The 72,089-nt window shown below is 33.1% G+C and overlaps 1 protein-coding gene across 10 annotated transcripts; it reads left to right on the top strand.

Annotated features, from left to right (window-relative positions):
• Nucleotides 1–34,802: 34,802 nt before the first annotated feature.
• Nucleotides 34,803–68,835, top strand: LOC125871770 (uncharacterized). Of its 10 annotated transcripts, none has more exons than XR_007447039.1 (6): nucleotides 34,803–35,126; nucleotides 37,487–37,584; nucleotides 37,669–37,850; nucleotides 56,467–56,533; nucleotides 68,350–68,399; nucleotides 68,673–68,835. XR_007447039.1 is itself a non-coding variant. In XM_049552437.1 (4 exons), the coding sequence occupies exons 1-3, from the start codon at nucleotides 34,860–34,862 to the stop codon at nucleotides 37,817–37,819; spliced, it is 516 nt and encodes a 171-aa protein (XP_049408394.1). In that variant the 5' UTR covers nucleotides 34,803–34,859; the 3' UTR covers nucleotides 37,820–37,850; nucleotides 68,350–68,449. The 10 variants fall into 10 exon arrangements, 5 of the variants coding, with proteins under 5 accessions (XP_049408394.1, XP_049408396.1, XP_049408392.1 ...); XR_007447038.1 differs by having other exon boundaries at nucleotides 68,332–68,399; XR_007447040.1 differs by lacking the exon at nucleotides 56,467–56,533 and having other exon boundaries at nucleotides 68,673–68,834.
• Nucleotides 68,836–72,089: the final 3,254 nt, after the last annotated feature.

The following is a 72,089-nucleotide window of genomic DNA, read 5'->3' as shown; positions in this document are numbered from 1 at the left end:
TTATGATAATTCCATGTGTTTCTCTTTGTAGATTAAAAAACAAGCAATGACAAAATTTTGATCCATGAACTGAATAATTAAGTCCATAAATATAATTAAAAGAAAAGAGAATAGTATTAACTATGTATATATATTTTTTAAGTTGATTAATTATTGAAGATTTGGTGTTAAGAGCCAAAGCTGAGATAATACGAAATCTAGCTGTAGGAAAATAACTTGCTACCATCCAAAGGGCAAAAAATTGAAGCCAGTGGCTGTGGGCTGTAAACACAAATAATTGAAAGAAAAAAACAAGTTCATAATATTGGAATATTTATTATAACTAAAATGATCAAACCAGATGGCATTTGGTCATGTGATCTCCTTGATTGTGACTTCTCAATTGCATATCACAACCTCACTTAGTGGGGTATGATAAATTTGGGCTCCTATTTTTTTTACTTTGAAAAAAATAAAAAATATTATTATTATTATAAAAAAATGGTAATTCAAGAAAGGAAGAATTAAAAAATCACAGTGGGGTATTATTAAATGAGCGGTATGGTGTCCAAGCTAATCGGACAACTTTTTTTTGTTTTTGCCTGGTTTGGAGCTTGATTAAATTCGAATTGCATCGGAAAGTCTAGTAAAGCTTACGAAGGCGATTCCATACGCAGAAAGACTCGAATCCAAGACCTTTAATTAAGAATAAAGGAGTACTTATCATTCCTGCACCACAATCCTCATTGGTTGGATAACTTTTTCACTTTTTTCATCTGTTATATTTTTCTTCATGAATAATCACTAGCTTTTTATTACATCACTACATAAAAAATGATCTTTAGCGGCAATTAATTAATGGCAATAGCTCAATTACCACTAAATATATATTGTTAGCGGCAATTAACACTCTTCGTATATGTCCCTAAAGCCTTTAATGACATTGGATCTAATGACACTTAACTAATGCCGATAAAGACTTTAACACTCTTTATTAATGTGTTTATTTATTCTCGCTAAAAGTTATTTTTTGTTGTAGTGCATGCTCCTTACTTTTAAATGCACACATGCAAATATACATAATGTATAATATATATAATTAATAGTACATAATGAATCAAATTATCTAGGTAAAGGAGTCCATAACCTAAATGATGTGGAAAAAAAAAAAAAGAGGTGATCAAAAAGCATGTAAAATTAGAATTATATCCTAGTTTTAATGACACTTATTTACACACTAATTTAGTGAGCTATAGAGGTCCATATGTCTTAACACTCATCAAGTATTGGTTTAGTGGACCGTCTATGCATGACATATAGGTCACTAATTTAATGCATTAGTGCATCATACGTAGAATATGTCAACTTTATTCTGACACATTAATTTGATCATTTTTTTTATTTTTCTCCATCATTTAGGTTTCGAATTCATATAAAGATCTCATTAAATCACGCAAAGAGCATCAAAATGTAAAATGATCACTAGCAATAATTTAAATATTTATAACCAAATATCAATACACTTAGAGAAGGCATAATTAAAAAGAAGTTGTCATGAATAGGGGGAAATAACAAAAAAATCAATGATTACCATGTAAGTCAAAAATAGTTGTTGGTAAGATTATAAAACGCAAAATTTGGCTTTTGCACTCCAATCACTAAAAAAGTTTTGAAAAGGAAGGAACACAATGAGATAAATAAACCTAAAAAGAGCGACGGTGGCCACTTTTCATAATTTTATATCATCATTATCCACCACCACCTTACCTTCCACCAATTCATTCTTTACTTTGAAGAGAGCCCGGACCCATGTGTTCCCACCCTCCTTCTCGTGGCATTAATCGTAGCCGTTTCAATCTATGTAATGTAGTTTTAATTGAATCAGAATCTAAAAGGAAAAATATTTTTGAAACTTGCGATCTAAAACAAGTCAAAAATGTTTGTATGACTATAAATTATTTTATTAATGATTAAATAAGCATTTTAAAGACAAATTATTGTTCCCTCCATTCCAACTTATATGAGTTAGTCTGACTTGACACGTAATTTTTTTTTAAAAAAAGTTTGTGGTCTAAAATAAGTTATAAATATTTGTGATTAAAAATTAATTTATTAAGGATAAAATGGACTTTTGAAAATAAATTATAACTAAATATAGAAATATGTCATTCTTTCAGTGACTAACTAAAAAGAAAAATAAGTCTTATAAATTGAGACAGAGGATACTAAATATTGAATTGCATCATTCTTTTTAGACCAAGTAAATCCAAACTGGGATAGAGGGAATACCTTTTTTTCAAAAAGATAATTTAAAAATTATGTACACATTTAGTGTATTTTTTTTACTGTTAATAAATTTAGTTAAATATAATATACAAATTAAATTGAGAAATAATTATTCTCTCCGTTTTAATTTATTTCTATTAGTTACCTATTTAATAATAAAATAATATTAACTTTTACCAAAAATTCAAAATAAAATAGTTAAGTGTTTATGAAATAGGGCTGCGTATCGGTCGGTTCGGTTGGATTTTGAAGTTTATCGGTTCAATTAATCGATTTGGGTGTGTAGACATGCTAAACCATTAAGAACCATTATGATATTGGCTTATCGGTTATTTGTTTATCGATTATTGATCGTTATCGGTTCAATTATCGGTTTAATCGTTAAGATTTGACTCAAAAAATAAATGATTGAAAATCACTTAGAAACATGGTAACAAACTAAATAAACCGTGCACATGAGTTGATAAATTGTATCTTGCTAAAAAAACAACACTAATACATTTTAGAATAACCGAAAGTTTGAGACTGCCAAAAGTAAAAATATGAAACTAAATCCTAAGTCAAGGACTTTATATACCAAAATGGTATAAATATAATTTATTAATTTACTATCAGGTTATCGGTTAATCCGTTAACAAAAAACCTCAAACCGTTAAGAATCAATAACTCGATAATAAAAAAAAATAAAAACCATTAAATCAATTACCCATTACTGATAAATTAATAAAAAAAATTATTCAAATTATTGATTTTGATTCGATTTTGAACGATTCTATTATGATATGACAAGTTCCACCTCTTCTACTATTTGGTTTGCTCCAAGTAAAGAACAAATATTGGAACACTTGGTTTATAATAATGAAGTCAAAATCCATCATGTTCCTAGTCACTTGAATACAATCAAACTTTATGGACATAAGCATGCGCAGTAGGGACCCAAACGGACCCTCCCAACACAATTTGGCATGTGTGATGCCTTATTTGGCCTAGTTTTTAAATTTTTATTATTTAAAAATATATTTTTTTATTAATAAAAAGTATTTTCAGGAAGAGTAGTTCTTTGTATTTGAATAATTAATTTGAAGATCAATTTTATTACAATAAAAACACTATTTTGTGCTTGGTCAATTATTCCAAAAGTATTTATGGAAAACAATTATTTTTTAAAAATTTTAAAAAATAACTTTGCTACTATTCAAAATTAAAAACAATTATTTTTCTTTAAATGCTTAATCAAATATTATAACTTTTTAAATAAATATTTTTAACTTTTAAAAGCTTGACCAAGTAGACTACGAGTACTTCACCACTCTTCAATTTCTTGACAAAAATAATAAATAAGTAGATGTATAATCAATTCTGTTACTATTTCACTCTCATCCCTCTCTTTTTTCCTCTTTCTTTGGTTGGAAAATGACAAATATAATCCCTTAGAAGAAATATTTATGTGACTAGCAAAGAGAAGAATAAGATTAGATTTTTGTGGTTATATTGAACAATGATATGACCCATAACCATTTGTTAACCCTGAATAATTGACTGGTGACTGATTATGTGCAATTAGACTTGGACTAATTATGGCTGAATTTTGATTTGTATAGCTCATTAATAAATAAGACAAAAGATAATGTTTCCTCCGTCTCAATTTATGTGATGTGTAGTTTACTTTGACATGAAGTTTAAGAAAGAAAGAAAAAAGACTTTTGAAACTTGTGGTCGGAAACAAATCATAAATGTTTGTGTGATTATAAACCATCTCATTAAGGGTAAAGCGAGCATTTTAAAGTTAAACTGTTACTAAGTATAAAAATGTGTCATTTTTTTTTCAACGGACTAAAAAGAAAAGTACATCACATAAATTAGGACAGAGAGATTTTATATATATTCACAATATTTCCAAGCATTAATGGCAACTAAATTTGTATTTTCATCATTTTATCAATTCTACGTGGATTCGATTTGACTTGATATAGGACAAGTGACCTTAAAATTTCATCAAAGTAGTCATCCCAATACTAGTTCTAATTATAGTATTAGATAGATTAGACGTCTTACTATGAATTGAAGTTCAGCTTAAATTTGGCCTCTTGCATGTAGTTGCTAAATTACTTTCTCTATCATTTTCGATTAATATAATTTATTGGTTATTGGCTAATATATCTCTATTATTTGGTATATTTCTTGACCCTCACAACACATTCTTAAGAGTGAACTTAATTTGGTTAAAAAAAGGGTGGTCCATCATGATTCTCCTAATGTTCCTTTGCAATATAGTGACATAATGAAAAATAATATATATATCAAATATTCCCAGAGAATTTTAGATACGAATCTTGCAAATTAAGTAGTTTGGTAGGTCGTATAATAATAGTGTTAAATAAGATTTATTAATAGTATCGATAGTAGTTATTCTAAAATTATTTCTTATGTATTGTCTGATTTGGTGTATTAAAAATAGCATATTGCGTTGCATAATTTCCAAACTAAATATTTATTTTTAAAAAGGATAAACGCCTTAAATGCTCCTCAATTCTTTGAATTTGTACAAAATTACCCTTTGTTTACTTTTTAGACCTCGAATATCATTGATGTTAACCTTTTGGCTCAAACTAAGAGCAAATATGAGCTAAATGATTGATATGGAGTGTAGTTTTGAGCCAAAAGGCTGACGATAGGGGTATTTGGAGACCGAAAGATGAATGAGGGCAGTTTTGTCCTGATTCAAAAAGTTGAGGGGCATTTTAGTAGGCCCTTCTCCGTTTAAAAAAATACCCTCCACAAATACGATGAAAAGGATGCGGAAAAAGATAAATGTGTCTTAACCATGCTAATGCATCCATTATAAACGCTTGCAATGCTAATACCATGGTTTGTCATGTACTCCCTTCGTCCCAAAACAAGTGTCACATTAGTAAATATCACGTCCATTAAAAAATCAATAAGTACAATGTGTAGTTTACTAAACTGTCGCTATTTAATTAATGTTTGTTGGAAATTGAATACTATTAAGAAGGTGGATTATAAGGGTATAATTGAAAAAGCCTATTGTCTTGAATTCCTAAGGTGACACTTATTTTAGGACAAATTTATTTTGCTAAGATGACACTTAATTTGAGACAATTATCAATTGTAAAGTCCATCGTGTCAATAAATCAATGTTAGACTCTATTTATACTCTACATATGATTTCTAAAGAGATTAATTTAACAACTAAGAGAAAAATAGAAGAACCGTAATAAAGGCAATGATATAACTAGTAAAATAATTGACATAGATACCGTTTGAATTCACCAACATGATAAAGTTGGGATGACTATTACATAAGTCTATTATATATGTTATTGATCCGAAGATCGAAGAATCATTTTTTCTTGAGTACACTAGATCATAAACAAGAATACAAGTATATAGAAACTATAAATTAGGTGACTGAATTTTTTTTAGACATGCTAATTAAAAAGCATGTTGAAGGATGGTCTCTACACATTGACCGAAAATATCATTATTAACTTTGTCAATGCAATTATCTAATTATGACAATGCAAGATTATGTCACATGATACTGAATTATGTGAGCATACTTGAATTGGAGATTTTGAGTAGTCATAAACTTTTGAAAGGTAAGAAGATTGAATTTTATGAACATTACGTTTTAAGAAAGCAGAAGAAATTAAAGTCAACTTCAACATTAACAAACACAAGATGTGATCGATCGAGGGGTGTAAAATTACATTTATTCTGCTATATAGTTAAAAGAGTTGAATGATCAATTGTAAGAAGAAGGATGAATCTATGCGCGATGATTATAGACAACTAAACAAGATCTATAACAATCAAGAACAAGTATCATATATTATCACCAATTCGAGACTATTCTCTAGTCTTAATATGGACCCCGGCCAAGCTAACCTTTGATACTGCATAAGTCACGAGAAACTGAGTATAAACATGAGTAAAGACTAAAATGACTAAGTAGAAGCATAATTCAATATACATCACTGAATAAAGTTTGTTTTGTATACTATACTATACTACTATTGTAATCTGAATAAAAATTGAAACAAAGTAGACTAAATATAACAATTCTAATTGATTATCTATGAAACCTCTACTAAAACTCATGAATATATATATAGGTACGTAGTAAGGCCATGACCCCCTGCTCACCTTAATCAATACTTGTGAACAGAAATGACTACAGACTAAATTATTGAGTTCGAAAAAAAAAAACTCATCACTTGCTGACTGAAAGTTGTGATCCGACTTAACTAAGATCATGATAGTAAGCATCTGAATATACATCACATAAATATGTAGGCAAAAAAGGTATGTGATCATTACTTTTGAATGTATTGAGATATGCATCATAATCTGTAAAGTTGAACATGCATGCATGATGAAATTTGAGATGTTAAAGAGAATATGGAACTGAATTACATACATGGTGGTAAGAGACACTGATGGCATGGATTCACAAAGTTATTCGTCCAAAAAGGACTCAGTCAACTTCGCACTGTCGAGTGACCCTTATAGCATATAGTGGTACGTAGTTTTGGGACATAGGAATTACTACTAAAGGTCTTAATAGTGAACATTTATTCTCATGTCTACTCGATCGGTGCTAATTAAGTAATTGAATTTATATGATAATTTTGATAATATATACTGAATAACTCTTGAATATTGAAATAACAAACACTTTAGCTGAAACCATCTTACGTTTGACAAAATGAAAGACTGAATACAAAAATGATCATAATAAATTTTTCTATTATATTCTGACTGAAACATGCAATTCACTTGTTATGAGGGTTCATGAAAATATACTTAAGCAAACATACTGAAAATTTGGGAAAAACATGTATTTTATAGGCTGTAATGAAGAGGAATTGAAATATATTTAAATCAACGTTCATCATAAGACTCCTAGATTTCTACAGAATTAAATATCTTATCAAAATACTAAATTTTTCTTTGAAACTCAATGGGTGAAAGGATATCCATTGATGAAATCCCACATACATGAAAGAATTTTTTTTGGTAGAATCACTGAACTTGAACCTTAGTTTTGATCTTACTAATTGAAACTGTTGATGTAAGACTTGAGGAAGAACTAAGTTCCACAGTATAGTAGCCTTACAAACCTTAAATGCTCCGAAATCATGACGAAGAACCCTAATGTTGACGGAGAATCACAAAAGTCCGTTCTTGAACCTTGAGTTGAACTATCTTGAAAATCCTAGGTTATGATGATAGATTATTGCTTAATTAGAATACATAATTACATGAGAATTATGAGAGTATGCTTACCTAGATTTGAAAGGAAGAAATTTTGATGGACTTGCTCAGAAATCAAGTCTTGAACCTTAAAATTGAGTTCTTTAATTTCACTAGAGATAGGAAAGAATTTGTTGTTAAAATCTTACAGAAATTCTAAGATTTTATAACATAAAACATGGAGAATACTTACCAAAACTTAATAAGGTTGAATAGAGTTTTTGGGTGCTATTGAGGTCGACCAAAGAGTGAAAATATTAATGTACAAACTGATATACATGATATACGAGTGGTATACATGATCTACAGCCATAAAATGATCCATGGCTCATGGATTGATTTCATGAAACTTAGGAGAGAATTTCAATTTCACAAGCAAGATCCATGATTCGTTAATGCTTTCACAATCAGTAGTTTTCGGTTCGTGAAATCTATTGCTAAAATTTCAAATTGGAGCGTCTTGTTTAATGGTCATAACTTTTTCCTTGGGATTTGGATTTAAAAATGGTTGGTGGTGCTGAAAAAGAAGACATGTAGATCTTTAATTTGATAGGTCATGATCCACTTATCTCCTTATATTCTAAGAAATATGATCGTTTGAAATTGATTGCATGATTTCATAGAAAATTTAGGAAGTAGAAAAGACTTTGAACTCGACTTAGTGTTAGAGGTCCCTAATGAACTTAAACCACTTTGGATACACTTCCTACATGGTAATGAATCCATACAAAGTACAATTCAAATTTTGGCTTAACTTTTTTGGAGTGTTACACCTATTTGATGATTTATTTGACAATTTCTTGGTGATTTGGTATTTTCAAAAATTTAATTGATGTGACGCTATCACCAATTGAAGATTAATACTTCATATATCCCCAAGACATTGATGTACATTTATCTTGACTTCAAATATATAATTTATTTGATCATATTGCTAATAATAATATGACATTTCAAGTTCTTTTTATGATGCTCATATAGTATGGATGGATTGACATTCATATTATACTCTTTGTCAAAGACTTTTTCACATATTTTTATTTACTCACCAATCGTTCTACAATGTATTTAAATATCATTTTTACCATTGAAATAATCAGTTATGCGTGACACAGATTTTGGCAAGTCATCTCGTAGTTATTTATTGTAAGCATTCTTCATCTCCATTTATCATTTATGTATATGATTTATTTTTCAAACGACACTGTCATCAATCAATTGTAGGCTTCCTCAATATCTTTCTAATTAATTGCATTTGTTCATTAAATATTTTTTTCTTTGGTAATCTGTTGTAGTCGCCTACTCTCCCATAGAGATTTTTAAAGTCGACCACTTTTAAATGCTATATAATAGTTTCCCTTCAAATACAATATATAATAGTTATGATAAACAAATAGCGCTTGTTAATTCGATAACTCAAAATAATTAGCTAGTATGACATAATGTCTATCAGATAATAAATGTATAATTGTACGCTACTTCAATACCTGTTTCTTCAAATGGTTCAAAATTATATTTTATATTTCTATGCTCTCATTAATTGTAATAGGAAAAGTAACAAAAATACTAATAAATTTGCATTCATTTCGATAGAAATCATTAGCCTGATATGGTATATAATACAGAGATACATTTCTTCTATTGATATTATTGATTGACAGTGAATAAAATTATTAATACATAATTTTAATGTCTAACACATAATTAAAAATATTTTTACCACATTATCTCATCTATTAAACTTTCGTTGTTGATTATGCCGTTATCAAAGCATTGTAGGATACTTATATACATCAACCACGAGCGTAAAGAGTCTTCTTAATTCTTAGATATTTTCAAAAGTATATTTATGTTTGAAATATATCATATTTCTAATTTTGACATATATTTTATGAACTGTTGTTTGACAATCTTTAAAAAAAAATCTATGAGATTTTCACCTCAATAATTAATAATGCAAAAAATATTATTGACATCTATAATGAAATGATCTAAAGAGAGAAGATACTTGAGACATTTTTCATATCTGCAATTTATATATATTTAATCAATTTGATATTCAAATTAAAATAATCTTAGTGATATACATTAATATTATAAATGTGTGTATCGTAGTATTTTCAATGATTTAGATTTGATGAGGACATTTTTTTGTAACGAAGTATAATTGACAACTTTGTTTTCAATGCTTGCATATTACTTGTCAATATTTTTTTGTGAATTCACAAATGGTAAGCTTTTCCCTGAATCTAAAGTTTAAGAATCTTTTGCAATGAATACTTGAATAATACAATTGTTTGCTTAGAAGATCAGATGGTTAATTTCACATACATTAATGAATTAGTGAATTTGGCCGCGCTATGCACGATTTTGAAATATGATATATAAATTTTATTAAATATTTTCAATAGAATTTACGCGCAAATCGATCTTCCAATTCAATTATTTTTTTAAAAGATCTTTAATTTATATATTCTTCTATGATTTTTTTATCACTTTTAAAAGTTTTTAATCTTCTATGAATACTCGTGTAGTGTACTTATAAGTGAAGAAAAAAATAATTATTTTACTTAATAGGAAGTAAAGAAAGAAAAGAATTTCAAGAAATTTTGTATATGTTTTGAGCATATATATATAATTTTTTTAAAACCTATTTTTTTTAAAGAAAAAGAACCATAAATACATATACAGATATACTTATATATATAAAAAAAAGAAACACAAAGTGCATTGTCTATATCGATTTTTCGAACATTGAGACTAAATGAATCATAAGAATTTGGAGAAAAACATCATTATACTATTTTTTAAACAAACCAAAAAATATTATAAATTATTTTACTAAAATTTTAAAAGTATTTAATTTGACAATCTTTATATGTATTTGGAGCTTGTGTTCTTTAGGGTGGTAGCCTCTTCATCCTCTCTCTCTCTCTTTTAATTGATTTATCATATGCTCATGTTCCTTTTAATGTAGTATATATTGTTACTCATGTTTGATTGATCATTGTTAGGTGCAATAAAAAAAAGTTGCAAAATATGTATGAATTTCAACTTCACTGTAATGATTATTTGTAATTAAAAAGTTAAGTTTTGCCTCTATTTTTAAATCAATGAAACATAAAAATAGCTTTCAAAATTACAGTGTCAATTAAGAAGTAGAAAAATGTTTATGAATTTGTAGAGTATATTCATTCTCCATTTAATTTTGTTTCTTATATTTTGTTTTTCGAGAGTCAAATTATATGAACTTTCACCTATATTTAATATGTGTTTTTTTATTATATTAATATGAGAAACATTGAATCTTATAATATTTTTCGTCCAGATTTAATTTTTAAGATAGTGAATTAATCTAATTCAATTTAGCGTAAAAAATAGTTAAATTAACCATAAAAAAAGTAAAATATGATAAGTAAAGTGAACGGAAGTAATAATTACTTTAGAATTCAACATTGAGGTAGATATTATAGGTCGAATATATGAGACTCCTTGATATAAATGATATAACACAATATCAAAATTTATCAAATGTTGAGTAAGAAATATTAATAAAGAGATTCTAAAGTAGTTCTCAACCAAAAAAATACATCAATTATTTAGTAATTAAAACAATATATGAGATTCCTTGATGTAGATGAATAGCACTATATATCAAGATTTATCAAATGTTGAGTAAGAATTAATAAAGAGATTCTAAAGTAGTTCTCAACCAAAACAATACATACCTTAATTTGACCGTAAAAATGAATCCATTTAAATATCCTAAAAAAATATAACACATACAAATAAATTTTATCAAAATAGAATATCTAATAACACGTAAATTTCTCAAGATAAATTATAAAGATGCAAATTAAAAATAAAATACTGTAAATCTGCGAAGTAAAAAATCGATATTATTCCTTTGAGTTTTCTATTTGATAACACATAATCCTAATTCCTACCTCAATTTAGTATAAAATAATATTAAAAAATATATTTAAACAACTTACCATACATGTCACACAATTTTTGACTTTTTGTGTGTAAAATTAGACCTTTTAGCCTTTAGGCATAAACCCAACAACCTGCAAAAGTGAAGCTTCACAATCACAAATAAATTGACAATATAAAGATAAATAAGGAATATGAAAGAACATAAAGAAACATAGAAATTGAATGTATTAATTGCTCAATTTAATTAGATTACAGTTATTGTTCATTGTTCACCGCCATGAAAGGAAAAAAAGAGCAAAACGGATGTAAAAGGTAAAATGTACTATTAATTATTTGGTTTAATTAGAAATAAAAAGATCCATTAAATTAATGATAATGACTTTTGAGCTTTCTAAATTAATGTAATTAAGATATAATTTGTAGGTTTTTAAATAAATTATATAAATATAAAAAAATTGAAAAAAGATAAATGTCATTCTTGGCTTTAGAAGCATGTCACATCACCTCTTCTACATCTAGCTTTATTATATATATAGATTTTATTATTTCCACGTATAAAGATAAATATTATTATCCCGACCTTGAAGATAATTTAAATAGAAAATCTAATAAAAATAAAATTAAGGTATAGAATGTGCTAGTGACATTGATCCTAATTAATGAAACAAGCTTTATGAAATATGTTTTTGTTGGTTAAATAAACTTTATGATATCGATTTGTGCTGGTATTACAATCTTTCTAGCAAAGAAGTTATGATATATTCATCCCCACTTTTAAATGTTGAGAAAAAATATTTTATCTTTTAGTAACTTTACATTAAATAAGTTGTTACTGTCACTCGATGAAATTTTTTATATAATTTAAATAATCAATATCATCAATATTTAATTTGTTGGTACAATAGGTTCATTTGTGTAATAGTATTTTTATGTAAAAAATACTAAATATTGTATCAACCAAATAACTTGATTAATATTGAAATGATAATCTATCAATAATAATCAACAACATCAAAATTTGAGAACGAATCAATATTTTACTCCATTAAAAATGTTCTAGCATGATTTATTCATCAAGACTAAGATGATCGCATTAATAACCTCTAAAAAAGTACAAACATCTTCAATAGATTTGTGAAACTAGCTAGCCACAAAAATAACATCATTCATTACTAATACAAATAGTATATAATTATCACTTTTTATTTTGTAAGTTTGATACAAATCTTCCTTTTATATTTTTATTAACATTTGATCCATAAGAACAAACATCACTAATAGACATATGAAACTACATACAATAACAATGACTATAACAATATTAATAATAGTAGTAGATAAACTTCTTTAAAAAAAAATTTGATTCAAATTAGGCTTTATATTTTCATTGACATTTGTCCGTAAAAACAAGTATCATACACAATAACAAAAATATTATTAATTGTAATAATTCAATTGACATTTGAATTTCATTGTAAACAATCATGTCAGAATTAACATTAGCTTAAGTGAGAGGGATTTCACGACAAGTTTAAAGAATCTTCTTGACATACATTCCAAGTGTTATTAGGTTGATTTTGATTTCTAAAATCACTCAATATCTTAAAGGGATAATGGTTTGAAAAATACTTTAACTTTAGCCGAAATTGTTGTTACGATACCAAACTTTATGGAGGACCTTTTACCCCTGCACTATTTAATAGTGTATTTTAAAGGTATATATGTGCCCACGTGGACATGTTACTATTTATAATTATGCAATATTTATGATTTCCACGTGGACACATATATACCTTTAAAATACACTATTAAATAGTGCAGGGGGTAAAAGGTCCTTTCCAAAGTTCAGTATTGTTACAACAATTTCGGTCAAAGTTCGGATATATTTCAGATCTTTTTTCCTATCTTAAAAAAAGTCAGCCAAATACTTATTGTACTTGATAAATATGTTAAGTTTCGTGGCAAAAAGATATTAACAATCTTCCTATTATAAATTTCAAAATTTTACTTACCAATCTTATTCTTTTATAAATTACAGTGAAAAATATTAAGTAATTTAGTACAACTGAAAATTGTATATTGAACTGTAATGAATAACTATAATGAACATTATTATCATAATAAATAATTTTATCGTTACAAGATAATGAAATCCTAACAATCTAATTATTTGACTTTAAAAAAGAATTCTATAAGAAATATTATATATTACTCAAATTTTCTTTACAATGAATGTGTAGGTTAAATCAAGTATAGACAGAATGAAAAAAATATGTAGAAAGTAGTTAAATGTCCTCCCTGTTGACACCCAATTTTGACCCTCCTTTCTTCTAATTTGTTATTTTTGAGATTCTAATTTAATAGCGTATAAAATTATCCTTTTTACAACTATTTTTACTACTACGACTGTTTATCTTCTAAAATTATTAGTTTTATTATCGAAATTACTAATATTACTTTTTATACCTCTTTTCCTTAAATAATTGATTGTCATCAATTTATTTCAAGTTTTGTATTTTATTGAATTAATTATACATTGATATTCTTAATCTTTATTTTATATAAGTGTAAAGTCGTAATATTGTTAGTTTTGTCTTACCATATATTGTATTAGTTATCAAGTTAGAAGCCATAAATAATTTAAAAGAAGAAGGAAAAGGCCCACAATTCAGGCCAATGTTTCAGCCCATTTGTTACACTAAAATCTGTCCGAAAGAACCCATATATTCGGACCAAACTAACCCATTCATTCCAGCACACCTTGGCCCATTTTTTGGCCCAAATGTTTCAACCAAATTCAAGTAAACCTAATCCTAAACTCATCAGCCACCTAATACGATTTTCTCCCTCTTCTATTTTTGAAAAGTATTCAAGTGCATACCATGGAGAATCAGAATAGTACGTGCCATTTTTGTGAAAAAAAACTCATCTCTCTCTTCGTCTCTTGCTGGCAACTCACGTGATGACCAGCCATCTATCTTCTTTTTGGTCAAAGATAGCCATTGGACGCAAAAGAGACAAACTTTGCTTTAAAGAGAATCAGATTTTGTACAGAGAAAATGGACTCTTCAGAGTTCAAAACTTTGATTTCAAATCTCTCTTTGACCTGCGTGTTGGAGCCAAAAAATATTCAAATTTCAGTCTCAATCCTAAACCTAGTCTTCACCTATAAATACATCCTTATATCTTTAGCAAAAGAAGATTTTTTCAGCCTCCATAGAAGCCTTTGGCCACCATAGCATCTTTGACATTCATTTTTTAAGAAGTTTTTTTTTACACCATATTACTGCTTAACTACCATTTTTAGCTCTAAAAATTGCCTTTGCATCCTCTTTCAATCTCGACCGAAACTCAAGTTTCAAGCTTGTTCGAGTTCGTCATTGTTCGATTATAGACACTTGATCGTAGCAGCTCCATTCACTGCCCTATAGCAGGTAATATTCGCCTCCTCGTCCTCTCTATTTTCTTCGTTACTTAATCAAAATATTTTCCTTGTTACAGTATTAAAATGCTATGTATATCAAAAGTGATTTATGCTTAACATAACTATAGTAAAAGTGATATTTGCATTCCTTTCTCTATGTTTTATTTTGTTTCGTTTCTGTTGCTGTGATTGGTAGATTGTTGGGCTTATTTTGAGAAAGTTATGAATCGAGAATAACCTCTGCTTTCACTTTGACTTCTGCTCTCGTTTTAGCCACAATAAGTGGACCTTTTTTTGTATATATCTTTGTTTAGCTGGAGTCATTTAGAAGTCCAAAATCGTGTTCTTTTATTTATTTATTTAGCCACCTTGAATTTAAAGAACGACGGGAAGAGATAGTCATATGAAATCAGTTTGTCTTTCTGCGTGAATCGTTAATTTGGTGTCTTTGTATGATGAGAAATGTGCAGCTCATTTTTCTTATAGAAACTTGTTCAAATTAGATTTATTATTATTTGCTTAGTGTAAAGTTTTGAACAGATTCTATACATTCTTAATATAAAAAATGTAAAGAGAACTACCGTTATATGCTTTGTTTTAAGATTTAGACTTTGCCAAATATAAGCTTAGGTTCTTGGTCTCTTTATTAGTCAAATCATGTGCACAAATCTTATTTGTCCTGGTTTAAATAATAGCAGGTATAACATTTCAAAGTCTTTGTTATTTCATCTATTTGGATGGTGTATTTGTTGTATTACTTTATTTGTTGTGATTTATTTATCATTTAAAGTTGACCGTTTCACTAATTTCCTCACTCTCTTTTTATTTGCATGAACACTTTGGGAGCTAAATGGAGTCTTCATGAAAGACTCACACCGCCGTATAGTCTCATTCTGCCTCTAGATTTGAAAATGTGCATCCTCTCTTTCACCTTGCGCTTCTCGCTTCCTTGAAATTCATCCAGGAGCAGCAAATCTGGAAAATTACTCCTTTTCTTTTATTCTTATTACTTATATTACGCTTGCTTTTTTGGTCATTTTGTGAATGTTTATTATGTGACATCTTTTGCACTTACGGTTGCTTTTTTTGGATGTTGATATATTTTGTCAACAATAGAGTAATTATTTTAGTTTTAAAGGTTTCCTCTGCTGAACCATTTAACATTTCATTTGCATCATTTTTTAAACCCATTTTGCTTAAATTTGGACAATGTTTTTTTTTTCTTTCTTCACGAAAAGGAAACAAGTTTTGTCATATTTCTCAAAAATCATTAACTTTGCTGAAATTTTTTATCTTTCTTTTTAAAAGGATATATATTTTAAAACCCTTTTTTTTAAAAAAAAAAAAAACTAAGCATGGCTAATGCATGAATAAAGTGATCAAATTCTTATTTCATTCGTTTAGCAATAAATTTTGGACTAGTAAAAGTGTTTTAAGCCAATGTTCCATTACAAATGTAAATGTATTTTTCCAAGGGTCAAAATGTTTTTCAACTTATGACTTCGTTTTAACACTCACTTTCTATTAAAATTAATTAATCTAAGTTTTGCCGGTAACCGTCTTTAACGGATCTTAAAGAATGCCTTACCCCTTCCCTTTAGGATAATTAGAACCCTTACCTAGAATCTTAAGTTTAGTAGACCATTTAATTGAAGTCATTTTAGTATTGCTTAGTTAAATATTTAGGTGTCCTAATTCACCATAATTAATTAGGTGGCGACTTCTTAAGTTAGTTAATAATTTGGAAATCACCAATATGTCGTACACCATTTTGACCTCGAGTTAAAATGCGGTATAACACTCCCAACCTATTAGTGGATTCTCAACTACACATCTTTTTTTCACAGGAGACCTATTATCCCCCTAAACTTTTAAAAAGTAAAATTTACAACCCTTTAAAACGCAATAATCAATCATGCGTCTTGTGGTGAAACACACACGCTTGACACGTGTTTTCAGCAATTAATTTTTTAATTTTAATTTTTTTCTCCTTCATCTTCTTCCTTTAACCCAATTTCTTTCTGAAAGCCTAATTTGGAGGAAATATGGGCGGATTCTTTGGGAAAGATACCCCAACCTGTCTCCACATTTGCCTTCATCACCTTTTCCGCATTTATTATCTTCTTCACCTACTTAAAGAGTTCTCCGCCATCTCTTTTTAGGAATAAAGCTTCGAATTGAAGACAAATACTTAAATTGTCACCAAAATCATCATAAATTCAATTCTAATCCAACCCAAAAAGAAAAACTTGATTGAGATTTCACTTATTTTTCATTACTGATAGCAATAGAAGGTGGGGGTGTTTGGTGATTCGTTGGATCAACGTCTTATTGCTCGTCAATAATGACTGACAAGGAAGAGAGACAACTAAAAGGGTTTTGGTTCGGTGAAGGTGTTGCTCTGATGGTGGAGGTAGTTTGGTTGTTTCAGTGATGTTTGTTTATCAGAGCTCTAATGTGAGGACCTATTTGGAACAATAACGAGGAGGGCATGTGAGAGAGAAGAAATAAAATAAATAAAGAAAAAAATAATTTTAAAAAAACATTATTATGAAAAGAGACTGAAATATACTTACTTTGCTAGGTAAGTAATTGAGGAGATAATAACTTCCTTTTCAAACCGTTCAAGGGGTGCTAGAACTCTGTTAGGCCCCTAATCCAGTGACTTAGCTAGATGAAAAAATTGACAAGTTTTTAAAGCATGTTGACATTGTCACTTGCATAATCTAAAGAAACAAACATGCAAGGCTAAGCTGGCGACATACTGTTGACAAAGCTAAGGTGTGCGCAATTGTACTAAGGCCTAATTCCATAATGGCAAGTGAGGACCAAGGACTTGAGAGCAAGGCAGCTTGGTGAGGACTCGATAAGGTGAAGTCTTAAAAATGGTACGTGGGCGTGACGTTGATATTCAAAGACATGACAAGGGCAAGGCAAAGCTAAGGCAACAATGCAAGGGATATTTATGCCAATATGAGATAAGGGAATTATACGAATTTGGACATTGACATGGAAGCATTGAGTGGGAGCAACGCAAGGCTGAAAATTCTAAGTAAGGCAGCGGTATGCATGCGTGCAGCTCGACCAGAAGACAAGCAAAGCCAAATCTACTCTACAGTTACAAAGCACATTCCAATCACATGACTGGTGGTTACAAAAAGTGTAGTCTTATCTTATTTAGACTGAGACTTGATTTTGGCGATTTGTTTGAATTAGTTTGAATATCCCAAGTAGTTGAGGGTTGTCAACTATATAGGATAGGATCGGGATAAGGCCAACAAGTGTTGCCTTCCTTTTACACCACATGTCGACAGTTGGTTGCACATAGAATGATAAATGTGCAGATTGCCTTATTGTGGAATTTCGGATTTGTTCTTCTAAGTATTAGGGAATACTAAATAGAGGGACAAATCTAAGTATAAGGTCTATGTGATCTTATAGTTCCAAGGCTGACACAAATCTAAGTGTTCTTGTATTCACTTTAAATAATACAAATTGAGAATTGAGTTTTCCGTAAAGTTGTTTGTCTTATTCTCTTTTCCTAAATTATTTGGTTTTATTCTATATTGTTGCCTACTGTTTTATGTTGCCTAAAAACGTCCAAGTGTTAGTCTCAAAACATTGTTGCCTATATTTCGAGAATAAAGCACCCTGCACATTTATAATTCTATGTGTAACCAACTACCGACATGTGGCGTAAAAGGAAGGAAACACTTATTGGCTTTAGCCTGATCCTATGTAGTTTACAACCCACAACTACTTGAGATATTCAAATTAATTCAAACAAGGCGCCAAAACCAAGTCTCAGCCGAAATAAGATAAGACTGTACTTTTTGTAACCGCCAGTTATGTGATTGGCATGTGTTTTGTCACTGCCGGGTAGATTTGGCTTTGCTTGTCTTCTGGCCGATCTTCACACATGCATACCATTGCCTTACTTAGACTTCTCAGCCTTGCATTTCTCCCACTCAATGTTGTCATGTTAATGCCCTAATTCATGTCATTCCCTTATCTCTTGTTGGCATCAACACCCCCTGCTTGCTGCCTTTGCTTTGCCACTCATTTGCCTTTGGCATGTTTTTGAATATCAATTTCACACCCACGTGCCATTGTCAAGCCTTAACCTCTCCAAGTCCTCACCAAGTTGTCTTTCCCTCAAGTCCTTGGTCCTCACTTTTCACTTCGGAATCAAGCCTTGGTGCCATTATGCACACCTTAGCTTTATCAACAGTCAGTTGCTAACTTAGTCTTAGATATTTGTTTCTTTAGCTTATGCAAGTGAGAAGGTCAACATGATTTAAAACCTTGTCCATGCTTTCATCTAGCTAAGTCACTAGATCAGGAGTCTAAAGGACTACCCCGCCAATTTGATTCATCGTCCTCGATGAAATAAATTTAGACGCAACATTTTTTTTGTCAAACAAAACACTTAAATGATTAATATACGCCATTGGTTCTTCTTCTTGTTCTACATCCTCATTTTCATCAAGTAAACAATTGATAATTTTAGTCCATTTTGGACAGTTTCATACCATGTGTGGTCTATCATAAATGAAACAACCATCAAACTTAACTTTTTATTTTCCTTTGGACGGTCCAACCTCCGATTTCTCCTTCTCCTTGGCCTTGTCCTCAACATTTTAATCTTTTTCCTTTTTCTTTCAATCCTTCATTCTATCTTTTCCTATAGACGTATAAGAAATAGAAGAATTTTTAGCATCATTTCGTTCCAAACAAAAATTTGTTAATGCATCTATCGCCGCAATTACACTAGGAAGATCTTTTATGCCTGTCTTTGTAGTTCATTGTGTGCCCATTTTTGTAATTCATATAGAAAATTATGCAACTTATCCCCCTCAAGCATGTTGTTAATATCCAGGATCAACGAAGAGAACTCTTTGACATAGTCTCTTAAGGATTCGGTTTGTCTTAACGTCTTCAAACGGTCCTTAGCAATCCAGCATGCATTGCGAGGAAAGAATTGATCCTTCAACTCTTTTTTCAGAAGTTTCCATGAATCAATCTTAGGATGTTCAACACTCCCTTGTTTAGTCATTCTTGTACGACACCATAATTTTACATCATCCACTAGATACATAGTAGTGATTGACACATTGTTTTCATGACGTATATGGGCTACAATGAAATACTGTTCCATATACCATAATAAGTTTTGTAGTTTCTTGGCATTTCTTGTACCCCAAATGCCTTAGGCTAGGAAATTTTCAATTTAGAAGACTCATAGAGCTTGTCTAGAAGCAATAATATCCAAATGCAAGACGGACAATTATGCGTGAAGGATTTCTTTTTCCTTCAATACTTTGCAACTTCAGTTCGAAAGGCTTCATTATCATTCATCACATTGTCAACTTGTAGTATCGATGCGTCACGAAAATTCAGATTCTCCGCTAGTTGTTTTTCGATGTTAGTTAGATATAAACTCAATTTTGAATGAAAAGTTTCAAATTTCGCTTTTATTCTATAGATCTATGTGATCAGATCCACCAAGTTTGGGTCATTAAGTCATTCATTAGTCATGCCAATAAAAGCTTTGATTCTACACACATGCTCATATAATTAAAATATAGTCACCATCTCTGATACCAATTAATACAAGATCGATATTTGAACACTAATTGGTTCGCTGATTTAACCATGTGCGACAGCCAACACCCTTGTCAACTTCAGTCTTCTAAGCACTTAGTCAATTTTATGACTGTTTTGGTGTAATTTTGGACTTGTTGTTCTAAGTATTAGGAAATACTAAATAAAGGGATGAATCTAAGTATAAGGTCTAGGGTGATCTTATAGTACCAAGGTTGGTACAAATCCTAGTGTTCTTATTCACTTCAAATAATACGAGTTGGGAATTGAGTTTTTCATAAAGCTGATTGTCTTATTCTCTGTTCCTAAATTGTTTGGTTTTATTCTATATTGGTTCCGACCGTTTTATGTTGCCTAAAAACGTATGAGTGTTGGTCTCAAAACATTGCTGCCTATATTTCGCGTTAAGCCAAAATAATCCTGAAATTGGTTAAGTGTTGAGAAGACTAAAGTTGACAAGGGTGTTGGCTACCGCCTGCTGCACAGGTTTGAATTAGAGAACAAATTAGTGTTCAAAGATCGACCCCGTATCAAACTCCATAAAATTAAAATGTATAGGTAAAAATTTGAATATAGATTAAGAGAACATTTAACTAATTTCTCAAAAAAATATATGGAAAAATTATGAAAAACCTGATTAATAAAACTTTAAAATCTGCCCTAATTTTTAATTACTTATAGAGAACACACTTACAACCCGTTTGACCCCAAGAATACTTGAGAAAACCTTGGGAAAAACTTGGGAAGTGGTGTTTGGTTATATAACTTGAAAAATATATTTGCCAAGTATCCCAAGTTTCCAAATACTAGAAAAAACTAGTATTTCGATCAAGTTCTAATATTTGAGATTTCAAAAAAATCAAAAATTACCCAAACTTTTATATTTTATAAAAAATATCAATTATTTATCAATTCCAGCTAATATTTGTTACTACCTCCTCCGGAAAAGTTTGAGTTCTAATTTTAGTGATAAAATTGAGAAAAAGGAACAATTGTGTTTAATTAGTTATAACTATAACTGAATTAGTGACAAGTTTGAGTATGCGATTAATGTAATTTCTTGCCTATATTGTTATTCGATATTGTTGATTTTTATCCATGATATTATAAGATTATTTTTAACGAAACACATTTATTATAAAATGACAATATAAATTTTGAGTATTTTCAATAATTTTTTAGATTTTATGGGTATAAATCACATTTTTTGAAATAATCAAATATTCTTGAGAAAACTTGGAGCCAAACAAATGGGATAATTTCACAAAAAATTTGACCCAAATATTTTGTATAACTTACATAAATCTCATAGTGTAAAACTTAAATTACATCTTATCCCTACTCTTTTCTATTTCACAAAAATCCCTTAAAAAGTGTAGCATCCGAATACATTATATTCAATCGGATACATAACGTCTAATACATTAAACAACTTGATTGTTGCGCTTAAAAAGAAATCTAAACATAAAATTAATTACCCACGAATCACTCAAAACAGATTGATATCAATTTATTCCAATCCGTAACAAATTCAGAGAATTCAAAAAATTAGTTTTTCTTCTCCTACATCTATCCCAAATCATAACAGATCCAAAATAGACAATCACAGTTGCTGATACATGATGAATATATCAATTTTTGTTGAAATATTCAGGAATTTGGTTGAGCGATCTGAGTTATGAATAATACAATGTGATGGAATAGTTGTTGGACAAACAATTTCTTTTGTGAATCTCAAATCCGGCATTACAACTGAATGAATCTCAAATCTGCCTTTGATACAACAGACAAGATGGATGGAGAGATACATGCTTTGATGCTACATTCGGCGAAATTGTCTGTGTCGAAGTTGGAAAAAATTATATTCAAGGTATTTTTGTAGCTAAATTGGATAATAGATACATTAAAAATCTATTCTCTTCATTTGATATTATCTTTATCCATAAGTTGAATGTTTATTAATTTAATATAATCAATATATGTTTTATGCGCGCGGCTTATTTGATATTATTATAGTTGAGTGAGTTGAACCTGTAATTGTGGTGGCTATTAAGCTTTCTATAGAGTTCACCGTGTGTTGTCTGGAAAAATTGATTTGCAACAGTGATGATTCAATGCCTCATGTATTGAATTAAGCATATTGTCTTGTTCTTAAGTTGTCTTACCACCTAGGTACAAAGGATGCTTGGACGGTTAAGAAAAAGAACGAAAAACATGTTTTGTATTGTGAATTAGGATTTTTGATTTTTTAATACATAAGTCGTAATGTCACAATCCGAGCCTACACCTTGGACATGGCCGGCACTCGAGAACCATTGTTGGTCCCCAAGCGAATCCTCATCTTGGCTGACTATAAACGGAAGACTAACTCAAGCATACAAAACTTAAAAACTGAATAAAATTCACGAAACTTACAAATCTTTAACTCAAATGAATAACTCTGAATAAAAATAAAATATTCAACTATCCAACAATAGGCAACTCATGTCTTTAATACATTTAATAAGATAAATGAAACAAACTTCTCAAACTCTACTATCTATCTATGAAGCCTCTATTTGACAAAGATGAAAGTCGGGACAAGACCCACGACATCCTAACAACTAATATAACTGAAAAGTAAATGAAATCAAGCAAGGAGGCTCACCATAGCTAACTCGAACTCCATGTGGTATCAATGAAGCTCTTGTTTATGATCCCGAATACCTGAATCTGCATCATAAAAGGATGCAAGCCAAATGGCTCAGTACACGGAATGTACGAAGGGGAATTCTAAAGCATAACATAAGCTTGAAACTTGATAAAAAGAGAAACATACTTACCTCTTCTCAAACTTACTCAACTCAAGGAATACCCAAGGATACTCAAAACTACCCAAACTTACACAACTCAGAAGTACTCAAGGATAAGATACTCAACTAAGAAGTACTCAGGATAAGATACTCAACTCAGTAATAAGGTTCTCAACTCAGTGAAATGGGGCTCAACTCAACAATACGGTACTCGACTCAATAAAGCACAATTCACTCAAGGTACTCAACTCGAAGGTACTCAACTCAAGATACTCAACACGAAAGACTCAACTCATGATACTCAACACGAAAGACTCAACTCATGATACTCAAGATAAAGCAATAGTAAAAGATGCAATATATATATATATATATATATATAGAAAGCTGTAAAACTGTAGATAACAACTCAATGTATTGAAAAATTCAATAATACTCAATGTGTATATAAAAATACAATATGACTCTGTGGGAGTTTCTCTAACCAACAACCACCACTATGAGCCTAAGTGATGATATAACCTCTTGCCTACGTTGCCAGAAATGTCCTATACTTTGTCGTCATATAGAATACCTTAACTAAGTAGATCCACTGGTCTATGCTAAAAAGACTAAGGAATCATCTAAAAAGTATGATCATTTCTACCCATGATGGCTACATGGTTTATGGAGACTTGAGTTATTATGAACTCACATCCCCATATCGATGCTCAATATTACTCCCAAAAATATACTTAGCTCATATGCTTTTAAAACAAAACTCTTTCTTTGGTTTAATATAATTACTCAAAACTTAGCTTAAAAGTTCTCTTGGAAATTGGTGTTTCCTTTCTTGTTCAAATGTGAAAATATTTTAACTCTTGGGAATACTTAATTCCCGTATAATCTTTGAAGAAATGAACTTTACTCTTACTCTTTACTCAACTCAAAGCTTAAGTCTTAAAACAAAGTTAAAACATTTGTAAAAGACTTCTTAAAATATGGTTCATGCCAAATTATAGTCGTGAACGACCCAATGCAAGGTTTTCAATAACTATAGGTAGAACTCAATGCTTGGAACTCAAGAACTTCAATGATACTACTCATTTCAAGAATGCTCAACATAGAGGGTTCATGCGGAATTATGAGCATGAACTACTCAACTCAAGGACTCAAAGATACTTCTCATCTTAAGACTGTTCGACTTATAGGGTTCATGCGGAATTATGGGTATGAATAATTCAACTCAAGAATTTCATGGGTAATATGTAATAGTCCCATGATTAGAAATATAATCTCATAGGGGATTAGGAACTCAATACTTAAGACTTAGAACTTGAAGATACTACTCTTCTTAAAGGTACTCAACTAATGCAGTTCATGCGGAAGTTATGGGAATGAACGTCTCGACTCAAGGGTTAAAATATTAATAAGGAACTCATGTATACGACTCTTCTCATTCTCGTACTTACTTACTCAAAACTTAACTCAAATCGATGATGGATCTCAAAGGATTCATAATTGAACTAAAAGGCTTCCTTGAACTCTACTTTTAACTCTCTCTTGAATGTGAATAATGAATTCAAGAGTTATGGTTCATGATATGAAAGTTCTCATGATGACAAAGTAGACTCATGAATACATTCTCCTCACTCTCATGCTCACTTACTTTAGTCTTGAAACAAGTTAATAGAAGTTGTAGAAGACTCCACAAAAGGACTCAAAGGACTTTCTTAGAATGTTCGAATGAATTCTCAAAAATTTAACTCTTAACTCTACCTTGAATTTGAATTATGAATTCAAGGTTATGATCATGTTATGAATGATTTATAGGTGCTTAGAAGTAGCTTAGAGTAGTTAGAATAAAAAAAAGAGTGAAGGTACCCTTCGAAAGAACTCAAACAAAGCAACCGATTGAAAACTGGATGGGGCAGGCACCCCTGGGGTTATGAGTGGCGCGGGGCGCCAGCCCCTAAAATTCAGAGCATACTTTGGGGCACTTTGGCTGGCGCGATGCGCCAGGCCTCAACCCAGAAGACCCGACAAAATTCTTTGCTCGTTTTCTCACCCTAATTCGCCTAGAATCGAACAGTTTCTTTCCCAATCACTTGGATTCAATTACTTAATATAAGTACACTCTAATATACTCAATACAACCCTCAAAATCCTTACTTTAATCTCAAGAAATCATCAAAACCCCAACAAAACAAGATTTAGAATGAACTTCAAGAACACCTATCAAGAACTCATCAAGAACTCTAATCTTTCAACTTTAAGAATGAAATTGCGCTGAAAATAACATGATTAGCGTGTGGGTGAACAAACCCAACACTATAAAAACTTACGTACCTCTTAGGGAATAAACTCATGGCAAAAATCGGCACAAGAACTCAAGAACTTCAACGAACACCTTGATCTTTTCCTCTTTTCTCTTCTTTTCTCTTCTGGAACTCTCAACTAAAACTCTAGGCATATATTAGGATTATAAAACTGAACCTAATAGGATTAGACCCTTAAAACATTACTAAAAACGAATTAAATCTGTCTGGGTAAGGAAAAAGACCAAAATACCCCTTACTATTTTTGGGTAACTTTTCTTAACTGGACGGCCTGACTTCAAAATGGCATATCTCACTCATCCAAACTCGAAAGTTAGCAAACTCGGCGGCGTTGGAAAGATAATTCAAAGACCTTTCATTGGGTACCTTCTAGCCCAATTAACTCATATTCTACTGAGAGTTATGGTTGTTTGAAGTTGACCTAAACTTAAAGGAACTTAGGAATGACTTGAATGAACTCTTTTTAGTTCTTCTTGGGTGCTACAGCTAGTGACCTTAACATTTGAGAAATTTTTAATTCCTTGGTAAAATCTCACTTACTATGAAGAATGGTTCACGTCTTAGTTCAAAAAAATTTCTGGGATGTTACAATATCTCCCCCTTGGGATCTTTCGTCCTCGAATGACGACTGGACTAGGTATGGAATGGGGTTACTCTTACTAAGGTCTGAGTCTAATGGTACAATTTCGCTATATTCAAGCTTAACCCAAATCCTTAGGTTCGAGTTCTATACCTCTCTATAGGGAATCATATCCGAAACGATTACTCTTTACCACCACATTGGGCTCATATCAAGAACTACCTAATGTTTAACAACACCACATTCAACATTAGTACTCTAACAACTCCATGAACTCCTACTAACCAACTAAGGGCTTTCATTTAACTATTCCTCATAGTAAAACCTCATCTTTCTCTTCCTTCTCATTTATAACCTTAGATAGAATTATCACACCATCACTATCATCATAAAAACATCAACCTCCTCTTTCTAACATCACTCAATTACTAAAAAGACCTCTGAAAGGATATCTCCCATACTCTTTGGAACTCATTACTATCTTACTCTCAAACACTTGACTTAATTTCTTATTTTGTCATCTCCCCCTTAGGTCTAAAGATGACATTTGAAAGCTATGGACCTATTCCATTATATCTACCTAGTGTACATCCTCTTTTACTCTAACACTCGGGAGAAACGTATCTCATAACTACCGAAATTTCCATAAGTAGGTACTAAGACCTCTTTCTAAGGTGTTTCTCTTAAGCTCTTCTGATTACATACCATCTCAGTACACCTTTTAACGCTCTTGTTACTCTTGTGACTTAGCCACACTTCATTGCCCTTATCTAAAGGTAGGGTTTCTCACTTGTACCACTCATATTTATTGCAGCTAATCACCTCAATTCCTTACCTACTCTATGTCAAGTCTTCTAGGTCAAATCTCAAGACTAACATCATCACCCTCATGTTGTCATTCTTTTGATCATGACACTCACCTCAAATTCAAGCCTAATGTTCATTACTAAATCTGAATATCAATGTGATTGCTCGCCTACTATACTATACCTTATTACTTGATCAGTTCTATAACCTTATGAACATCATGACCCTTTCAAACAAATCATAAGCCTAGCTTAGATCTATCACTTTATGAATACTTTTGTTCTTCTATTCAACACTTACACTTGGTCATTACATACACAATGGCACTTCATCGCAAACTCTTTTCTAGCTAAAACACACTCTACCTCCTATGATGGAATCTTTACAACTCATCACTTCTTAGTCTACCCATAAAGGAAAAATCCTTATCAATAACTTACTAGGTGGATGATTATAATAACATAGTCTGCCTCATCAGTATCTCCCTTACTTGGATTACTAAACCTCTGCATACTTTCCTCTAACTCTAGGCTATGTCACTGCTAGTGCTCATGATCTCGTAACTCATGCTACTTTTTCTGGTGAAAATACTACCCAAGCTCTAAACATACCACCTCATAAGGATCTTCAGCTGAAAAAAGGCTTAGGGAAAAAAGTACAACTCATTTTTTAGCTCCAATGCACGATTCATATGAAGGCATTACTCTGAAACTGAACACTCACTCACTCATGGGCTTCTCTCAAGCCCCTCTGGGGTCTCATGACTTCCTCAAGACTCTTGCTAAGAATAACTCATCCATAAAGGACTAACTTTGCTTTTCAACCACCTCTAGTATATGGGGTAGTCAAATGAATCTGAGAAACACACGAGTATGAATAAATCTCTATGACTTAGCTCTATTGCACGATTAAGAGTATGAAAGAAGGAAAACTTTTCTTAAATGTATATAGTCCCTCATTTATAGAAGTGGGGCCCTCACAACCATCAATAAGATTCTACTTGACACGGCTTCAAAGACACCCTAGGACACTTGAACTCTGCTACCAAGTTTGTCACGACCCGAGCCTACACCCTGGAAATGACCGGCATTTGAGAACCATTGCTGGTTCTAAGCGAACCCTCATTCTGGCTGACTACAAGCGAAAGACTAACTTAAGCATACAAAGCTTAAAAACTGAATACAATTTATGAAACTTACAAATCTTTAACTCAAATGAATAACTCTGAATAAAAATAGAGTATTCAACTAGCCAACAATAGGCAACTCAAGTCTTTAATATATTTAATAAGATAAATGAAGCAAACTTCTCAAACTCTACTATTTATCTATGAAACCTCTATCTGATAAAGATGAAAGTAGGGACAAGACCCACGACCCACGACATCCTAACAACTGATATAACTGAAAAGTAAATGAAATCTTTCGAAAGCAAGGAGGCCTACCATAGCTAACTCGAACTCCATGTGGTATCAATGAAGCTCCTGTTTATGATCCCGAATACCTGAATCTGTATTATGAAATGATGCAGACCAAATGGCTCAGTACATGGAATGTACGAGCATGTAAGGGGAATTCTAAAGCAAAACATAAGCTTGAAACTTGATAAAAAGGGAAACATACTTACCGCTTCTCAAACTTACTCAACTCAAAGAATACCCAATGATACTGAAAACTACTCAAACTTACTCAACTCAGTAGTACTCAAGGATAAGATACTCAACGCAATAATAAGGTTCTCAACTCAACAATACGGTACTCGACTAAATGAAATACAACTCACTCAAGATACTCAACTCAATGGTACTCAACTCAAGATACTCAACTCAAAAGACTCAACTTATGATACTCAAGGATAAAGCAGTAGTAAAAGATGCAATATATATATATATAGAAAGTTATAAAACTGTAGCTAGTAACTCAATGTATTGAAAAATACAATAATACTCAATGTGTATATAAAATTACAATATAACTCTGTGGGAGTTTCTCTAACTGACAACCACCACTATGAGCCTAAGTGATGATACAACATCTTGCCCACGTTGCCAGAACTGTCTTATACTTTGCCGTCATATAGAACACCTTAACTAAGTGGATCCACTAGTCTATGCTAAAAAGCACTAAGGAATCATCTAAAAAGTATGTCATTTCTACCCATGATGGCTACATGGTTTATAGAGACTTGAATTATTATGAACTCACATCCTCATATCGATGCTCAATGCTACTCCCAAAAATATACTTAGCTCATATGTTTTTAAAACAAAACTCTTTCTTTGGTTTAATATAATTACTCAAAACTTAGCTTAAAAGCTCTCTTGAAAATCGGTGTTTCCTTTCTTGTTCAAATGTGAAAATATTTTAACTCTTGGGAATACTTAGTTCCCGTATAATCTTTGAAGAAATGAACTTTACTCCTACTCTTTACTCAACTCAAAGCTTAAGTCTTAAAACAAAGTTGAAACATTTGCAAAACACTTCTTAAAATATGGTTCATGCCGAATTATGGTCATGAACGACTCAATGCAAGGTTTTCAATAACCATAGGTAGAACTCAATACTTGGAACTCAAGAACTTCAATGATACTGCTCATTTCAAGAATGCTCAACATAGAGGGTTCATGTGGAATTATGAGCATGAACTACTCAACTTAATGACTCAAATATACTTCTCATGTCAAGATTGTTCGACTTATATGGTTCATACGGAATTATGGGCATGAAGAATTCAACTCAAGGACTTCATGGGTAACTTGTAATAGTCCATGATTAGAAATATAATCTCAAAGGGGATTATGAACTCAATATTTAAGACTTAGAACTTGAAGATACTTCTCCTCTCAAAGGTACTCAACTGATGGAGTTCATGCGGAAGTTATGGGCTTGAACGACTCAACTCAAGGGTTAAAATATCAATAAGGAACTCATGTAAATGACTCTTCTCATTCTCATACTTACTTACTCAAAACTTAACTCAAATCGATGATGGATCTCAAAGGATTCATAATTGAACTCAAAGGCTTCCTTGAACTCTACTTTTAACTCTTTTTTGAATGTGAATTATGAATTCAAGAGTTATGGTTCATGATATTAAAGATCTCATGATGACAAAGTAGAATCATGAATACATTCTCCTCACTCTCATGCTCACTTGCTTGAGTCTTTAAACAAGTTAATAGAAGTTGCATAGGACTCTGCAAAAGGACTCATGGGACTTTCTTAGAATGTTTGAATGAATTCTCAAAAACTTAACTCTTAAATCTAATTCAAGGTTATGATCATGTTATGAATGATTTCTAGGTGCTTAGAAGTAGCTTAAAGTATTCAGAATCGAAAAGGAGTGTAGGTACCCTTCGAAATAACTCAAATGGCACAACCGATTGCAAACTGGATGGGGCAGGTGACCCTGGGGCTATGAGTGGCGCAGGGCGTCAGCCCCTAAACTTCATAGAATACTTTGGGGTGCTCTGGCTGGCGCAACGCAACAAGCCTCAACCCAGAAGACCCGATGAAATTCTTTGCTCGTTTTCTCACCCTAATTCGCCTAGAATCGAACGGTTTCTTCCCCAGTCACTTGGATTCGATTACTTAAAATAAGTACACTCTAATATACTCAGTACAATCCTCAAAACAATTACTTTAATATCAAGAAATCATCAAAACCCCAACAAAACAAGATTTAGAATGAACTTCAAGACACCTATCAAGAACTCTAATCTTTCTACTTTAAGAATGAAATTGCATTGAAAATAACATGATTGGTGTGTGGATGAACAAACCCACCACTATGGAAACTTACATACCTTTTGGGGATTAAACCTATGGCGAAAATCAATAAGAGAACTCAAGAACTTCGACGAACGCCTTGATCCTTTCCTCTTTTCTCTTTTTTTCTCTTCATTTCTCTTCTTGAACTCTCAACTAAAACCCTAGGCGTATATTAGGACTATAAAACTGAACCTAATAGGATTGGACCCCTAAAACATTACTAAAAATGAATTAAATCTGACTGGGTAAGGAATAGACCAAAATACCCTTTACTATTTTAGGGTAACTTTCCTTAACTGGACAACCTGACTTCAAAAGGGCATATCTCACTCATCCGAACTCAAAACTTAATAAACTCGGCAGCGTTGGAAAGATAATTCAAAGACCTTTCATTGGGTACCTTGGATCCCACCTAACTCATCTTCTACTGAGAGTTATGGTCGTTTTAAGTTGACCCAAAACTTTAAGGAACTTAAGAATGACTTGAATGAACTCTATTTAGTTCTTCTTGAAACTTAAGGTGCTACATATAGTGATCTTAACACTTAAGAAATTTTTAATTCCTTGGCAAAATCTTACTCACTACGAAGAATGGTTCGAGTCTTAGTTCGAAAGTTTTTCTGGGGTGTTACACGTGATACATTGTTATTCTTGAAAGAAGATACATTGTTAGCCTTGAGCGAAAAATATGTTATTATGGGAGATTTCAACTAGACAAAATACTTTGTACACACACAATTGCTATTTGATACATGTAAAATTTCAACTAGACGAAATACCTTGTGCCATAATTCATTACTGATTACAAATATGGATACAATTCTAATTTGATACATGTGAATTAATGGATACAACATGATATAATTATAGCCAGTGTGTACTTAATTTTATGCATCAGGTACATGTGATTTTTTGAATTTTAAACGTATTAGTATTTGAATTACTTTCAATTTTTAATGTATCTATTATCCATTTTAATCAGTTCCGAAATTTGTTTTGGAAGAAGTTGTCTTACCAGTTAGGTACAAAGGAATTTCTGGACGACCAAGGAAAATAAGGAAAAAAATCTAGATGAAAAGCTAAGCACAAACACAAATTATTGTGGACATTATGGACAAGAAGGTCACAATAAAAAAAACTTGTACTTTCTTTCCGAAAGATGTTTGATAAAATCTTTTTTTTTGAACTGTTATTTTTCAGATACATTAAGTTAAGATTAAAGCTCAAACAATTTTTAGATTTTCCACTGTTATATCGACATACACTACAATTTACTGTTGGATGATGAATTTCTAATACAATAAGTTGACATGTTAATATTTTCAACCTTGTGTATATTTCTGATTGATATTAATTTGTTCACAGTGAAAAATATATAAAAAATTGTGAATATGGTACTACACATTATGCTTTAGATGCACTGTTTATCTAATGTATCATTTTGTAATTGATAATATTGTATCTGATGCAATATGATTGTGAAAAAGGTATTGTGTAAACTGTAATAAAATGTAGCTATGAATGTATCATAATAAATAAAAGTCAAGGTTTCAAATAGATACATTGGATTTGTGAAGTGTCCAATGTATCAACAATTAAGTGCAATTACTGTAAAATATGAATTTTGAGTGTGTATGCATGAATGAATCAACTGAATATTATGAGACTTTTGTATCCGGCTATATAAGACACAAGTATAAAAGAATAGATGCTAGAAATAATAATTGAATATATTAAAAATTAAAGTCAAAATAAACAAGTCTTTCGAGAACACTCTAAAACTTGAGTAGAAGTGTCTTAAAACAATTAAAAAAAATACTCTAAAACTAGAGTTAATGTATTTGACTCATAATACTCTAAAATCAATCTATTCAACATTAACCAAATTTTTTTAGTTGTTGGATCATCATTGTCATTAACATATCTTGTCTTAGCCTTTTCAGTACCATATTTCCATAATAAAGTTGCATATCGTTTATGGAGGTAATCGGATCTGAACTCATTGGCTGAAATATGAATTTCATCACTAAGGTACTCAACAAACAATCTGCAGTCCCTTCAAAACGAAGAATATAATGTATCTGATACACATTAAATAAGACAAGTTTTGACTAATACACCATTGAACATGATACTCATTAAACATGACACAAGATGTTTGTATCAGATACTTATTTAACTTGATATAATGTATCTGATACATATTAAAGAAGACAATTTTTAACTGATGCTCAATGAACATGACACACGATGTTTGTATCAGATATATAATGTATCTGAAACATGTTGAATAAGATAACTTTTATCAACGTTTTCAAGAACAAAAAAAAAATCAAAAGATGAACAGAGGGTTAGAGATGATAAAAAATAGTACCTAAATCTAAGTTGAAATCGTTGAATGGAAAGAGACTTTTTTTTCCCCAACAAATCATATACCATACCACATGATAAAATAATGTATCAACTTATTTTGTCTCAACACACCATAGACCATATCAAACATGAAAAAATCTTAAATAGATGAAGAACACATACTTTAGGTAATGTAGATCGGGAGATTGTCGGTGTTGCTTTTCTCCCCCGTTTAGGGGGGGGGGGTATTCAACATTGACTTTTGAAGATGAAGGAACTTCCTTGTTTGCCTTGTCAATATTCTGATTCTTCATTGCTAATGGGTCATGCAAAAGTTTAGATCTGTTTTTAGACCATTTATCATCATTAGAATCATATATTCGTCTAGTATTAGAAGAGTTTAGTTGAGTAATACCAATACTAAAAGAAGGATCCTCATCCATATATAGGTATCAGGAAATAAAGAAGAAAAAAAATGAAATTGAAGAAGACGACTATGGAGGAGACGCACTATACATTGTTTGCCTTAAGCGAAAAATATGTAATTCTGGGAGATTTCAACTAGACGAGATACCTTGTGAACGTTGTGGACAAGAATGATATATTACTCATGATACATTACTATTCCTAAAATATTTAGTAAATTGCTAAGTACTGTAGTCGTATCAGATACATTAGAGAATTAAAGATTGTCCGTAAAATGTTTAATTTTAGATCGATACATTACTGTGTGATAGTTATTAAGTATCAGATACATGTAGTTTTAATTTCCCAAAGAATGGATATGTATCATATACCTATTGTTGGATCTGATACACACTGCTCCAGTTATAAAACATTATGATTCATGTATTAAGATTATTATTGGGTAATATGTACATATACATCACATTCTAAATTGGATAAGACTGAACAAATATTAAAGAGTGCAGATATATAATACATAACTGATTTGTTACTGTCGTATATAATTTTTTAAATTTGAATAAGATTGATGATACATTAAAGAACTTGATACATGTAAATGATACATTAGGTAGTGTTTATATATCAACAACATTTATATTAAAGCGGGAAGCCAAGAAACGGAGAACATGTGAAAGTTGTCCATTTGGACCGTTGATCTGATAGATAAGGCTTTTTGTCTTGCTTTTGGAGCACTTACTTGACTATGCCTGAAGAAGATATCACCACAATTGTTATTTGGCCCAACTTCAGGCGCATAATTAGGCCATGAAAACGGCGAGTTTAGACAGGGATTTATGAAAATAAAAAATGAGAGAGATTTGTGGAGTGAAATCAGGAAGTGATAAGCATGGATTTAGAGAGTGAGAGTTATATATTTGGAATTTTGTCTGTGCGCTCAAAATAAGGAATTTTGAATTTATTAAAAAATGGTAGGAAATAATAAAAATTATGAAAAAAAAAGTGTGTATATAGATAATTTTTCCAAATATTATTTACCAAAAATATTTGAAAACTTTGCCAAACACTAGCTAAATCAGTATTGTTATACTTGCAAAATGTCAATCACATGAATTTGATCAAATTTATCTTTTTATATATGTCGCTTTTATTAGTAATTGAAATTGAAATGAAAAATAAGCTTTATTCCTCCTGGCCAATTCTTAGGAGAGAACTTTGAGTGGGGAAATGAAGTTGATTAGCATGAAGCAAGAGTGCATGAAGCAAGAGTGATCGAGCGAGTGGTAGATGATTAGGGTAGCCTAGATGGATGTATATTCATGGTTCCGACGAAGCCTCTCTAGAACTACAAAGACCACCACCACCACCACAACTGTTACTGCTCAACCGGACGACGAACTACTCTACGGCGTCACTGACCAATTACTCGATTTTATCAAATCCTTCTCCATTGACACCTTTCGAAATTTCTCTCTCCCAGATGAGGACGATGGAGATGCACCCGAGAATGTACGGAAAGATCTATCCGATTGGCAACAGCGTCATGCTTTGCTTGTTCTCTCCAAACTCAAGGTCTTTACTTATCTTTGATTTTATGCATTTTGCTCTTACCTTCTTTTTTTTTTTTTTCCTTTTCTGTTCCCTTTAGGGTTTTTTTAGAAACTGACTTGAAGGAAGATTTAGGAATTGCATTCTGGATGTTGTAAAACTAGGGTTTCTATTGCTTGTCAATATGATTCATCCTTTGAGCTTGTTGAATTAGACTCACTTGGTTTAGTTTAGATTTTGACCCTTTCTCATAGCTTTGCTTGTTCTCTCCAAACTCAAGGTCTTTGCTTATCTTTCATTCTATGCCTTTTGCTCTTACCTTTTTTTTTATTTTTTTCCCATTACTGTTCCCTTTTGGGATTTTTAGAAACTGACTTGAAGGAAGATTTAGGAATTGCGTTTTGGATGTTGTAAAACTAGGGTTCTTATTGCTTTTACAATATGATTCATCCTTTGAGTTTGTTGAATTAGACTCACTTGGTTTAGTTTAGATTTTGACCCTTTCTCATAGATTTCAAGAGGTACTGATGTTTGACTCTGTAAAATATGAAAATTATAGGTAAATACATACATATACAGACCACCTACTGCATTTTGAGGGGTAGTTGTGTTTTTAATCATGCTAATGCATGCATTAAAAACCTTGCATTGCTAATACTATGGTTTGACATGTATTAGTTATACATGGAATTGTACCAAATAGAGTGTATACATAGATTGAAAAAAGTGTATCAAACAAGATATTAATAATACACAAAGCTAGTGCATGTATTATTTTTTCTAATGCATCCTACCAAATGACCTTTAAATGTATTTCTTGTAGGGATTTCAACAACTCATATCAATTCCTATAAAAGTACATATCAGTAAGATTGATATGAGAATGTCAGAAGAAACATAAGAAAGTGTATTTCTTTTTAGTATTAACCGAAAAGGAAAGATTTCCATGTGAAAAGGAAATAAGGGAGTATGCAGTTATGGAAAAGGCTTAGTTTTATACTGTAGTATGAGACAATACAAAGACCCTTAACCTGGTTTCCAGTTTATTTTGTTTACTAGAGTGACTAGACCAAATATCTCAGGCCAGGTTTTTACACTTGTTTTATTTCTATTTGAGATTTAGAATTATTAAGTGGTGGCTGCAAACCTATGGATATGTTTAATAGGGTCAAATTCACTACCAATTTTTGTTTTTTTGGATAAAGGTAATGTTAAAAGTTACCAACAATTTTTTGACTGAAAAATTGGATGTATGAGTTTGTACTCTTTTTGTATAGATTTGGTTATCCTATCCACTTCAAACAACTTTTGAAGTTGAGTTAAGCCCATTATCCATTTTTATTTACATGGTATAGAGTCAGACCCATAGTTGATATTATTAGATGCTTGAGGACCTAGGTATGTCAACGGTATTAGATTCTCACATTGGTTAAGCGTATAAGTTGTAGTCTCTTTATTGGTCTTAGGTATTCCTCACCACCTCTTTTGCAGTTAAGTTAGGCCCAATGTTCATTTTTTAACACTGAGCATGTTGTTTGGCATTAGCAAAGCTTCTTTCGTAGATAGGTTGATTGTTGATGTAGTAGGGAATTTCAGTCATCTCTTTAGAAGAAGAGGCCAACACCAATCTACTAGGCTAGCAACATTTCATATCTTGATAAAATGGTGGCATGTGAAGCTGCCAAATACATGTAACATTTTTTTTTGATGATCGTGGTGTCTGGGCTAGCTTTTGCGCAACATGACTAATTCCACGACATACCTGTCACCTCCCACCAACAACTTGTACTAGGTAGCTCTGTCTACAAAGGCTAAGACAAATGGAAAGAATCACCTCGTGTTTTTTGTCTCCTTGTGATCTGAACCAGAGACCTCATGGTTCTTAACCACTTCATTGACCACTAGGCTACACCTTTGGGTGCCCAAATACATGTCACTTAGACAACCAAAATATTTTTTTTGATAAAGAAGATACTTTGACTTGTTTCTTTTTGTCATTTTGTTGCACAATATAGGTGATCCTGCAGTCCTTCCACTAAGTAGTGTCTTGAGTGGAGTTCGATTATTATATGCCTGTTTCTACCAGTTATTGGCTATATCTGAGAGACACATGTTAGTTTCATCAGCTTGCATCTATTCTCTTCCTACTTCCTGTTACGCACCTTTGCATTACTGTTTCTCTCTGGAGATTTATTTTCTACTGTGAGCTTAACTTTTATTCATACATTTTCCAGTAGATGAAAATATATTATTTCTGTGTATTTAGTCATATTGGGTTACAGACCTGCATCAGTTTTATCAGTTGGCATTTAGTTGTGGTTGCTTGTCTTCACTCTTATCCATTATCTTCTTTAATCGGTTGTTCACTTCATTGCAACATTCAGGAACTCTCACAATTGAGGTTCAAATTATGTCCCCGTTTTTTAAAGGATCACCAATTTTGGACGATATATTTTGCTCTCGTTAAGGGTTTTGTTGCCAAGTAAGTTCCGTGTACTAACTTTGCAAATGCTGTTGTGCTTGTACTTACTGAAGAAGTTTAAGTTCAATTAATGTTGATGATCAGATATGAGCTACGTGCTATACAATTAGATAAGCTCAAACAGATGAGCTTAGAAAGTGAAAATACACCAGATGTTGCTGCATGCGAAGTTGAGATGTCTGAAGCGAAGAAAACAACAGATCTATCGCCTACAATATCTGAGGAGCACAATTAGTATCTCCTTTGGATATGTCACTAGTTATCAGGTATATATTCATTTCTTCTTTCCTGAATCAGCCTATTGTGATTTCTTTTTTTGAAACTGGTAAGGTTGAATTCTTCAGCATTAAGGGTATGCTGGCTACCTCCAAAAAGGGATAATTACAGATTTCCTATCAAATCTATAATCTGGTCTATACCATCTATACAAAGCTGTTTACACCAAAAAAGTAGAGATACTATACAATTCCATTTAACTTTGTGGATGGAATTGGATCTATCTTCAAAACATCTTCCATTTCTTTCTTTCCAGACTGACCACCATACACATGATGGTATTAGCTTCCACCATCTCTTTTGACTCTTACTGCCTCCCCTCCTAATCCAGCAGCTCAACAGATCTGATGTATGTTCTGGCATTGTCCAGTTCATGCTTGTGATGTTGAGAAACAAGTTCCAAATTTGAGCAGTAAACTTACAATGCAGGAAGAGATGGTTATTTGTTTCCCCTGTCAAGTTGCACAAAAAACACCTAGGAACCAGTTGTCTGCCTTTCTTTTGTAGAACTTCTTCTGGTAAACATGCTCTCTTTATCACTAACCAGGTGAAACACTCTACTTTTGTAGGAATGTCACTCTTCCAAAAGTAGTTCCAATTATATTTTGGGGCCCCTGTCATCCCCATTAGTCCTCTTTTGTAGGCATTGTTGACTGAGAAGACTCCATCCTTGCTATGTTTCCACAGGATCTTGTCTGTTGTGTTGTAGTTATAATCATTCCAGCTAGTTTTTCCAGTAGCGCTGTCACCCTCTCCACCTCCCAGTCATTAAGTAGTCTTCTTAAAGATATGTCCCATATTAGTGAGCAAGTTCGTATACAAATTTTGTGCAGCAGAGTTCCTTCATCTTTTTCTTACTTTTACCTTATAACCATTTCAGTGCAAGAAAAGTGGCTCATCTATGAGCAACATTCAAGTGTGCCTTCCTGTTTCTGCTATGCATATTTGAAGGCAGTGTCAATAAAATAAAACAGAATATCTGAATTTTCTGATTTATGATCATAAAAAACTGCAAGCCGAGCAAAATTTTAGATGAAACTCATTGTTGATTGGAAATGCTTGTTCATCAAGAAAAGGGGAACATTTTTGCAAAATTGGTGTGTCATGTGACAACTTCTACTATACCTGCATTACTGTAATTGATAATCTGGTATTGTTCTGCTTCTTAATCAAGCTGTTTTTATAAAATCTACTAGAAATTTCATACATTAATTTGATTTGAAGGCCACCAGTACAGTTCATTTATCTTAACTTCACCATAAAACCTATTTAATGCAACTTGAGCAGTACCCATATAAGAACAATTCTTAAGTTTGCATGTGTGTCTAGCACGAGTATCTAAGGCTATGTAGGAAATATAGTTGAATGAGTGAATGAAATGGGATGTAATTTGCAGGAGTAGCTATAAAAACGAGAAGCAAGTGTGCTCGTGTCCCTAGCATGAGTACCTAATGCAGCAGCAACAACAAGAAAACATGCCCTATGTAGTTCCACAAAATGGGGGTCACAGGAGGGTAGAATGTACACTGACCTTACATCTACCTAAGAGGTGAGGTAGAGAAGTTGTTTCAGATGGACATTCATCTCACAGACAAAAACAATCTAGAATAAGACGTAATTGAAGTACAAGAGACAATAAATAATAACAAACACAACAGATAGTAGCAGAACAATGCTACAACAAATAATACTATAATCAAACTACAGCAAAATACAAGAAACCACAGAGATAGGTGAGTCCTCCTCGCATTCAGAGGACTTCAGTTATGAGTTATTGGATTTTATTAACTTTAGTTGTGTTAGCTTTCAGGCAGTCCGTGGTCTTGTCCCGACAAATTGTTTTATTCTGTTAAGAGGCTTGAGGCTTTCAGACAATAGTATTCAGTTGTAATAGACTTATTTCTAAAATCTATTTCAATTATGATTTTAGTTTACAACTTCCGCTTTAGTTTTCATATGATATGTTTTGATATGTATGCTATGCCAAGGGTTAGCTTGGGATCACTTGTGGTTTCAAGTGCCGTGTCTTGGTTAGGGTGTAGAATCGGGTCGTGACAAAGTTGGTATCAAAGCATTAGGTTCAGCATTAGGTTCAAGTGTCCTAGGATGTCTGAAAAGCCGCATCTAGTAGTTCTTTTTATGGTTGTGAAGCGCACCACACTTATAAGGGGAAGCTACATGATGTTTAGGAAATATTTCTTTTTTTTCATACTCTAGATCGTGCAACCAAGGTATCCCCTAAGAAACATATGCAGATTCATGTGTTGCTTCAATTTTCTTAACTATTCCTCATCTTCGAGGTTATAGAAGTAGTTAGGCTCAATTCCTACTGGATAAGGTGTTCTTAGATAGAACTATCATCATTTCAGAGATTGCACAAAGGGCTTGAGAGGAGCCCATTAGTGTGTTTTAGCCCGTTAATTCAAAATTTTAAGTTCTATTTATGTGAATTGTGTTGTTGAGCCAAAAAATGACATGCATTTGGATTCTTCTATAATCCTTCGTTACATAGAACATTNGCTAGTCATTCTAGATATCACATCATAGAATCGAGATATATCATTAGTATATAAAGCACGAGCCTTTTCCCAAACTGAATAACATGTTTGGGATGAGCGAAACAAGGGCATCAACTTGGAATCGATAGATCGCCATAGGAGACTACATAATTGAGCATCAACCTTCTCCCATTGTGCTTTGACGTTATTATCCGTCTCACTAGCCTTTGCCTTTTCATCTACCACACAAGTATTGTTGGTTAAGTGATCATGAACGCCTTGCCCTTTGCACCATAACTCAACCGAGGAAGCCCAGGCTAAATAGTTTGAGCTTCCCATTAATGGTTCTGAAGTGATCATAGCACTTGAACTACCTATATTCTTGGAGCCAAAAATATCAATCCTTAAAGACATATTATGAATTTAGAGAGAGGAAAAAAAATAAAAAAAAATAAGGCTGGTCCTGGTCAGAATCTGGAAAAAAAAGGGTGTAGTCGCCAGAAATTAGGTCTGATTGCCCGAAACTGGTCGGAATAAGAAAATAAATATACAGTCTGCCTCAGAATGGAGAGGCGACCGCAATGAAAAAAAAAATTGGTCGAAAAATTGGCCGGAACAGGTCTCACGCGCCGGCGGTGGATCTGTCAACTCGCCGGAGAAATTCTTCCGGCGGCGCGTGACGGCGCATGTAGCACTGGTTTCCGGCGGGGATGATTGGGGTTTGCTCGCCGGGAAGTTCCTCAGCTAGTGGTGGTGTTAGTTTTTTGAAAAACAGTGACGGAAAATATTAAATACCTGGACAGCCACTAGGTTATCGGAAAAAAAAACTGTGCGATTTTTTTCTCTCACAATTGCTCTGATACCATGTGAGGAATATAGGAAAAGAATATTATTGAATTGTTGTTGTAATAATTACATAGAGAACCCTATTTATAGACACTATATAATACAATTCCTTACCAAATAAGAGACTATAAACTATTCGTAGTTTGTGTAGGATTGTGTTTTCCTATTCTATTCTAACAGTATTATCAGAGTGTATATATGTATAGAAGTTATGTATCCATTAACTTAGAATTGAGGTGATATGTATTCAGGTGTTAACTAAGGGGTAGTAAGTTGATGTAGATCTCATGGTAGAAGGTAGAAAATAAGTTAGTGGTTAAGATGACTTAGATTATGGTTGAACTAGGAAGTTTATGATACATGCCATAAATGAAAGTATAAAGCAGTTAAGGATTGATATATCTAGGCTTCACTTTGTGATTCTAAAAGGAGCTGTTTGATACTGATAGAGCTATGAATATAGTTTAGACATACGGATGAATAAGTAGTGGTGATGTATGAAAGAAGGAGATGCTAATGTATTATAATTAGATAGACTATAAGATGAAGATCGACTATTATTAGTATGACGTTTTAGAGGACTCGTGTTTCTCAATTTTTATCTAGTAGCTATTAAGCTAGAATAGTATGTGGAGTTGGATTGTTATGAATGTTTGGTGTTAGACACTAAGTTTGAAATGTGAATGATCAACTAATGTGGAAATAAATGATGGTTTGAGGTTATTGATGTTAGTTTTATGGAATCAATCTAGTAGGCTTGAAATAGCATATGTAAGAATATAAGTTTATGAGTTTCTAAGAAGTGTGATGGTGCAAGTATGATATAGATGTGTTCTGTATGTAAGATAATGAATGGTGACTAAGTCAATGGATAAAAGAGATCCTTAAGCATTAGGAAGATAGAAGTGAACCCAAGGTAATATGTGCTTCCATGATATTCTAAGATTATTAAGTGTTATGTGTTCTAAGATTGAATGTTTGAGTATGTCTTATATGGTGTTCTTAAGAGTTGAATCAAGGATTAAGAGATTGAGGGAGTTGTGTCTCTTAGTGAAGCTTTATCCTCCATTGATTTAGAGGGATATGAACTTAGAGGTGGGATGTGAGTAGGATAACAAGAAAGATTAAATTATGAGGTACTAGGGGAATTGGTTATGTTTGCTAGAGTTTAAGTCATATGATGATGATGATTATAGAAACTAGAATAAGTTGAGGGTGGTATGTCTAAAAGGAATATCTTATAACGAAGCTAGCATCTTTTTGTCCTAGTATTAAAGCGGTCATGTGTATATTATCGCTGAGTTTAGAGGATATGGAATAGGCACATGCTTGGAATGTCGGCTTTGATCTAAGGGGGAGATGATAGGTTGAAAGAACCAATTCAAGTCTTATGAATCAGATTGTAATGCATTTTAGAAGGAGTTATGATGAGATAACAATTCATTTCTTTAGTATTCCTCATATTTCAGTCATAATGACATTCTACTCATCTCTTGGGTGTTAGCATCATGTCCATGACCCATGACCCATTCTCATGGACCTCATACAGATTCATGTCCATGCTTAAATGCTAGAGCAATAGCCTTAGAACAATGACCCCCATATTACTCTATGCTTCCATGACTTCTGGCTCTATGATGTACAATTTATGATGTATGCCCCCATGATTTCTCAGTATGCTCATACTCAGTCTTATGTACTCATGATACATTTTTGGTGATAAGTGAAATGACAATATGCTTTGTATGTTTACATATCAGATTTCTTGAACAACTCATGCCTATGATCTATTTGTTCTAAATCCTACTTACATTCACCCATGGTGGTGATGGATGGTTATGACATATTCTGTGCTTACAGTGCCTCTCTATGTATGGTTTATGCTTCAAGTAGATGACATACTCATGCATATTACACTTCTCTCTTTAGGCCCCCATTTATGAGTGTTAAGTAATGATAATTATAAGCTATAATTTAACAATACCTCTCATATTCTAGATCTTCATACTCTAGACCTTTGGTGACCCTCTTGATGTTGCATAGTGGTGTTGATAACAATTGAATGATGGTTTTAGATGAGAAGGTAGTTGTTTTTTATTGGGAAGATTGAGGGATGCTTATTCTACCTAAGGTTATAAAAGTGGAGGGAGATCAAGGATCTATTGTATGAAATAGTTACATGAGAAGTTATGGTGTGTCTCTTGGTTGTAGTCCTTGAAAATTTATGTTAAAGAAATTAGGAAAGATACAAACTATTAGATGGGTTGGTTACCTTGAAGTCCATGAAGTGGTTATAGTGGTAGGCTTTAATATTATGTTGATAACATATGGATCATGCGTTATGCACTAATAGTTTCTTAATTTGAACTCGAGGTTAGTTGAATGGCGTGGTAAGAAAAAGTATTATTCTTGGTGTGGAATTTCGTACAAAAATATAGAATTAGTACCTTCATCTTATGTGTAATACTTTGTGACTCCAAGATAGGCTTGAACATGGTGAGAGCACCGGGTTAAGTCTCAGACTTAAGTAGAAGTAGTCACATATATCCTTGTGAGGGTTATAAGTTGCAACTGTTGAAGGGTAGTATGCAAGAGAGAGAAGTGTAGTTGAGAAGTGTTTCTAAGCTTAAAAGTCAGCAGTTGTATTACTTAACATATAAAGAGTTAGGTGACCCATGATCTATCAAATTAAAGGTATTTGAGTCTAGTTTTGAACACATCAAACTATTTGTAAGTACGATAGTTGTACATAAAGTAATGCTAATTTGAGTAGACATTGTGTTGTTGTGCATGAGCTGCGCGCCAGCCGTGGGTTGAGGCAGCGACTTGTGCCCTGCTGCACGCTGGCTACACACCCAAGACGTTATCCATGCTATAGTGCACGTTAGTAACCCCTATAGAAGACCCCAAAGTCTTGGTTCACCTCCCTAGTTCATAAATTTACCATAGAAAGAGAAGTTCTCAAGAAACTAACTTTCTCCAAGGTTCATCCGCCATCCAAGGTAAGATTTGACCATAGAATTTCATAATTTCTTCATCTTAACACGAATTAATACCTCCTACTCATGATGTTCATAGATTTTCAAGAAAAAGACCTCAAGAACTCATATCCAAGGTTCAAGAAAGGTTTCATGGTTTTTCTTCTTCCAAGATTCTAGTTTTCTTGGGTATTTTGGAGCAACTAAGGTATGTAGGACTCTAATGAGGAATTTCTTTCATCCTCATGTCTAAATTTTCCGAGTTTTCATGAATTCAATTATAGTTAAGGTTTATAGGCCTTCTTTCAAATTCACCATTTTTAATATCCAGTAACACAATTTCTTGAATTACTTACATTCCATATATTGACACTACATCGTTTTATTGAGTAGATTTTATCACACTGATTTAAATTTGTGGGAAGACGTTCCACTAAGTTCCTCTACATTCAAAATTGTGGTGAGTCCTTACATTCAAAGGACTTCAATTATGAGTTATTAGATTTTATTCACTTCAGTTGTGTTAGTTTTAAGGTTATTGGATATTTTGAAGCAATTAAGGTATGTAGGACTCTAATGAGGAATTCCTTTCATTCTCATGACTAAATTTCCTCAGTTTTCATGAATTCAATTTTATAGTTAAAGTTTATGGGCCTACTTTCAAATTCACCATTTTTAATATCCAATACTATAATTTCTTGAATTACTTACCTTGTATACCAATACATTCCATGTATTGACACTATATTGTTTTATGATGTAGATTTCAGCACACTTGATTCAAATTTGCGGGAAGACGTTCCACTAAGTTCCTCTACATTCAAAATTGTGATGAGTCCTCACATTTAGAGGACTTCAATTATGAGTTATTAGATTTTATTCACTTCAGTTGTGTTAGCTTTCTAGTAGTCCGGGGTCTTGTCCCGACTAATTGTTTTATTTAGTCTAGAGGCTTTCAAACATTAGTATTGAGTTGTAATAGACTTATTTCTTAAATCTATTTCAATTATGATTTTAGTTTACAACTTCCCCTACAATTTTCTTATGATATGCTATGCTAAGGATTAGCTTGGGATCACTTGTGGTTCGAAGTACCGTTTCTCAGCTAGGGTGTAGAATTGGGTCATGAAAAACTTGGTACCAAAGCATTAGGTTCAAGTGTCTTAACATGTCTGAAAAATCACGTCTAGTAGTCCTTTTTATGGGTGTGAAGTGCGCCACACTTTTAATGGGAGGCTGCATGATATTTAGGAAATATTTCCTTTCTTTCCTACTCTAGATCATGCAATAGAGCTATCACCTAAGAAGCATATGTAGATTCTTGCGTTGCTTCATATTCAGAGTGATAGAAGTAGTAAAGTTCAACTCCTACTTGTAAGGTGTTCTCAGATAGAACTATCATCATTTCAGAGATCACACAAAGGGCTTGAGAGGAGCCCCATTAGTGTGCTTTAGCCCATTAATTCAAAATCTTCTGTTCTTAGTTAGATGAATTGTGTTGTTGAGCAAAAATATGATATGCATTTAGATTCTCTTATAATCCTTCGTTACATAGAACATTCATGAAAGGACAAAGTATGTGTCCAAATTCTTGGATAGTATTGTCACACATAAGATAATGTTCTTCAGGATGTTATGATTTATTAATAGAATAACCCAAAATTAGAAGTGTGAATCTAGAATGGTTGTATTAAGAACAGTAGTGATAATGAATTATCAAATTGTAGTATATATGTGTATTTAAGTTACGTATCCATTTAACTTAGAATTGAAGTGATATGTGTTCATGTGTCATCTAATGGGTAGTAAGTTGATGTAGATCTCATGGTGGAAGATAGAAAATAAGTCATTGGTTAAGATGACTTATATTATGGTTGAGAACTAGGAAGGGAGTTTATGATACATGTCATAAATGAAAGTTTAAAGTGGTTAAGGATTGATATATCTAAGCTTCACTTTGTGATTCTAAAAAGGAACCTCTTGATGCTTATGGAGCCATGAATATAGTTTAGACATACGGATGAATAAGTAGTGGTGATGTGTGAAAGAAGGATATGCTAATGTACTATACTTAGATAGACGGTAAGATTAAGATCGACTATTATTAGTATGAGGTTTTAGTGGACTCGTGTTTCTCAATTTTTATCTAGTAGCTATTAAGCTAGAGTAGTATTTGAAGTTGGGTTGTTATGCATGTTTGGTGTTAGACACTAAGTTTTAAATGTGAATGATCACCAAGGTGGAAATAAATGATGGCTTGGTGTTAGTGATGCTAGTTTTATGGAATCGATCTAGTAGTCTTGATATAGCATATGTAAGAATATAAGTTCATGAATTTTAAAAAAGTTTGATGGTGCAAGTATGATATTGATGTGATCCGTAGGTAAGATAATGAATGGTGACTAAGTCAATGGATAAAAAAGATCCTTAAGCATTAGGAAGATACAATTGAACCCAAGGTAATATGTGCTTCCATGATATTCTAAGATTATTGAGTGTTATGTGTTCTAAGATGGTATGTTTGAGTACGTCTTATATGGTATTCTTAAGAGTTGAATCGAGGATTTAGAGATAGACGAAATTATGTCTCTTTTTGAAGCTTTTTTCTCTGTTGATTCAGAGGGATATGAACTTAGAGGTGGGATGTGAGTAGGATAACAAGAAAGATTAGATTATGAGGTGCTAGGGGAATTGGTTATGTTTGCTAGAGATTAAGTTATATGATGATGCAGTGGCGGAGCCACCCTATCTTTAGTGGGGTCATCCGACCCCCCTTCGGCGGAAAATTATATTATTTTTACATGGTTTAAATAATTTTATATGTATATATAGTAGATGTCGAACCCCCTTAGGCTACTTCGTGTGTCTATTTCTTCAAATTTTGAACCCCCTAATTAAAAATTCTGGCTCCACCACTGTGATGATAATTATAGAAGCTAGAATAAGTTGAGAGTGGTATGTCTAAAAGGGATATCTTATGACGAAGCTAGCATCTTCCAAATATAGTTTGTCCGAGTAAGTTAAGCATTCATATGTATATTATCGCTGAGTTTTAGAGGATATGGAATATGCACATGCTTGGAATGTCGACTTTGATCTAAGAGGAGATGATAGGGAGAATGACACAACTCAAGTCTTGTGAATCAGATTGTATTGCATTTCAGTAGGAGTTATGATGATATATCAATTCATTTCTATTCTAGAGTATTCCTCATATTTCAATCATTATGACATTCTACTCATCTCTTGCGTGTTAGCATCACCCCAGGACCCATAACCCATACTAATGGACCTCATACATATTCATGCCTATGCTCAATTCTAGAGCAATAGCTTTAGAACAATGACCCCTATATTACTCCATGAACCATGACTTCTAGCTCTATAATGTACAATTTATGATGTATTCCCCCGTGATTTCTTAGTATGCTCAGTCGTATGTACTCGTGATTCATTCTCGATGATAAGTGAAATCACAATACATTTTGTATGTTTTCGTATCAAATTTCTTGAATAACTCGTGCCTATGATCTCATTGTTCAAAATCCTACTTAGGTTCACCCATGGTGGTGATGAATGGTTATGACATATTCTACACTTACAATGCCTCTCTATGTATGGTTTATGCTTCAAGTACATGACGTACTCATGCCTATTACACTTCTCTAAAGGCCCCCATTTATGAGTGTTAAGTAATGATAATTATAAGTTATTATTTAACATTATCTCTCTTATTTTAGATCCTAATACTCTAGTCCTTTAGTGACCCTCTCAATGTTGCGACAGTGGTGTTGATAGCAGCCGAATGATGGTTTTAGATGATAAGGTAGTTGTCTCTTATTGGGAAGATTGGGGTATGCTTATTCTACCTAAGCTTATAGAAGTGGAGCGAGATCAAGGATCTATTGTATGAAATAGTTAGATGAGAAGTTTTGGTGTCTCTTGGTAGTAGTCCTTGAAAATTTTAGCTTGTAAAGACGCTAGGAAAGATAGAGACTATTAGATGGGTTGGTTACCTTGAAGTCCATGAAGTGGTTATAGTGATAGGCTTGAATATTATGTTGATAACATATGGATGAATGCATTATGCACTAGTAGTGTCTTAATTTGGACTCAAGGTTAGTTGAATGGTTCGGTAAGAAGAAGGAATATTCTTGGTATGGAATTTCCTCCAGAAATATAGGATTAGTACATTCATCTTACGTGTAACACTGTGACTCCAAGTTAGGCTTGAACATGGTGAGAGCATGCAGTTAGACTCAAACTTAAGTAGAAGTAGTCACATATATCCTTGTGAGGGTTATAAGTTGCAATTGTTGAGGGGTAGTATGCAAGAAAAGAAGCATAGTTGAGAAGTGTTTCTAAGCTTAAAAGTGTATCACTCAAGTCATAATAGAACTATTCTTACCTCATGCCCATGGTACCGAGTTTCCTATCAAGTACCTTTAGATGGGGTGTGACCCATGTTCTATCTATATCATTCATACTTTATGGATCCATGTTGGTGTCTCACATAAATATGCCTATGATTCCTTCCATTGAAATATTATAAGAGTTCCATTATCAAGTATTACAAATCCCAATAGATGCAAAGTTCATTTTGTTTATTTTCTTCATGCCTATGCTAATTCTTGCACTCTTAGCTTGTGCTTCTACATTTCTTATTATGGATTGCTAGACCCCTATTGTTAGTGCAATTTACTTTATTCTAGTGTATATAGAACAAATAGCCCAAATAAATCTTAATTTACTCTATTCTCATATTTATTCTAGCTTTGATCTTCATTCAAGGACGAATGATCCCCAAGGGGAAATATTATAACGCCCTGCAACTTCCAAGCATAGATTTGAACTATTTTCCGTATGCGTATAGGCTCGAACCTGATGATTTCTTAGTTGTACATATATGATTAGGTACTTTACTAAGTGCGGTCAGTGTATTGTATGTTCAAGGGTCGTAATGTACCTCAAACACCAAGCCAAGGTCAAAACCTTCCTACCAGCTAAATTTTTTTGCAAAAGTTCATGTAAGAGTCAACTTCAAACGGCCATATCTCTCAACATATGTAGAGTTAGGTGATGCATGACCTATCAAATCAAAGGTATTTGAGTCTAGTTTCTAACGCTTCCAACTTTTCATCAATACGATATTTGTACACAATGTAATTCCCATTTTACTAGACACTATCTTGCTGTGCACGAGCTGTGCCGGTTGCGTGCTAGCACCTCACTGAGGCGGCAACTACTGCCTTGCAGCATGCCGGCTGCAGGCCCAAGAAGTTATCTACGCGATAGCGCACGTTACAAACCCTATCAAAGACCCCAAAGTCGTGGTTTCTCAAGAAACTAACTTTCTCCAAGGTTCATCCACCATCCAAGGTAAGATTTTACCACAGAATTTCATAATTTCTTCATCTTAACACGAATTAATGCCTCCTACTCATGATATTCATAGATTTTCAAGGAAAAAACCTCAAGAACTCATATCCAAGGTTCAAGAAGGGTTCCATGGTTCTTCTTCTTCCAAGAATCTGGTTTTCTTGGGTATTTAGAAGCAATTAAGGTATGTAGGACTCTAATGAGGAATTCTCTTCATCCTCATGTCTAAAATTTCTCAGTTTTCTTGAATTCAATTTTATAGTTAAGGTTTATAGGCCCACTTTCAAATTCACCATTTTTATAATCCAACAACATGATTTCTTGAATTACTTACCCTGCATACCAATACATTCCATGTATTGATGCTACATCATTTTATGATGTAGCTTTCAGCACACTGATACTGATTCAGATTCGCGGGAATACGCTGCACTAAGTCTACATTTAATATTGTGGTGAGTCCTCCTCACATTCAGAGGACTTCAGTTATGAGCCATTAGATTTTATTCACTTCAGTTCTGTTAGCTTTCGAGCAGTCTGGGGTCTTGTCCTGACATATCGTTTTATTCGATTTAAAGACTTTCAAACATTAGTATTCAGTTGTAATAAATTTATATTTGAAATATATTTCAATTATGATTTTAGTTTATAGCTTCCGCTTCACTTTTCATATGATAGGCTTAAATATTTTATGCCAAGGGTTAGCTTGGGATCACTTGTGGTTCCAAGTACTGTGTCTCAGCTAGGGTGTAGAATCAGGTTGTCACAAACTTGGCATTAGAGCATTAGGTTCAAGTGTCCTACGATGTCTGAAAGCCACATCTAGAAGTCCTTTTTATGGGTGTGAAGTGCACCACTTTTATAAGGGGAGAATACCGGAGTTTTAGGAAATATTTCCTTTCTTTCATACTCTTAATCGTGCCACGGGGTTATCACCTAAGAAACATAAGCAGATTCGTGGCTATAGGATGTTTAGGAAATATTTCCTTTCTTGCCTACTCTAAATCGTGCTATAGAGTTATCACCTAAGAAACATATGCATATTCGTGCGTTGCTTCAATTTTCCTAACTATTCCTCATCTTCAGTGTGATAGAAGTAGTGAAGCTCAATTCCTCCTAATAAGGTGTCTTCAGATAGAACTATCATCATTTCAGAGATCCCTCAAAGGGCTTGAGGGGAGCCCATTAGTGTGTTTTACCCCATTAATTCAAAATCTTACGTTCTTATATATATGAATTGTGTTGTTGAGCGAAAATATGATCTGCATTCAGATTCTTCTATAATCCTCCGTTCCATAGAACATCATGAAAGGAGAAGTATGTGTCCAGATTCTTGGATAGTATTATCACCCATAAGATAATGTGATTTGGATGTAATGATTTATTAATAGAATGACCCAAACTTAGAAGTGTAAATCTAGAATCGTAGTATTCCTTACGGTTGGGATAATGAGTTATCAAAGTGTAGTATATATATGTATATAAGTTATGTATCCATTTACTTATAATTGAGGTGATATGTATTCAAGTGTTGACTAAGGGGTAGTAAGTTGATGTAGATCTCATGGTGGGAAGTAGAAAATGAGTCATTGGTTAAGCTGACTTAGATTATGGTTGAACTAGGAAGGGAGTTTATGATATAGGTCATTAATGAAAGTATAATAAAGTGTTTATGGATTGATATATCTAGGTTTTGCTTTGTGATTCTAAAAAGGAACCGCTTGATGCTTATAGAGCTATGAATATAGTTTAGACATACAGATGAATATGTAGTGGTAATGTGTGAAAGAAGGATATGCTAATGTATTATAATTAGATAGACTTTAAGATTAAAATCGACTATTATTAGTATGAGGCTTTAGTGGACTCGTGTTTCTCAATTTTATCTGGTAGTTACTAAGCCAGAATGGTATGTGAAGTTGGGTTGTTATGCATTTTTGGTGTTAGACACTAAGTTTGAAATGTGAATGATCACCAAGGTGGAAATAAATGATGGTTTGGGGTTAGTGATGCTAGTTTTAGTAGGCTTAAAATAGCATATGTAAGAATATAAGTTTATGAATTTTCAACAAGTGTGATGGTGTAGTATGATATAGATGTGATTCCTAGGTATGACAATGAATGGTGACTAAGTCAATGGATAAAAGAGATCCTTAAGCGTTAGGAAGATAGAAGTGAACCCAAGGTAATATGTGCTTCCATGATATTCTAAGATTATTTATGTATTATGTGTTCTAATATAGTATGTTTGAGTATGTCTTCTATAATGTTCTTAAGAGTTGAATCGAGGATTTAGAGATAGATAGGTTGTGTCTCTTTGTGATGCTTTCTTCTCCGTTTATTCAGAGGGATATGAACTTAGAGGTGTGATGTTAGTATGATAACAAGAAAGATTAGATTATGAGGTGCTAGGGGAATTGGTTATGTTTGCTAGTGTGTAAGTTATATGATGGTGATTAAAGAAGCTTGAATCAATTGAGACTGGTATGTCTAAAAGGAATATCTTATAATGAAGCTAGCATCTTCCAAATATAGTTTGATCGAGTAAGATGAGTGTTTATGTGTGTATTATCGATGAGTTGATAGGATATGGAATTGGCCCACAGGCTTGGAATGTCGGCTTTGATCTAAGGGGGAGATGATAGGGAGAAAAGAACCAAATCAAGACTTGTGAATCAGATTGTATTGCATTTCAGGAGTTATGATGAGATAGCAATGCATTTCTACTCTAGAGTATTCCTCATATTTCAGTCATTTTGACATTCTACTCATCTCTTGCTCGTTAGCGTCATGCCCATGACCTATGACCCATGACCCATGACCCATACTCATGAACCTCATACATGTTCATTCCCGTGCTCAAATTTTAGAGCAATAGCTTCAGAACAACGACCCCCATAGTACTCCATGAATCCATGACTTCTAGCTCTATAATGTAAGATTTATGATGTATGCTCCCATGATTTCTCAGTATGCCCAGTTCTATGTATTCATGATATATTCTTGGTGATAAGTGAAATCAGAATACGTATGTATGTTTTCATTTCAGATTTCTTGAACAACTTGTGCCTATGATCTCATTGTTCTACATCCTACTTACATTCACTCATGGTGGTTATGGATGGTTATGCCATATTCTACGCTTAGAAAGCCTCTCTACGTATGGTTTATGTTCAAGTACATGACAGCCTATTATACTTTTCTCTTCAGTCCCCATTTATGAGTGTTTAAGTAATGAGAATTATAATCTATAATTTAATAGTATCTCTCTTATTCTAGATCCTCGTACCTTAGTCCTTTAGTAACCTCCCGATGTTGCGATAGTGGTGTTGATAACAACTGAATGATGGTTTTAGATGCAAAGGTAGTTGTCTTTACATTGGGAAGATTAGGGTATGCTTATTCTACCTAAGGTTATAAAAGTGGAGGGAGATCAAGGATCTATTGTATGAAATATTTTGATGTAAAGTCTTGGTGTTTCTCTTGGTAGTAATCCTTGTAAATTTTAGCTTACTAGTATATGGGCACGTGCGTTGCACATGTATCCCATGTAAATTTTTTAAATTCATTAAATGGATTAAAAATTTATGAAATATATATGTAATGAGTAATAAAATATATTAATTAAAAATGAATCTTTAAAACAGTGAGAAGAAACACCAAATGAGGGCCGTATGATAATGTTTAAACATAATTCATTTTAAGCAATAAATTGTTAATTTGAACAGTAGTTAATAGTAGTACAGTTCTAATAAAAAGTCATTAATGACTAATTTGAGCCAAAAAAAAAATACAGACTTAGTATGATCAGAAATTCATAGAAATCAAATTTTAAAAAGTTTAATAGAGACAAAAATCCAAAAAAAATAAATACAACATACACATCCTTGTTAAGACTTTATTCAAAAGAATATAGTAGATGTGAAATAAATAAAGAATTAATACATAATTTTCTGAGTCTTGTCTACACCTTCTCCCATAACCAATCAAAATTCAATGTCTTCTTCATTGAATCAAATTCAAACATGATCAAATGACAAATAGTACAATAATGATACAAGTATTTCACTACTTTATTATTGAATGAAATGTATAATCTTGGATAGGGGTCTCATGAAACCAGTAAGATGAATTTAGATAGATGAAAATGGAGGAGTATTAGAAAAAATAAGAGTTTTAAATAAAATACTTAGAAGTTATGAATATGAAAAGCATGAGAGTTATAAATATTAAAAGTAACAATTAAATAAGTAATTAAATATGGGTTATGAAAATGAGTATTTAAAGCAAATAAGAAAATAGTTAAAAACAAAAATAGTGCAAATAATATATAAATCGAAAAAAGAACATACCTAATAATTTTGGAGGTTTCTACTAATGTATATTTCAACGTGAAGGTTATGTGCATTCCCATTTATAAGTTTTTTTTGTTTAATATAGAATTTTTATCATAATAAATTGGAAAATTCAATAACTCCTAATAACGGAAGAGAACCAAAAGACCAGAAGCTTTGAAACGTAGGAGGTATGTTCACTGTTAAATAAATATTAAATACTAATTTTGATAGGGAGTAATTTTCTAATAAAAACAATTTAAAGCAAATAATTTGCAGTAGAGTATAATTTTACTTTTAGATATAGGTAATAATTAAACTTATAAAGGGTATTTTTGTAATTCAACTTTCAATAGTGGTACCCCATATTCCGCTAAACTTTGAACTTACTCAACGACAATAAATCACACAAAGAATTTTAAAATGCAAGAAGAAGAAGAGTAGAAGATTAAAAAAAAAATTGCGGTTGAAAAATGAGAGAACGTCCCTCTATTTATAGTCAACAAAGGGTAGTATGAACAATTGTTTTTTGTGTCTTATCTGAAAAGTTCTGACCTTCCTGAGAAGTCACAACCCTTTGGAAAAGTCACAACTCTTTGGAAAAATCATAATTCATTAAAAATCAGAACCCTTAGGAAAAAAGTCCCAACTTATCAAAAAAGTCACAATTCATCGAAAATGTCACAACCTAAGTTAGGGATATTATAGTAATTTAACATTCAAGTTAGGAGTTCATGCTTTTAAGGTAATATAGATAAAGACGCTAGGAAAGATAAAGACTATTAGATGGGTTTGTTACCTTGAAGTCCATGAAGTGGTTATAGTGACATGCTTGAATATTATGTTGATAACACATGGATGAATTCATTATGCACTAGTAGTTTCTTAATTTGAACTTGGTTGAATGGTGTGGTAAGAAGAAGTAATATTCTTGGTATGGAATTTCCTACAGAAATATAGGATTAGTACATTCATCTTACGCGTAACATTTTGTGACTCCAAGTTAGGCTTGAACATGGTGAGAGCATGCAGTTAGACTCAGACTTAAGTAGAAGTAGTCACATATATCCTTGTAAGGGCTATAAGTTGCAACTGTTGAAGGGTAGTATGCCAGAGAAGAAGCGTAGTTGAGAAGTGTTTCTAAACTTAAAAGTTAACAGTTGTATCACTTAAATCATAATAGAACATTCTTACCTCATCCCGATAGTACCCAGTTTCCTATCAAGACCTTTAGATGGGGTGTGACCCATGTTCAATCTATATCGTTCATACTTTATGGATCCATGTTGGTGTCTCACATGAATTTTGACGATGATTCCTTCCGGAGTTCCATTATTGTCTTTTGGAGGCCAATAGAGGGAAAGTTCATTTCTATGTTTATTTTCTTCATGCCTGTGCTAATTCTTGCGCTCTTTGCTCGTGCTTCTACATTTCCTATTGTGGATTGCTAAAACCCTATTTTTAGTACAATTTACTTTATGCTAGTATATAGAACAAATAGCCCAAATAAATCTTTGCTTACTCTATTCACATATCTATTCTAGCTTTGATCTTCATTCGAGGACGAATGATCCAAAGGGGACATATTGTAACACCCTACAACTTCCAAGCAAAGATTTGAACTATGTTTCGTATGCATATAAGCACAAACCTGATGATTTCTAAGTTGTACATATATGTTAAGGTCCTTTATTAAGTGTGGTAAGTGTGTCGTATGTGTTTTAGGGTCGTAAGGTACCACTAACACCAAGCCAAGTTCAAATCCATTCTACCAGCTAAGTTTTTCACTAGAGATCATGCAAGGGTCAACTTCAAACGACCATATCTTTCAACATATGAAGAGTTAGGTGACCCATGACCTATCAAAATTGAAGGTATTTCAGTTTAGTTTCGAACGCACCAAACCGTTGATCAATGCGATAATAGTACACAAAGTGATGCGTATTTCACTAGAAACTGTCTTGCTGTGCACGAGTTGCGCCGGTAGCACACTAGCGCAATGAGGTAGCGTCTGCTGCCATGCCGCGCGCTGGCTGTGTGCCCAAGACGTTATCTGCGATAGTGCACGTCAGAAACCGTATAAAAGACCCCAAAGTTGTGGTTCACCTCCCTAGTTCATAAACTTACTCTAGAAGGAGAAGTTCTCAAGAAACTAACTTTCTCCAAGGTTCATCCACCATTGAAGGTATGGTTTGACCGTAGAATTTCATAATTTCTTCATCTTAACACGAATTAATACCTCCCACTCATGATATTCATAGATTTCCAAGAAAAAGACCCCAAGAACTAATCTCCAAGGTTCAAAAAGGGTTTCGTGATTCTTCTTCTTCCAAGATTCTAGTTTTCTTGGGTATTTTGATGCAATTATGGTATGTAAGATTTTAAGGAGGAATTCCTTTCATCCTCATGTCTAAAATTCCCCAGTTTTCATGAAATCAATTTTATAGTTAAGGTTTATAAGCCTACTTTCATATTCACCATTTTTATGATCCAATAACATGATTTCTTGAATTACTTACCTTGCATACCAATACATTCCATGTATTGATGCTGCATCGTTTTATGATGTAGATTTCAGCACAATGATTCAGGCTCGCGGGAAGACGTTTCACTAAGTTTCTTTGCTTTCAATATTGTGGTGAGTCCTCCTCCCATTCAGAGGACTTCAGTTATGACTCATTAAATTTTATTCAGTTCAGTTGTGTTAGCTTTTAGCTTTTAGGCAGTCCAGAGTCTTGTCCCGACAACTCGTTTTATTTAGTTTAGAGTCTTTGAGACATTAGTATTCAGTTGTAATAGAGTTATTTCTGAAATCTGTTTCAATTATGATTTTAGCTTACAACTTTCGATTTAGTTTTCATATGATATGCTTAGATGTGCTATGCCAAGGGTTAGCTAGGGATCACTTGTGGTTTCAAGTACCGTGTCTGGCTAGGGTGTAGAATCGAGTCGTGAAAGTCTCCTAAGATGTCTAAAAAGCCGCATCTAGTAGTCCTTTTTATGGGTGTGAAGCGCGCCACAATTATAAGGGGAGGCTACAGAGTGCTTAGGAAATATTTCCTTTCTTTCATACTTTGGATCGTGCAATAGAGCTATCCCCTAAGAAACATATGCATATTCTTGCATTGCTTCAATTTTTCTAACTATTCCTCATTTTCGGGATTATAGAACTAGTAAAGCTCAACTTCTACCGGTAAGGTGTTCTCAGATAGAACTATCATCATTTCAGAGATCGCACAAAGGGCTTGAGAGGAGCCCATTAATTCAAAATCTTATGTTCCTTTTTTTTTGGGTGAGTAGTTGTATTATAGTGTGAATCGAAGTACAAGGGGTGAACATGCTGACGGACAATCGTCCCAGCAGTCAGTTCAAGCTACTAAACCAAATAGCTATAGATAGCCATTGCTGCATTATGCAGGATATCCCTTAAAATTCACTAAGCAAGTTTCTACTCTACTCTCACTTTGTGCCTTTATAATGGATCTCTTGAATGGTGTTTCTTATCAAGATCTTTGGTTGACTTTTTTGCTGGAAGATACACATGTTCCTCTCTCCAGATATGGTATACTGCTCCTGCTAGCATCATTCTGTACATACATTTTCTTGGCTTTCTTCCTTTTGCCCATTTCTCAGCCCATATGAGTTCATCATTCCATTGCATAGGGTCTCTATTGATATTCAGCCATTGCAACAACATCTTCCATATCTGCTGATACATCACATTCAAAGAATAAGTGTGCAATGGTCTCATTTTCCTTTTCGCAAAGAGGATGATTCAGACTTGTTGATACACCCCATTTGTGTAATCTATCTCGAGTGGCAAGTCTCTTGCTCAGCTAGTTGCAGCATAAACACCCACATGGGCAAGCCCATATTATTACAAGTTAGTTTTCTCCCTTTTAGTACTGACCTCTCAAACTTGTTGTAGAATTCTTTGGTGGAGAAGTATGACATTTTGTGGATATCTGTTATAGCATATCCTGCTCTAATGAAATTTTGTTGGTTGGAGGATCTTTTGAGTAGACCAGACTGCCTGCTTTGGTAGATCTTCCAGTAAGTTCCTTCCCCCTCCATAGTAGATATGGATTCATTTTACCCATAGCTTATCTATGTTATTGCAAATGTTCCATAGGAGCTTAGCTATTACTGCCTTATTCCAAGTAGAAAATAGAAATGTCAAGAATGTTTAGGCCACTAGCTGACTTAAGATAGCATATTCTATCCCAAGCTAATAAAGCTTTCTTTGACATCAGTGCCCTCCCGTCCATAAGAAGTTTTTGCAAGTTGCTTCAATTAGCTTTACCACTTCTTTCGGCAGAACTAAGATCTGGGACCAAAAAATTGGATGGAGAACAAGACAGACTTTATAAGTTGAGTCTTACCAGCATAGGACAAAAATCTAGTGGTCCAAGATTTGATTCTGCTAAGGATCTTCTGTCAGAGAGGTTGGTATTGTACAATGGAGATTTGTTTTGAACTCAGAGGTACTCCCAAATACTTGTAAGGTAAAACACCCATACTGAATCTCAGGACATTTTGGATATCTTGTTGCATCTGAGTTGACACACCAGCACAATAAAGGGAACTTTTAGAGGGATTTGCAATAAGACTGGAAGCTTTAGGGAATTCTTGGAATTAAGTGAAGAGTAACTGGATTGATTGGACATCTTCTTTGCAGAATAATAGAAGATCATTAGAAGAGTAGTTGAATCAGGTTCAACCTACTGCATTTAGGATGGTACTTGAATAGGTGTTGAAAGCTGAGGAGTTTTAAGGATTTACTCAAGTATTCCACGGCCAAGACAAACAATAGAGGAGATAGGGGAACTCCCTATCTCAACCCTTTTTTGCATGGAAGGGCTGGTAGGATGACCATTGATCACAATTGAATATGATACAGTGTTAACACACATTAGAATCTAATCTACAAACACCCCAGGAAGTACAGAGCAGTAAGAATTTGCTAGAAAACCCCATTCCAAGGAATCATAAGCTTTTTGCATATGTCTATCTTAAGCATACATCTGGGAGACATGTTCTTCATCCCATATCCCTTTATCAGTTCATGGCTCAATAAGATATAATAAATGATTGCCCTCCCTAAGACAAAAGTTGTCGGACTATTATCTATTGAAGGGGCCATGATTGTTTGAAGTCTATTGGTAAGCACTTTTGAGAGAGATTAGCTTATACAACATTGTGCAACAGGCTATAGGTCTATATTCTTTTATGGAAGAAGGATTTTGTACCTTTGGTATGAGAGTGACATTTGTGCAATTAATGGCTCTAAACATCTTCTTGTGCTGAAATACTTCTTACACTCCTCTGTAATTTCCACCCTGATAGTCTGCCAAGCTTTCTTGAAAAAAAAAAGGCATTGAATCTGTCACATCCTGGAGCCTGTAAGTCAGCCCAACTTTTTAGAGCCAAAGTTATTTCTTCATTGCTGATGGACGTCCCCCAATAAAGTTCCTATGTTTGAAGACCCTATTCTCAACCTAGAGGCTCCCTTAACCCCTCCCCCACCCCTGTCCCTCACCCCCGTCCCCGCCTAGAATAATACCCTAGTATACCATTGTCCACCAGAGACACTGAAGCCAATATAAACTAATCAATGTGAACAGTGAAACAAGCAGAAATCACTACTAATGCACAAGCAAAAAGAGGCAATTAAAACTAATACCTTAAGGATGATAGAATTAGAAGTGAGACCCTTAAAGACAAGAATAAAACAAGGCAGGACTAAATACAATACAAGTAAGTGAGAATCGCAACAAAAACTCCAAACAGAGGCTGTACAAGAACAAGAATTTAAGGGCTGAATAAACAGAATCAATAAGGACTCAAACGACAAACGAAATAAAGAAGATGAACGAGTAGTATAGAAACTCAAAACACTGGTTGCCCACAAGAAATATACTAAGCTATGGACAGGCAGGTAGCAAAACTGAAATTTGAGGCAATGTAATAGGGAAAATCACACCAACAATGAGAAGATATAATCTGGGTACAAATTTAGTCTAGTAAACACAACTATGCTCAGTCAAAAATCAGTGCAAATCGCTAGAAAAACAGAAAGAAAGAAGCAATGTTGGGAGTACAGTTGGAAAATGGAAAGTGAAACAGAATGTCTGAGATTTGCAAGGGAAGATATTAAAAAATGGGAAGTAAGTGAGCAGGTGTCCCTAGCTTGAGTATACAAGGCAATGTAGAGTATATAGAGGAAAATTGAAACTAAATGTATGAACCATGTGATTGAAATATTCAAAACATGCAAGTATCTAGGGAATTTGAGATATGATAATGGGAAAATTTTGCTGTCACAAATTACAAATCTATGGATGCAGTGAAACATGAGAAGATATTTTTACAATGTGATTTCCTGCTTTACTGTTTTTATGTTGGCGATTCTGGCTGCAATTGCCTGATTCCATTTGGCTTTGGATTGCCAAATTTTCTTTGTCATTCAACCTGCCAGGTTAATTGATGTCTCTTCATACAAATTGATGCAAATATTAGTTGCAAATGCGAAGTGTTTCATAGTAGACCCTCTAGATTTTAATGTAAATAGGAAAGGTGGCTGAAGCAGTGTCTTGTGTAAACCCACTGGCTCGATATGCCACAAGGAGGGTAGAACCTAGTGTTCATTGATATTGGTAGAAAGGATGTGCAAATTATCCATGGATGGGGTTGGTTTGTTTTTTATGAGGCCTTTTTGCCTTACTGATTGCAAGTAATGGATAACTACAAATTTTGAAGTGAATCTTGTAACTAAGCAGTTATGTGTTTGGATTGAAGTGTTGAAACAAATAAAAATAGTTTGTGTGCGGTAAAAAATGTTGATCAGCACTTTTATGTTAAAATGTTTGAGATGCCCTTAATGTTGTTAATAAAAAATATAAATTCGAAAGTATCTTTACATGGAGATAAGGCAAATGAAAAATAGAATGGAGAGGGAGTTAGGTGGTTGTTTTGGAAGGGAATTTCTGGAACTGCAAAAATTATTATGGATAAAATAGTACTCCTTCCATTTCATTTTATTTGTCTTCACAAAGTAGGGGTAAGACTGCATACACAACCATACTCCGCAGAACCCACTTTTGGATTACACTGGTATCTTGTTGTTGTTGTAGACTTGTAGTAGTAGTAGTATGACTGAGCACCGAGTTTAAGAAAGTAAGGGAGGTTTTTAGTAGTACTAAAATTCCCCTTGAGCTTGTGATCTTAAACTTACCACGTGGATGTTTGAATTAGAGAGTTGCTAAATATAGAAAGTGACATTCTTTTTTTGATACAAACTAAAAAGGAAAGTAAGATACATGATTGAAATAAAGAGAGTAAACTTTAGCTCAAGCCAAGCTTACTTATAAGTTGAGAAGAGATAAGCTGGATAATCAACTTATGGTTTCTGTTGATTTTGACATATAAGTACTTGGGTTACAAGCTCTTTTGGTGTTCACCAAATGCAAAATAAGCAGAAAGTAAGTTTACCCAAACACTCTATATATACACGGCTCTCATTGTTACCAACCGTTCCTCTTTTGCGCCTCCTAGGGTGTGGCCTAGTGGTCAATAAGTGGTTGAGAACCATGAGGTCTCAGGTACAATTCATAGCGGAGACAAAAATCACTATTGGTGGACAAAGTTACCTGGTACTTGTTGTTGGTGAGCGGTAGCAGGTATCTCATGGAATTAGTCGAGGTGCGAGAAATCTTGCCCAAACACCACGCTCATCAAAAAAAGAAAGTCCCTCTTTCGCCTTTCAAGAGAAAATCTTTCTGGGCAGGGGAGGGACGGCACAGATGAAATAATTGACTCCCTTCCAACTTGCTTTAGAATCTACCTGAGACCTGCCTCCATTTTAAATTTGTCCCTTGTTACAAAGATTCAAGGGGAAAAGTCATCTCAAAGAAAGAGGGTTTCGGTGTTCTAGGACCTTTGGCCTTGAAATTTCTGTTGCATAGGGATCCCCTGCTAATTTTGTTTCTTTACTTTTTTACTCAAATAATGTTTTCGGTGCTTCATTGCTTTCAAAGAGAAGATAGTATTTTGTTGCTAGTAGGGGAGTAGCTTTCGTGCTTCCTTTCATCTGGTGGAAGACAATGTCAGTTAAAGTTTTTGACTTTATCACTGAAGTTAGCATTTGTCAGCCAGACGACTAAATGCCCAATGTTGAGGCAGACATTTATTGAAAATCTGTAAAAGATTATCATGTTATGTTTCAAAATTAGATGGATAGTTTTTAGTTCATTAATTTTTAAAAAAATTATTAGGTAACATTTGTATTATAAACCAGCACTTAGGTAGTGCTAAAATCCCTTTACAACCAGTAAGTATTTAGTAAGAAACGAAAGAACTTCTCTTCCTAGCATGATTCTAAAAATTCTAGGATATCTTCTTCATCTATAGGAGAGTTCTTTGTACACCAAACACAAGTAAGCAAAATACAATTATTTTTTTCTTTTCATACCGGTAACATTAAAAGCAAAATAAAATATGTTTTAATCTTCTGTATTGTTCTACAACTGTCTTCAAAACATCTCGCATTCCTCTCCTTCCATAGAGTCCACCAAATGCAGGCTGGGATGGTTCTCCAATAGCTCCTATTATTGGCTCCAATCTCAGCTTCCTCCCAACAAGAGAGAGTGTCAATAATCTATCTTGCTAGGCATTGTCCATTTTATGCCTCTTGAGATTGATGAAAATCTTCCATAGTTGGTCTGTGATTCTGCAACGCAAGAACAAGTGTCCCACTGTCTCAGCCATCTCTCCACACAAACAACAATGTGTAAATAAAATGATGTTCCTCTTTCTCAGGTTTTCATGTGTCAAAACAGCCTCTTTTACTAACAGCCATGACTAGCATGCCACCTTCAGAGGTATTTTGTTTTTCCAAATTTGTTTCCATGTCCAGATGATGTTCTGTGATATTGTCAAATTTAAGTACTTGTACCCTGAATTTACTAAGTATGCCCCTTTGCTATGCCCATTCCACCATATTCTATGAGACATTGTGGAAAACTTACATGTAACTTGTGCCTTGTAGAGTGTAGTAACTAGCAATTGAGTCGTATATACTCAATAATTAATATATAGGTAGGCTGCAAGCATGCAGACCTCTCCAAAAGGGCATGATTCATCCAATTTCCTAAAACTCACACAACAAATGAACAAAGTATTAAGATCTTATAAGCTTATCAAAATATAACAAATAAAAGTTTAAAAAAGAGTTAAAAGTCAGAGATAAATCAAATGAAACATACCTTTATTTTGTAGAAGTTACCCAAGTTATAGAATCAAATAGACTAACAAAAAGTCAAGAGAGTCAGAGTCACAAATTTTAAATAATTAGCTGTTTAAATTAAGATAGTCAAATGATCACAACAATTTATACATAAACTCCATGTTCACAAGTTCATAGACCAAAAAAGAGTACATTACATGCACATTTAAACTAAGTTATACTTGAGGAATCTATATGAGTACATTCAATTTAAAGGCCATCTTTCTCAATTTCTTCCATGTCATCTTCCAAATCTTCAAATTCATTTTCAAGGACTCCTCCTTCTAGTGGAGGTTCGTCAATTGACAATTCAACAAAAGTGGGAGCAAGAAATCATTTCCCTAGCCAAATCTGGAGTGATTCAGATCGTTCCAATTGATGGAATGGAATCTACACCTCAAGATCTACCTAATACTACAAAATCACAACATTCTATCTTACCGTTTAAGAGATCTGCTCAGGCGATTTTGGGGGGAGAATTGCCAAAATCGCCTCTCAACTCAAACGAAGTTTCGCCGGTGATAACTGAGATTCAGGGGAAACAAATCACTATGCTGGAATTCCCTCAGCCCAGCGCACCTAATTATGCAAGTAAAATCGATATGAACAGAGGTTGTAATTCAGGAGAACTCGCCGGAGCTCAAGCAAGGAGGAATTTTTCGTCAAAATTAACCTTCTAACGTGCCTAGAGGAGGTGAGAACACCTCCCATGACAGGTCAGCACTTAGGTGTGTATAAAATAGATAAATATAAAGTTCAGGTGGTAATAGGATACCCGTAAAGTTGGAGTGTGTAGTTGAGATTTCGAGTATAGGTTGGGGGGGGGGGGGGGGGNAGACCATTTTCTCATATTAAAATGATCTCCACCTAAAACAATATCAAATGAATTTTAGATTATTGTGAAATAAACTTATATTAAAAAAATTACTCGAGAAATATCAAAAAACTTTCCTAAATCCCAATTTTTTGCTTGGACCACTTGTGTATTTTTCTTTTCTTTGAGACAGCAGGCGGAGATTATAATGCACAGCAAAGAAATCTTCAACCCTTGAAGTTGCCAACTTGTTTCTCTTGATGCTATGAATTAATAAAAAAGTTCTCCAATTCCTTTCACAACAAGATGAAGAAGCCAACCAGGACGGCAATTCGTAAGTCAAACTTTGTAAAAGTGGAGCATTTATACCATGGTTAGCCCACTAAGATAGATGCTCCTCATACCCCATATAACATCAACCACATGAGGCTCACTAAAGTGACCATTTCCACTACAAAATGCCCTTTACTCCAAAGAATCTTGTTTTGGATCTTTGATAATTGAAAACATTTGATTCTATATAAGGAAATCTCTCTATCTTCATTAGGAACAAGTCTTCTTGTCCTATTGCTTTCACTTTGAAGCCACGATTCATGGTAGTATTTGGAAACCAAGGAAATCTGCCATACAATGCAACAAAATATTACTCTTATTCCACCTAGCCACGAGAACATCTTGAATTTTCTCAAAGAAAATCCTATTGGCCATTATTCAATAATATTGGTCCATGACTATATGTTCACATTATATTTATCAATGGTCGTCTTTTAGTATCAGACCATCCATCCGAACAAATTGATAATCCTCTTTTTTTCCATGTATCTTTAATGGGTTGTAATTAACTATCTATGTTAGCCTTTTCTTGAGCCAAAAGAGTAGTTCGTAAACTATTATAAGTTGGGTGGAGCATAACCAAGTTATGATTTGCTGCCAAAAACTCTGAATACTTTTTAAAGTAAGGAGAAGTTGCGATTGAATGATAAACCTTTTCTTTTACCCTGGCCATGTTTGTATTTAAGTCAGCAGGTAGTACAGAAAAAACCATATTTATAAATAAGAAGAAAAAGAAGTAATCTTCTCCAAAATTGAACCATAATTCTGATGGACCCTAAAGTACCTATGATTTACTCAGTCCTATTGGATTAGACATTTTATATACCAAAAACAGAACAACAAAATACATTTAAGCTTGACATCCTGCAAGTTGTTGTTCCTATTCTCAAAACATTTATTATTTCTCTCTCCATACAGTCCAGCCCCAATCTTATTAGGCATTCTTTGGGAAATGCCTTTGAGATAAAAGGAAAATCCGTCACAGTTGGTCAGTGAGATTGCAGTTTAGAAAGAGGTGTCTCACCGTTTGTGTTTCTTTAGCACATAGGGAGCATCTGTTGCATAGAGAGATACCTTTCTTGGCCATATTGTAAAATGTCAAAATGTTTAATTGGCTAGCAGCCAGGTAAAGCATGCCACTTTGAATGATAAACCTGATGCGTAGAACATCCGAGCCACCAACTTGTCAGTAGTGTTTCCGTTAGAAATGCTAAAAGATTTTTTTGTGCTTCACCAGATGAACCTTTTCTCTTTTTTGGTTGTGATAAATCTGAGCCTTCTGGTAGAGATACATAATCTGCCTTTTTTCTTACATCCAATTGTACCATTGATTTTTTCTTTACGGCTTCTTCCTTCTCCATCTTCAATCCTACACATACTTCATGGCTGATCTCTTTGCATAGTGCAACTTTCTAACCGGAAAGCTTTAGAAGATGTGCATGTACTTTAGAATTTGAATTTGTAACTTTTTATTGCAAAAACTACATGACCACACTTCATTTCCACCACCATTAAGAGCAACCATAACAACCTTAATATGATTCCATAATGGGTTGTCCTCAAAATCTGTTCCAACACATTTTGTTGGTTTCAAAATACTTCTTTTTTTTTCAGCCGCTGTTGACGATGCCACGGGGATGAAGAACTTTTGGATATGGCTCTGGAGGAAGAGAAATGTTCTATGGCCCTCCATGGCATCATTAATAGCGCTAAAAAATAAGAAGGAAAGGGTATTTCGAGGCCAACAAAAAGTGTTGGATCAAGTTTTGATGATAAACCTTTCTGGATTCATACTAAGGCTCTTAATGGTGGTGGAAATAGAGTGTGGTCATGTAACTTTTTGCAATAAAAAAGTTACGGATTCATATTCTTAAGTAAAAGCACATCTTTTAAATTTCTCCTGTCATGGAGTTGCAATATGCAAAGAGATTAGCCATGAAGTATTTGGCAAATGAAGAAGCTAAAAATCAATGGTACAATTGGATGCAAAAAAAGGGAAAATTCTGTAACTCTACCCAGTGTAGTCAAAGGCGCGCTTAAGCCCTGAAGCAAGGCTCAAAATGTGTTGTGCGTTTTGCCTCGCTTTATGTGCGCTTCATTGTAGTCATCAAGGTTCTAAGACAAACTTTTCCTCGCCAATGAACCTCTTCGGAAGAAGTGACACTAAGCAATTGGTATTTTACTTTATCATAATTTTTTTTTCAATTTCTTTGGTCACATATTTGTCATTCATGTTTATAATTATTAGACTTGGACTAAACATATATATTTGTATTCTTTTTCTCCCTTTGCGCTTTTTTTCATTAAAGCCCACGCTTTATTTGCGCTTAATGCCCCAACAGACCTTAGAGCTTTTTTGCGCTTTTTGCCTTTGATAACACTGACTCTACCGGAAAACTCAGATTTAATGACAACAGAAAAAAGAGAAAAGGTTCAACTGGTGGAGCACTAGAGAAATCTTTTAGCATTTCTAACAGAATCACTGCCGACAAGTTGGCAACTCGGATGTTCTATGCATCAGATTTATCATTCAATTTACAACTTCTCCTTACTTGAAAAAGTATTTGGTGGCAAATCATATGTATGATTATATTCCACCAACTTATAATAGGTTATTAACTACTCTTTTGGCTTAAGAAAAGACTAATATAGGTAGAAAATTACAACCTATTAATGATACATGTAAAAGGATTGTCGATTTGTTTGGATGGTCTAATATTTAAAGGCGACCATTGATAAATATAATGAGAGCATCTAGTGGTGGACCAATTTCTTGAAATCGGTTGATTCTAGTGTAATTGTCAAGGGTTGTGTGTATATTGCTAAGTTGTTTCTTAAAGGCATAAAAAATGTTCAAGTTATCACCGATAATGCAGGAAAATATGAAGCTTGCCGGTTCTATGTTGAACAAATTTTTCCTCACATATTTTTGACACCGTGTGTCATTCATTGCCTAGTCTTGCTTTGAAAAGTATATGTCAACTTTTCGAAAAATCACCTCACTTCTGAAGTTGTGAATGGTCAAAGGATACTAAAATTGATTGGTGAAGTGAGTTGCTTAAAGAATTTTATGGTGAACCATGAAATGACGCATGCCATTTTCCAAAATCATTCAAAACTATTTTTGTTAAAAGTTGCCGAAACAAGATGTGCTTCCCATTGTCTCATGACTTCTAGTACCCATAAAGTGAAATCTTCGCTGGAAAAATTACAAGGGAGATAAAGTACTTGAAACAAGGACACGTGAAATAAAATCTCTTATGATGAATGGCGGGATGGAGTTGAATATTTTTTGAAGTGTGCGGAACCGATAGTATCTATGCGTAGAAGAGCCAACCTGAATGTGTGGGAGATAGCTATAGAGGGAAATTGAGTGTAGTACTAGAAGATGCATGTCATTTTGCTAAACTGACTATTTAATCAAATCTCCAACTTGTTTGGGATTGAGACAATTGTTTTTGAGTATCTAATCAATGGTAGAACCTGAATTTCCTCCTTGATTCCGTTCCTGATACCCTGGCAAGAAGAGCTTGTGTTCTGGGTGTAATGTAGCAGCTCTCATATCCTCATGTCCTATTCTTGGAGCAAAAGGAAAGTCAGAACTTAGAAATATGCTGCTTGTATAACCTAGTGTTAATATCTTGAAGACAACTAGCGTATTTCAAAGTATAAGTTGGAAGCTTTTAATAAGTGACCATTAAGTTTAGTGTTTCAAGAACCATCAAGTGTGTAGTTGATTAAGATGATGCATATCTACACATCAACACAAATACATCTCTTCGCATTTAATTATAAATATTCACATTTGATATTCCTCGAGAACTTGTTGAGTTTTGGCAAGCTAGAATTTTGTCATATTGTTTAAATACTATGAAGATTTGTCTAGGGCAAAAATAGTGCATTATTGTACCATTCATTATCTCGTGTTTTTCAAAAACTCAAATGAAAATTTATCATTTATTATTTCTTCTTTACCAATTAACATGCCATTGTTATTTATTTCAAGATCTTATGTCCTTCACAGATGGTGCTGACGTCTTTGCCGCGTTGCTGACAATCGGTGCAAGTTACAAGGTGATTTATAGTTCTGTGAATGTGTAAAAGATCAGATCTTAGGATGGTTAGCTTATCTTAATGTTACTACTTGGAGCACTACTCTTCCTGTCTTGCCTTAATTTATTAATGGTACTTAGCTTGATAATCTCAAATATTAGGAGATTACGTGTCAAATGAAAGTCTCTGACGTTGCTGTGTTGAATTTTGGTCTTTTATGTTTGTGTTGCTTCTCGAGTTTGTTGGGTTAATCCATCCACTGGAGAAATGATTTTTCTTTTGCGTATCTTGCAGAAGGAGGCCAGTTGCTTTGCGTTTCTTTAAAAAAACGACTACAAATTATTCATGACCACAGTTGTTTTCATGTATCAAACTACCACAAAGAATTTGAGGAAAACGAAGTCTTAAGGTTCTTGTTTTCTGTTTAAGTCTCATACTTAGTTCATGATAAAATGCCGCTGATCAAGCAATGAAACATTAGAAAACACATGGTTGAGGATGTTAATGCTATAATTTTTCTTGAAGTAACATTATACATTAATTAATTTTGGTCTTGTGTAAACATTAGAGGAACTTCTATTATCAACCTCCATGTTAGTCTTGCAATCAAACTAGTGCTTAACCCCATTTTGAGAAGGGATTTCATAGTCTGTTTCTTTCTTTCTTATCTCTAAAAGGCATTTGGTGTTCAAACATATGGTAAAAGGCATTCTATCTAAATAAGTAGTTATTTTCTATTTTTGAACTCAATTTTGAAACTAGTTCTAATTGAAGTGAGATAAGTTTCCTACTCACCCACTAATTTGCTTACTGAGAAGTATGGGAAAATCTAAGAAGTGACCAATGAGGACAGTTGTAAAAACCAGTGAAGCAGTCCATTAACTGAGTCTTCACTGAAAACAATGACAGAAAAATGAGAAAGATCCGTTGGTGAAGATGTAACTCCTGACATTGTCAGCGTTAGCTATTTTTATCTATCTCTAATACACTGACTAGTATTTTCAAGCTTTACAACTCACTTCACTACCCTACTTTTCACTGAATTCTGAATTATCATCTTGGAATAACACAAGTGATATTACAGCACCTCAATGAGATCAGTGCAACTAGTTGGAGGTAATAGGTCAAATTTAGGGATGGCAATGGGGCGGAATGGGGTAGGGTGAGTTTTTAAGGCTATGCGGGGCAGGGTGGGTTTAAGGTTGTGTGGGGCGGGGCGGGGCGGGTTGTGGGTATATGTGATTTTGTGGGTTCAAATTTAATTTCAACTTTTTACATGTTATAAGAGTGATAGAGCACTATTTATTAAGAGAATTTCTTTAAAGCTACTAAAATATTCAAGATAGTAAATGAAAATGGTTCAACAAAAAATAATTCAATTTCTAACATGTTTTCCAATTGATCTCTAAAAAATAATTTTCAAAAGTCACTATCCTATTAAATTAATACAACTTAATGAAAAAANATTCAAGCTAGTAACTGAAAATGGTTCAACAAAAAATAATTCAATTTCTAACATGTTTTCCAATTGATCTCTAAAAAATAATTTTCAAAAGTCACTATCCTATTAAATTAATACAACTTAATGAAAAAATGAATTTATTTTTATGAAATATATTTAGTATCAAACTTCACTAGAAAAAGAAAATATTAAAAAATTATGTAGTGTGAGGCGGGTTAAAAATGAAAAAAATTATTATGCGGGGCGGGGCGATTGCCATCCCTAGTCAAATTTCAGTATAAAGAAACAAAAATGAAATATATAGTGTAGGTGGTTTCTTTTCAAGTGTTATAAGGGTTTGGTTGAACTTAATATCTTTGATTCTATGGAAATTAAATTGTCTTGCTCTTGAATTAGACCATCATTAGTTTCGAAAATTCATGGAAAAAAGTGTGATTTGTGTGGCTTGAAGTCATGTTTGTTTATCTAAATAAAAGGTAAGGACTCAAAACAGCCATTTTAATGCACTTGTCATGATGTTGCATCAAAGTGGGAAAGGCATCTCACTGACATAGTACTCTACAAGTGCTAAAACTAGCTTGCCTTTGTAACTTTGCAGATCCTTTAATTTGTTTGAACAGTGAAAAACCAAAAGGTAAGCAGTTAGTCCACTGAGTTCTTCCAATGGAATACCTACACCCAAATAAATGAAAAGATCTATTTTTTCATCATGACAGAAAGGGCAAGCCATCAAATTGCTGCTTACTGCTTACAAAATTGAACCGAAATCGATAATTCAAATAAAAAAGTGTTATTAATTTATTGGTAATGAGTTATTAATTTAGCAGTATTGGTGACACTTTTAGATTTTTTATTATCGGTTTATCGATTCTTAAGGATTTGAGATTTTTTCTTAACAGTTAACTGATAATTCAATGGTAAATTAAATAATTACTCCCTCTGTCTCAATTTTTATGGTACTTTTCATTTTTCGAGAGTCAAATAGTTTAAGTTTGATCGGAAATTTGCGCGTGGAATCTTCAATCTTTTTGAAATCAAATTTATATATTTGTAAACTACGTGAAAAGTATTATAAGTCACAATAATTGGCAATTCAAAATAACTAAAAGATATATGAAAAATTTACGGTTAAAGATAGACTTGTCTGAATTTCGAAATTCGAGAAATGCCACATGAATTGGGACATAGGGAATATATTTTACCATTTGTTATATAAAGTCCTTAACTTAGAGTTTACTTCCATACTTTTATTTTTGGTTGTCTCAAACTTTTAATTATTTTACAGTGTGATGGTGTTTGCTTTTGAGCATGATATTGTGCATGGTTTATTTAGTTTGTGACCTTATTTTAAGTGATTTTCAATTAAAAAAATTATGACAAATTTTAACAGTTAAACCGATAATCAAATTAATAACGATCAATAATCAATAAGTCAATTTTTAATGGTTCTAAAACGGTTTAGTATGTCTACAAACTGATAATCAATAAGTCGAATTGATAAACTTCAAAATCAATCCGATCAATATGCAACTTTTCTCCTCACTATCCATTTGGCCATAGATATTTCCAAATATATTTGGTGGGGAAATTGTCAAATATTATTTGGCCATATAAGTTGTTATTTGGTAAATATCTTTAGCGAACAATCCAAATTTCCAAATACCAAGGAAAACAAAATAGAATATGGGAATATTATATTATTTAAGAACTTTTTTAAAATTACCCTCAGTTTTTATGTTTTATAAAACACTCTTTGTTTATAGTTGTGGATTGAATTTCAATCTAGTTTGCTGAACAAAATTTGTACAATTATATATAAAATTTATGCAGTTTTTATCTGAGTTTAATCTCCAAAGTAACTTCCATTACAAGAAATAATAGTAGTTTTTCATATACAAATGAATGATATTTTTTTTAGATTCATACTTAATTGTGTTAGGTGTCATAACATTTCACGGAACCATTCATTATATAATGATAATATAAACTTATGGATATTTTTAATAGTTTTTAGAACTTATGGGTATAAATTATATTTTTTCTAAAAAGTCAAATATTTCTCTCAAAACTTAGATCAAACATATGGTAAAACTTCACTCGAAAATAACTTTCCAAAAATATTTGGAAAACTATGTCAAATGCTAGCTTAACTTTTCAGATTCCTCGTGGGAGGCTAATTTTGTATTTAGGCATGTGATACAAGTCATGATCTTAAATTAACATTTGAATATGTGATACGAAATTATGCT

Source organism: Solanum stenotomum, chromosome 7 (genome assembly GCF_019186545.1).
Source record: "Solanum stenotomum isolate F172 chromosome 7, ASM1918654v1, whole genome shotgun sequence".
In the NCBI taxonomy this organism is placed as follows: domain Eukaryota; kingdom Viridiplantae; phylum Streptophyta; class Magnoliopsida; order Solanales; family Solanaceae; genus Solanum; species Solanum stenotomum.
Note: the sequence above shows the minus strand (reverse complement) of the source record. Positions and strands in the feature narration are given on the sequence as shown.

Excerpts from the sequence above, each read along its gene's own strand:
- LOC125871770 (XM_049552437.1), top strand. The coding sequence starts at position 34,860 with ATGGATGTATATTCATGGTTCCGACGAAGCCTCTCTAGAACTACAAAG. Across the intron at positions 35,127-37,486 it reads TTGTTCTCTCCAAACTCAAG|GAACTCTCACAATTGAGGTT; the intron begins GTCTTTACTTAT and ends TGCAACATTCAG. Across the intron at positions 37,585-37,668 it reads GTTAAGGGTTTTGTTGCCAA|ATATGAGCTACGTGCTATAC; the intron begins GTAAGTTCCGTG and ends GTTGATGATCAG.